The 71,466-nt window shown below is 44.9% G+C and overlaps 1 protein-coding gene across 6 annotated transcripts; it reads left to right on the plus strand.

The window, feature by feature from the left end:
- The first annotated feature begins 537 nt into the window (after positions 1-537).
- On the plus strand, positions 538-32,978 carry SRRT (serrate, RNA effector molecule). Of its 6 annotated transcripts, none has more exons than XM_040346997.1 (20): positions 538-646; positions 2,243-2,383; positions 6,044-6,169; positions 7,348-7,494; positions 10,177-10,365; positions 17,722-17,891; positions 18,011-18,177; positions 18,737-18,841; positions 20,233-20,974; positions 24,268-24,410; positions 24,517-24,578; positions 25,419-25,497; positions 28,355-28,543; positions 28,637-28,810; positions 28,919-29,072; positions 30,869-31,062; positions 31,252-31,411; positions 32,437-32,526; positions 32,613-32,700; positions 32,793-32,978. In XM_040346997.1, exons 2-20 carry the CDS (start codon positions 2,262-2,264, stop codon positions 32,866-32,868), a joined length of 3,177 nt encoding a protein of 1,058 aa, XP_040202931.1. In that variant the 5' UTR covers positions 538-646; positions 2,243-2,261; the 3' UTR covers positions 32,869-32,978. The 6 variants fall into 6 exon arrangements, with proteins under 6 accessions (XP_040202931.1, XP_040202934.1, XP_040202935.1 ...); XM_040347000.1 differs by having other exon boundaries at positions 28,355-28,531; XM_040347001.1 differs by having other exon boundaries at positions 7,360-7,494.
- The last annotated feature ends 38,488 nt before the right edge of the window (positions 32,979-71,466 follow it).

Genomic DNA, 71,466 nt, shown 5'->3' on the forward strand with positions numbered 1-71,466 from the left:
TTCCTGGCACCAGATCAGGGAATTGAATTAAAACACGCTAATTGATTCTCTGTCATGTAATTCACTGAGGAGGAGCAAAGTATTACCTTCAGTCCGATGTTTATCATCCCAATATGTGCCGAAAGAGAAATAATTGAAACAGTTTGCCAGCACTTAATATGGCCGCAGCGTTTTCAGATTCTCTCACAGGTTGGCATCTGCGATGGGGAGCCGAATGTGACAAGGCACTGGTCCAGACAGGAAGCAGAAACTTCGTTGTTTGGTCACTGGTTTGGGCCAGGAGAGGACATGATTTTCTTACGGGGACGACGACTTGGAAGCCCTCGCATGACAAGGAACTCGTCCCTGTTCCTGAGAGAAAGAAGGGACAGGTTGGTGTGGGAAGACTTTGCCCTCACTTAAGATGGCCGCCAGTCCAGACTCCAGACTGTAGGCTTACTGCAGCGGCTAGGTGCGGGGTGTACCAACATGGCCGTGACGGAAGTCATTTCCGTTACAGATTTTGACGAGTCGCCTAATCTGACGGTACACCTAGTGTCATTGGTTTCCGGTCTAGGCAGGAAGTGACGAGTATCCTTCCCTTCCCGCCTCCATCATTGTGTGTGTCCGCAGTGAGGAGAGCCGGAGGAGGAGGAAAGACGGTGAGGTGAGCGGGGACGCCGGGCTGGAGGGGGGGAGTCATAGAGAACCACGGGATGTGATCGGGGGGTCCATAGAGAGTGGGGAGGGTTCTAGGGGCAGGGAAAGTCATGAGGCCTGGAGAACCCACAGAGGGCAATGAGGGTTCAGAGTTGTGCTGGAGACTGGGGCCCCCATAGAGAGTGAGGGGCCCCCAAACACCAATGTGGGGTCTGCAGGACTGCAGAGGGCAATGAGTGAGGGGCCCTGCAGATTGATGAGGGGAGGGGGGGCCACATAAAGAGTAATAAGGGCTTTTAAGGGACCCCAGAAAGTGATGATGGGGGGGGCTGTTTGTGCGGGGAGCAAAAATATGGGGGGGCTTGTAAGAGCAACGAGGGGGGCCTGCGGAGGGCAATGATGGGGCTGCAGAGGGTGATGATGGGGGGGGGGGGGCTGCGGAGGGCGACATGGGGGCTGCTACGGAGAGCAATGCGGAGGGTGATGTGGAGGGGGGTGGCGGCGGCTGCGGAGGGTCATATGGGGGGGTGACTGCGGAGGATGATGATATGGGGGGGCTTGTGAAGGGGGGACGACGGGGTGGCGGCTGCGGAGGGTGATATGGGTGGAGAATGGCTGCGTAGGACGATGATATGGGGGGGTGATGTGGGGGCGGCTTGTGAAGGGGGGGCGAGGGGGGTGGCGGCTGCGGAGGACGATGATATGGGGGGGTGATGTGGGGGCGGCTTGTGAAGGGGGGGCGAGGGGGGTGGCGGCTGCGGAGGACGATATGGGGGGGCGGCTGTGGAGGGTGGCGATATGGGGGGTGCTACGGAGGGTGGCGATATGGGGGGGCTGCGGAGAGCGATGATATAGGGGGCTTGCGAGAGCAACGAGGGGGGCTGTGGAGGGTGATATTCTGCGGAGGGTGATGATATGGGGGAGGGTGATGTGGGGGGCTTGCGGAGGGTGGCGATATGGGGGGGCTGCGGAGATGGATGATATAGGGGGCTTGCGAGAGCAACGAGGGGGGCTGTGGAGGGTGATGGGGGGGGGGCGGGCGGGCTGCGGAGAGCAATGGGGGGCTGCGCAGAGTGGTGGTGGGATTGCGAGAGCTACGAGGGGGGGCTCTGGTGGGGGAGGTGTGGGACCTCAGAGTATGAGGGACCCCAGAAAGTAATAAGGTTCCTGGAGGTGCTCTGCAGAGTGATGAGTGTCCTGGGGGGGGGGGCACTGTAAGCGATGATAGGTTTGGAAGGACCCCGGAGAGTGATGATGGTTCTGGGGGGGCCATGAAGAGTGATGAGACTGGTGGGGACCGGACAGTACTGTAGACTGAGGGACCCCCAGAGTATGAGGGGATTCAGCAGACTGGGGGGACCCCAGAGAGTATTGAGTCCTGGGGGGGGGGTTCAGGCAGCACAGCCAAGTATGACGGATGGGGTAATGGGGGGGTCTATGAGGTCACAGTGATTAAGACCCTCTGTAAGCGGTGTGACTGAATAAAACACAAGCACCGTTCTATAGATCAGACCCCCTCCCCCCACACTTATATCTGAAGTATCTCCTGTCTAGGAATTGGGGTCCCAACACTGATGTTTTATTTATTTTGTGTTCCTCGTAGCGCCATCTAAGCGTACAAAATGGCGGACAGCGATGATGAATACGACCGTCGCCGCAGAGACAAGTTCAGGAGGGAGAGGAGCGACTACGATCGTTCCAGAGAGCGTGACGAGAGGAGGAGAGGAGACGACTGGAGTGACAGGTGAGATGCGGCGGATGGAGCGGTCGTAGATTAAGAGCGCGCCTTTCACTTTAAAGCTCAATTGATCCTTGCCACCCGCAGGACGTCATGTGACGTTGTAGAGATTGGTGGGAATGGGACCGGCAGATGTTGTAGAGATTGGTTGTACCGGGACGGGACCGGCAGATGTTGTAGAGATTGGTTGTACCGGGATGGGACCGGCAGATGTAGAGTTTGGTTGTATCGGGACGGGACCGGCAGATGTTGTAGAGTTTGGTTGGGACGGGACCGGCAGACGTTGTAGAGTTTGGTTGTACCGGGACGGGACCGGCAGACGTTGTAGAGTTTGGTTGTACCGGGGCGGGACCGGCAGATGTTGTAGAGATTGGTTGGGACGGGACCGGCAGACGTTGTAGAGTTTGGTTGTACCGGGGCGGGACCGGCAGACGTTGTAGAGTTTGGTTGTACCGGGGCGGGACCGGCAGACGTTGTAGAGTTTGGTTGTACCGGGGCGGGACCGGCAGACGTTGTAGAGTTTGGTTGTACCGGGGCGGGACCGGCAGACGTTGTAGAGTTTGGTTGTACCGGGGCGGGACCGGCAGACGTTGTTGAGATTGGTTGTACCGGGGCGGGACCGGCAGACGTTGTAGAGTTTGGTTGTGACGGGACCTGCAGATGTTGTAGAGTTTGGTTGTGCCGGGACAGGACCGGCAGACGTTGTAAAAGATTGGTTGTGACGGGACCGGCAGACTTTGTAGAGATTGGTTGTATGGGACGGGACCGGCAGACTTTGTAGGGTTTGGTTGTACCGGGACGGGACCGGCAGACTTTGTAGGGTTTGGTTGTACCGGCAGACTTTGTAGGGTTTGGTTGTACCGGGACGGGACCGGCAGACGTTGTAGAGATTGGTTGTACCGGGACGGGACCGGCAGACGTTGTAGAGATTGCTTGTGCCGGGGCGGGACCGGCAGACGTTGTAGAGATTGCTTGTGCCGGGGCGGGACCGGCAGACGTTGTAGAGATTGGTTGTGACGGGACCGGCAGACGTCGTAGAGATTGGTTGTGCCGGGGCGGGACCTGCAGACGCTGTAAAGATTGGTTGTACTAATTAGCCACTCGATCACTCCTGCGGGTGGTGGAAGGGGGTCCCACTGCCACCTGTCTCGTGGGGCCCGGGAGCGATGCCGGCGGTGATGGCTGCCCTGTACAGAGAGAGTTTGCCATATAACAAGTGGAGAGACTTATCAGCTGTCAAAAGAAAATATCCGGGCAGTCTGCCAAGTTTGTAAAAGGAAACATTGTAACTTTCATGCTTCTTTCTTGGATCAAAGGGATAAACTTCTTTGTGTGTAAAGAAAAAAATCACAAATTTGTAACAACATGAAACATTGTAACCAACTTCCTTCTTAGAAGAAAAGGATACACTTCTGTGTGTAAATGCAGGAAGTTTAACCACTTAAAGTCTAAATCTTTTTCTGACACTTTGTTTCTTAAGTTCAAATTTTTTTTTTTTTTTTTTTTTTTTTTTTGCTCGAAAATTACGTGGAACCCCCCAAACATTAGCAGAGACCCTGGGGAATAAAATGGCAATTGCTGCAATATTTTATGTCGCACTGTATTTGCCCAGCGGTCTTTCAAATGCAATTTATTTTTTGGGGGAAAAAATTCACTTTAATGAATAATAATAAAATAAGAACGAGACAGTAAAGTTGGCCCAATTCTTTTTATTTATTTTTAAATGTGAAAGATGACGTTACGCCGCGAGAATCATGGTCTGTTGTCTAAGCAAAAAATGGTGATTCTCATATTATTATTATTATTATTATTATTATTATTATTATTATTATATATATATATATATATATATATATATATATATATATATATATATATATATATTTTTTTATAATTACATTTTTATTTGACCAGTAAAAAAAAAGACATTACAGATATTCATCCTAGACATTTCTTATTATAAACCAGCCGTCACTTAATGGCGGCCGGCGGTCCGAGTCCGGACCGAGTGCCGCTTTTGCCCGGGCCGCCAGTATAATCATAAATGTCCGCAGCTGTTTGTTTTGCTGGGACCGCGGGTTTCCCCCAGTGACGCTGCGTGTGTACGTGTGCCCGCTCGCACCCTGCTGCTCTTGCTAGTAGGGGCCTGACGTCACGTGTGCGGCCCGCCCCCTGCTACTCGCAGTTCCCGAGTCCTGGCTCTCCTTATCTTGCAGCTTCTGCCCCTTCTGTTGTGCCCTCATTCAAGGTATGTGGGCCACATGTTAGCTAGTATTTACTGCTGGGCATATTTTTTTTTTTTTTATATTAAGGGGCACTCTGATGGACACATTTTATTTTAAGGGGCACACTGATGGGTATATATATATATATATATATATATATATTTTTTTAAATGTGCACACTGATGGACACATTTTGTTGTGCCCATCAGAGTGTCCCTTAACATAAAATGTGCCCACCAGTGTGCACATTAAAAATATACCCATTAGCATGCCCCTTAAAATAAAATGTGCCCATCAACGTGACCCTTATTTTATGTTAAGGGGCACGCTGATGGGCATATTTTATGAGCAACACTGATGGGCACATTTTGAATTAAGGGGCACGTTTTGATGGGCCCCTTAACATTAAATTTTTCCATTAGCGTTTTCCTTATTTTATGTTAAGGCAGGGCTCGACAAAACCAAGGCGCCAGGTCGCAATGGCGACTGGAAATTGAGTCCTGGCGCCTGGGCTACACCGCAGCGGCTGGTCCCCTCCGCTCTTCTGTTCTCCCCCCAGCGCTCATCTCTCCCTGGCTTAGTTAAGCAGCGCGACTGAATGACATGCTCCTCGGGAGTCGACACTGAGAAGCTCATACGATCCGGAAGGAGGGCTCAGGGCAGCCGCACACAGCTGTGATATATAAGCTTCCTCGTCACCCGTTCTCCTGCTATTTCCTTCCCCCGCTCTCCATCCTGTCTGCTGCCGCGGAGAGTCTAGATGGAGAGCGGGGAACTGAAATGGCAGTAGAACGATTGTATGAGCGTTCTATAGATCTAAGTGTTAACTTTTTTTTACCCCGGGTGTTATCTCTTCCCAAAATGTTTTAATCTTGGGACAATACCACCATAAGTGGAGAAATGAGCCCCTCTGGTTACACCCCCTCCAACATTTGGCATCTCCAGATGGATACACCTGTGCCAGTTGAGTAGGTGTGAGGTGCCATCTCTAGTGAGAAATTTATAGGACATCTCTTGTACATAAGAGCTTATTGAGGAGTTGTGTGTTGTCTCCATCAATCTGTCCAATTGTTCTGTCGTAAAATTATGGCCCAGCTCCTTTTCCCATTCCCGTATGTAGTAAGGGGTTGTGTGGCCCTGGGCACTCAATACCAACTTATACATTTGGGATAACATGTGACCCGGTTCTGATAAGTTAACGCACCCCTCTTCAAAACTGGTCGGGGAGTTTGCAGGTCTGATCTGATGTTTCCATTTGTTAAATAAGTCCTTCAACTAACCATATTTCCATTCTGCCATTGATGCTTCCCCCAAATTCTTTATCAGGTCTCCCAATGGCAGTAGAGAAAATTTGCGCCCGGAGTTCATGAAGTTGATGGGAGGCCAGGCAGTCTCGCTGTATTGTAATTTTAATGGTTTGTTCTTGTGTTGCATCTTGCAGAGAATGGGACCGAGGACGGGAGAGGAGGAGCAGAGAGTACCGTGATTATGACAGAAGCAGACGGGAGAGGTTCTCTCCTCCGCGCCATGACATGAGCCCCCCTCAGAAGCGTATGAGAAGAGATTGGTGAGGACTCTAACACTGTGCATTGTGGGTGTGAGGGCCACCCTTGTCCCCGTATGTGCGTGGGCCAGCCTTGGTCCCCCTTCCCCCTGTGTGCGTGCGTGGGCCAGCCTTGGTCCCCCTCCCACCTGTGTGCGTGCGTGGGCCAGCCTTGGTCCCCCTCCCCCCTGTGTGCGTGCGTGGGTCAGCCTTGGTCCCCCTCCCCCCTGTGTGCGTGCGTGGGCCAGCCTTGGTCCCCCTCCCCCCTGTGTGCGTGCGTGGGCCAGCCTTGGTCCCCCTCCCCCCTGTGTGCGTGCGTGGGCCACCCTTGGCCCCGTATGTGCGTGGGCCAGCCTTGGTCCCCCTTCCCCCTGTGTGCGTGCGTGGGCCAGCCTTGGTCCCCCTCCCACCTGTGTGCGTGCGTGGGCCAGCCTTGGTCCCCCTCCCCCCTGTGTGCGTGCGTGGGCCAGCCTTGGTCCCCCTCCCCCTGTGTGCGTGCGTGGGCCAGCCTTGGTCCCCCTCCCCCCTGTGTGCGTGCGTGGGCCAGCCTTGGTCCCCCTCCCCCCTGTGTGCGTGCGTGGGCCAGCCTTGGTCCCCCTCCCCCCTGTGTGCGTGCGTGGGCCAGCCTTGGTCCCCCTCCCCCCTGTGTGCGTGCGTGGGCCAGCCTTGGTCCCCCTCCCCCCTGTGTGCGTGCGTGGGCCAGCCTTGGTCCCCCTCCCCCCTGTGTGCGTGCGTGGGCCAGCCTTGGTCCCCCTCCCCCCTGTGTGCGTGCGTGGGCCAGCCTTGGTCCCCCTCCCACCTGTGTGCGTGCGTGGGCCAGCCTTGGTCCCCCCTCCCCCCTGTGTGCGTGCGTGGGCCAGCCTTGGTCCCCCTCCCCCCTGTGTGCGTGCGTGGGCCAGCCTTGGGTCCCCCTCCCCCCTGTGCGCGGTCGTGCTTGGGCCAGCCTTGTCCCCACTTGCGTGGCATGGGAAGGCCAGCCTTGTCCCACCCATGTTTTGTGTGCATGCCTGTGTTTGGGCCAGCCTTGTCCCCACTTGTGTGGCATGGGAAGGCCAGCCTTGTCCCACCCATGTTTGTGTGCATGCATGCATGGGCCAGCCTTGTCCCCCCGCCTGTGCTTGGGCCAGCCTTGTCCCCACTTGTGTGGCATGGGAAGGCCAGCCTTGCCCCCCGTTTTGTTGTTTATCTGACTTTTTTCTTAGGGATGATCACAGCTCTGACCCTTATCACAGCGGCTACGACATGCCATATTCCGGCACTTCCGGAGGTCCAGCCTACGGTCCGCCTCAGCCATGGGGGCATCCCGACATGCACGTCATGCAGCATCCTGGTATCCCCATACAGGCCAGGTAAATGCGTGTTTTAAGATATATTTATATAATTTGTTTATGCATTTACTTGCGTATTTTTTTCACGTCTTCCTGAATGGCTCACGTGCGCTCTTCACGCGTGTTAGACTTTGTATTGTGCTGCATGTGGATCTGTTCCCTCCCCCGCCCACCATTATATTTCCAATGAAGGACAGAGAACAGAACAGCTTGGCCATCTATTGTTCTCTCTGCCACAACACCTGCAGCCATCAGACCTGAGAGAAGTTGTGGGAGCAGCAGATGGTGTATTGTTATGGCCGGCTTAGAGGCGGGAGGATAGACAGGAGTGCCAAGGATTTCACAAGCCAGATTGACTCTCTTATTAAATAATACATACAAGTAGAAATGGAAAGATTGGTAATCGTACCTGTTCCGACACATCGATCCTAAGCTGCGGCTATTGTCGGCAGAGAGTAAGCCGTTCCTATTGCTTTCCTGCATTGTGTATTAGAATGGTTTAATCTCCCTTCTTCCAGTGTTTGGTATTTCTCATGTATCCTCCTCAGGATGGCTGTATTACATATACAGCTTTAGTTTGTTGCCCATTCCTATTAGTTATCCTGCCAAGAGCTTCAGCTTCCTCTCATGACAACGAGAAGATCGGGGCACTTCCTTGAATCAGCTTCTTCCCTTATGACAGCAAAAAGACCAGGATGCTTCCTGATTTTAACTCCCTAACTTATGACCATGAAAACACCAGGGTACCGCCTCATTTCAGGTTCCTCCCCTCTGATGAAGACCAGGGTACCTCCTGATTTCAGGTTCCTCCCCTCTGATGAAGACCAGGGTACCTCCTCATTTCAGTCTCCTCCCTTCTAATAAAGACCAGGGTACCGCCTCATTTCAGTCTCCTCCCTTCTAATGAAGACCAGGCTACCTCCTGATTTTATCTTCCTTCTTTCTAATAAAGACCAGGGTACCGCCTCCTTTCAGTTTCCTGCCTTCTAATGAAGACCAGGGTACCTCCTGATTTCAGTCTCCTCCCTTCTAATGAAGACCAGGGTACTGCTTCATTTCAGTCTCCACCCCTCTAATGAAGACCAGGGTACCGCCTCATTTGTCTCCTGCCTTCTAATGAAGACCAGGGTACTGCTTCATTTCAGTCTCCTCCCTTCTAATGAAGACCAGGGTACCGCTTCATTTCAGTCTCCTCCCTTCTAATGAAGACCAGGGTACCGCCTCATTTCAGTCTCCTCCCTTCTAATGAAGACCAGGGTACTGCTTCATTTCAGTCTCCTCCCTTCTAATGAAGACCAGGGTACTGCTTCATTTCAGTCTCCTCCCTTCTAATGAAGACCAGGGTACTGCTTCATTTCAGTCTCCTCCCTTCTAATGACGACCAGGGTACCTCCTGATTTTATCTTCCTTCCTTCTAATGAAGACCAGGGTACCGCCTGAATTCAGTCTCCTCCCTTCTAATGAACACCAGGCTACCGCCTCATTTCAGTCTCCTCCCTTCTAATGAAGACCAGGGTACTGCCTTATATCAGTCTCCTCCCCTCCTAATGAAGACCAGGGTACCTCCTGATTTCAGTTTCCTTCTAATGAAGACCAGGGTACCTCCTGATTTGATTCCTTCCTTCTAATGAAGACCAGGGTACTTGCCGTTTTTTTTTCTTCATCCCTCATGACGACAAGACCAGGCTACTTTCTGGTTTCGTCTTCATCCCTCATGACGACAATAAGACCAGGCTACTTTTTGGTTTCCTCTTCATCCCTCATGATGACAATGAGAAGACCAGGGTGCTTCCTCCCTCATGACACTGAGAAGCCCGGAGTACTTGCTGGTTTCAGCTTCTTTATGACAACGAGGGGACCAGCATGTACATCCTCCCTTATGACTACATTGAGAAGGATACTGTCTGGTTTCACCTTCCTCTCATGACTACATTGAGATAACCAGGGTACTTCTGGCTTCATCATCTTCCTTTTATGACTCTTCCACCCTCAGGTGACAACACGAAGTACAGGGTTCTCCCTCATGACAACAATGAGAGGACTGGGGGTACCTCCTGGCTTAATGTTTCTGCTTTATGACAATGAGAAGACGAAAGACCAGTTTCTTTGTGTTTTTCTTCAGCTTTTTCCCTTATGACATTGGGGAGACCCAGGGTACTTCCTGGTTTCCTTCTCCTTCCTCATGGCGACAAAGGAAGACCAGGGTGTACCTCCTGGTCTCTCATTGGGCCACCCTTCACTACAGCAGTATCTGTGTTCAGCAAGGATGTGATTACATGGGCAGCTGTGTCTCCTGACCAGCCCCTAGCAGTAGATTTACAACAGCTTTAGTAGGGAGTAACAAGACGGCTAAGGTAGGGTGATGAGTGTCGTCCTTAGTCTTGGGAGAGCCCCCCCCCCCCCCAGCTCTGAGGTTGGCGAAGAAGAGTCAAACACGAATAAAGGGCATGCTTATCCAATAGATATTTTGCCATTCTAAGCTTAGAAGAGCATTGCCACAAGACTGACGGGGTGCCACCTCTGCTCCCTCTGGGTATCTTGGTGTTGACAGAGGAAGGGGGTGGTGGGAATCACTGGATAGGTTGGTATAAGTAGGCTGGGGAGGATTAGGGGCAAAGGGGCAGTGGCTCAGATTGGTTGTGCAAATTTGTACAGAATGTATCGGGTATAAATTCTAATCCTCCGTCTTCTCTCTCCCTCCAGACTGGGGAACCTCCACGATGTAGACTTGGGGACGCCGACGCCTGTGATGAAAACCTTCAAAGAGTTCCTGTTGTCCTTGGAGGACACGGTGGACGAGACGGAAGCCGTCAGACGCTACAACGAGTACAAATTGGAGTTCAGGCGCCAACAGATGCAGGACTTCTTCCTGGCACATAAAGACGAGGAATGGTACGAGACGTGCCTTTATCTGCCTGTCCTCCTACAATTCCCCCCCTCTTCTGTTTGTATCTTTTCATGTCACTGTCATCCTCATCCTTCTCTTTTATTAAAGGGACCCTGTCACCAAGAATAATTGTAGGTAAGGGCTGGCTCACACCCGAATCGCACAGACACGGTTCACGGTCCGGTTCAGGTGAACTCGCTGGGGCGGTGTTAGGAATATATTGACACCCGCTGCAGATGGGGGCCACCCAGTGCGTTTGTTTTAATGCGGTGCGGGAAACTCAGACAGGACACGTGTTTCCAGCATCATGTTTTGGTGTGAATGAACCCTAAAATCGCTCCAGTTTGAGTTCCCAGCCGTGATGACCAAAAATAAATAAATCGCATGGAAGACTTTGAAAGTAAAAATTGGTTTCAGCGTGCAGAGACCACTGCAGCCTGTAGATGGAGTGCCCCTTTTTTAAAAAAAAAACAAAACATTTTTTTTTAAAGGAGTAGTCCAGCATGAGCTCGTTTGGCTGGGTTTCTCCTCCTGGGCTGCTGGAGTACAATTCACTTTGCACTCCCGTGAACCGTTTTCAGCAGAAGTCCGCTCTCTGCTGACGTCACACGAATCGGTCCAGGCGCCGCGTCATCTCGACAAAGTGTGGACCTACCTGACTTATGCCTGTCTCAGCCTCTCAGCGAGCCACTGAGAGACTGAGACGGCAGCTTAGCACTCCAGTGAGCGTGGAGAAGCAGGGAGGAGAGCTGCTAACTGACAGGCAGCAGCTCTCCACTCAGGGAGCTGAGAGAACCGAGCCATCAGCTCTGTTCTCAGTGTAGAGATGGCGGGGGACAGATGCTACATCCACCTAGGTAAGTATGATGGGTAAAAATAAATAAATAAATCCATACTTCTTATTTAATACTGTCATTAAAGCGGAGGTTCACCCTAAAAACATTTTTCTAACATTACATTGTGCATACTTCCAACATTGACAGTATGCTGATTTTTTATTTTTTTTTGCTGTACATACCGTCGTATAGCTATTTTCCCCCGGCTTCCGGGTAGTGGCTCCCGCGGGAGTGGGCGTTCCTATGCAGAGGCTAAGTGATTGACGTGATGACAAAAACTTCCCCGGGCGCATAAGGCGCGTCACGAATTTCCGAAAGAAGCCCAACTGCGAGTCGGCTCTATACGGCGCCTGCACACCGACGTTCGGCTTCTTTCGGAAACTGGTGACGCGCCTTATGCGCTGGGGAGAAGTTTTTGTCATCATGTCAATCACTTAGCCTCTGCATAGAAACGCCCACTCCTGCGGGAGCCACTACCCGGAAGCCGGGGGGAAAATAGCTATCCTCGGTATGGACAGCAAAATAAAATAAAAAATCTGCATACTGTCAATGTTGGAAGTAGAAAAATGTTTTTAGGGTGAACCTCCGCTTTAACTGATACAACTATACATTTTATGCATTTTTTTTTTTTTTTTTTTTTTTTTTTTTTTTTTTTAATACTTTAATCGTATCAGGAAATGACAGTATTAAAAAGATATTAAGATTATTTGCAAAAACTACAACAGAAATGCGGACCCGGCTGTGAAGCTGAGGTTTCCCTGAAGGCGGGCTTGCAACCAGCAAATTTATGAGTTAAACAAAGCATTTTTATTTTTTTGGGGTTTGTTTACACATGATTGCTTATAACGGTGAATTTCACTGCTATTGGCAACCATACTCGATGAAACTGATTTTGTTTAGTGTGTTTTGTGATTGGCCACCGCTAATCACATGGTGCAGATTGGCCTTGTCTGTACTATGTGATCACTGTGACCAATCGCAGCTAGCAACACAGTCGCACAGAACGAGTGGCTTGAAAAGAAGCCAGCTATTGTTTACAACTGTCATGTGATCTGATTTGGCACAGTGATCACATGATACCAGCAAACAGGCAGGTACAGTGATCAGTAGGGTTGTCCCAATACCACTTTTTTAAGACCGAGTACAAGTACTGATACTTTTTTCCAAGTACTCGCCGATACCGAATACCGATACTTTTTTTTTTTTCAATGTCATGTGGCAGTTTGACAGATGGGGACTGATAGGTGGCACTGACAGGTGGCTGGCACTGACAGGTGGCTGGCACTGATAGTCGGCACTGATGGGCACTAATAGGTGGCTGGCACTGATAGGTGGAACTTGTGGGCACTGAGAGATGGCACTAATTGCACTGACAGGTGGCTGGCACTGAAATACTGCGAAAAATGACATTGAATTTATAAAAAAAAATGCTGCAACACCTATCTTGGTACACCCTGCACTCCGCTGCAGCAAGCAGCAGCAGACATCTTGTTGCACCCAGCCTATATAGCTCAGGCTGGGTGTAGCAAGATGTCTGCTGCTGCTTACGGCAGCGGAGTGCAGGGTGTACCAAGATGAGTGTAGGGACGTTCAGCTGCTGACATGTTACACAGACCCCTCCCCCTACAAAACAGACCTCCTCCTTACAATATAGACCCACCCCCCCTACAATAAAGACACCCCCCTCCTACAATACAGATCCCCCCCACTTCAGACCCGTAATGTGCACCTCGGCTGCTCAGATGACCAGCGGGCGGCATGGCGGTGACACACAGGCTGAAGCCTGGCTTTCCGGGGGAGTCCGTCTTCACACCCGGGACCCAGCCGCGGCTCTGACCAATCTCGGCTGTGACTGTCTCAGTCACACAGCCGAGCAGACCGCAGCCGCCTCCCCCTCCTCTGTGTATACTACAAGTGCTGTGCGCCGTGCACAGCACTTGTAGTATACACAGAGGAGGGGGAGACGCCTGCGGTCTGCTCGGCTGTGTGACTGAGACAGTCACAGCCGAGATTGGTCACCCCCGAGTCAGTCCAGCGCAATCTCCAACCCTAAAGAAGCTGTACCTCTCCCCTGTCATCTAATACGTTTAGGTTGTCCCTCTGGGATCTTCACTAGCTACCAAGGCAGCCGCAGTTGGTGGGTGGGGTCAGAGGTGTGGCTGCCTCCTCCACTCCTCCCACAGACTCCTTTACTCAGGTTGATCTGGCAGCTGAAGAAGGGAAAAGGGGAGGAGTGCACACAACAGCCCAGGAGTCTTCATCACTATCCCTAGCTATATCACCCTAACCTTCCACTATACTGCCCTAGCATGCCACTATACTGCTTTAACCTGCCAATATATTGCCCCATTCTGCCACTATCCAAAACTGCCACTATACTGCCCTAGCATGCCACTATACTGCTTTAACCTGCCAATATATTGCCCCATTCTGCCACTAGCCAAAACTGCCACTATACTGCCTCAGCCTGCCACTATACTGCTTTAAACTGCCACTATATTGCCCCAGACTGCCACTAGCCAAACCTGCCACTATATTGCCCTAGCCTGCCCCCCCCCCCCCCCCCAGGAAAGCCGAGCTTCAGCCTGTGTGTCACTGCCTCCCTGTCACCGCCATGCCGCCCGCTGTCTCCACGCTATCCTCTTTAGTCGCACCGGCCCGACACCCCCCCTCTCCCCAGCGTGTGCTGCCCGCCCCCTCTACAGCCAAACTCCGCCTGCACTCCCCCCGCCCTCTCCTGCCTTCTCCAGACACTGACTCCTCTCCGGCCACTCTACATAAAAAAAAAAAAGTATCGGGGAAGCATTAGGAGCATTTGCGCGAGTACTCGGGCAAATGCTCTGTATCGGTCCCGATACCGATACTAGTATTGGTATCGGGACAACCCTAGTGATCAGTCGTCATGCCGCAGCACGGGCCAAACCATCTGGAGCAACGAATGTCCCACCCAGCCTATGGGGATGCTGCTAAGTGTTAGGATGTGACAGGTTCTCTTTAACAGTGACGGCCCTCCTGTGTCATTATCCCATGTCCCCCTCCCCCCTCCTCTATTCCCTGGCTCTGTACGCTCTGTGTGTAATCAATGTATAGATATTTATATTGTGTTCTATGATGTCATATTTTTCTCCCTGTAACCTAAACGCACTTTTCTCCTTCTCCGAAGACGCTCAAGGTGCGGATATCCTCCTCCTGGCGCCAGTTATTTTTTTCTTTTCTTTTTTTTCTTTGTTCGTCTTTTTTGCGACGCTAGCCAGTCAGGTTTTTTTGTTTTCCTTAGATTTGAAACGTGTTAGGATTAGGTAGAACAGGTCGCAGCAGCAGGGGAGGAAAAAAAAAAATTGCCAATATAAAACCAAATCAAAGTAAAAAAAAAAAAAAGCACAAAAAAAACCCACAGTCCTGTGGCTATTGGTGGTAATATGTTTTGTTCGGAAACTGCTGCACACGGTAATGATCCAGGTAAAACCCGGGGTGATGTGATTGGTCTGATCTAATCCAATGTTTTGGGGTGGGGAGGAGTGATTTGGGGTGGGGGGGGGGGAGGGGTTGATATGCTGAATGGTACCCTGAGTTGATGATGATTGGGAGATGTGAATGTTGAGTTGTACTGTATCTGCATTATTAACTTGCTGGATGGGGGAGGGTGTATGGCGGTGTTGAAAGGGACAGTACAATGCAAAACTGCTAGTTTTCTGCGGCTGGGCTGCATGACCCCATCCTGCTGTGTCCTTTGAAGGGGTGTTTAAATCTGACCTTCCCTCCAGTCTTGCACATTTGTACCGGTTTCTCCCCCCCGGACTGAAACGTCTTCCTCTGATTTCACTGCAAGCTTCTCACAGTGTGCATTAGAAGCTACAGCCAGTCATATCTCCGCCTCATTTCTTGGCTGGAGGATGTCCAGGATTAGGGTTCGACAAACCCCGGGCGCCAGGTCGCATTTGCGACCAGAATTGGCGACCTGGTGCATGGGGCGGCATAGCTGGGGGTATCCTGTCTTTCCGCACCAAATTCTACAGGTTGCATGTTTTGAGTTCTAGGTAGTCTAGAGGGCTAGAGTTATTGCTCTCGCTCTACCAATCGCGGCGATACCTCACGTGTGGTTTGAACACCGCTTTCATATCGTATACGTTCGCTTCTGCACGCAAGCTCGGCGGGACGGGGCTCGTTCCTGGCTCCTAACTTTTTTAGCTGGCTCCTAGATTCCAAGCAAATTTGTCAAGCCCTGCCCAGGGTAATTTACTCTTTCCTTCCCCAACCTGAGTGTTCCTGTCTCCGCCCCTTTCATTCATTGGTTTTCAGCTCAGCATCACATATGGGCCTTAACACCTTCTCCCCTGCCCCGGCGTCCTTTTAACCACACCCCGCCCGCCTGCGCTATACCCAAAATTCGGCTACAGCACGGGCTCACGTTGCCGGGAGGGCGTCTTTGGACATCCTTCCATGGTTGCGCTTCCCGGGCGCCGAACTGCGGCACGCATTGGCAGGGACCTGTGATTGCTGAGTTCTTTGGACGTAGTTGATTACAGATCAGGGTAAAAGGGCCATTTACAGCAGCTCTTAACCATGTGACCAGCTGTGTCCAATCACAGTGTAATTAGGAAGTGCCAGTTATCAGCAGTCCTTTCCTCACACTGATAGGGCGTTGGAGAAGAGGAGAGGCGGTAAGTGGCAATCCACACAGGAGATCTACAATAATCGCCGGCGCAGGCCTCGTTGGTGCCTTCCGGCGCAGGCCTCGTTGGTGCCTTTCCGGCGCAGGCCTCGTTGGTGCCTTTCCGGCGCAGGCCTCGTTGGTGCCTTTCCGGCGCAGGCCTCGTTGGTGCCTTTCCGGCGCAGGCCTCGTTGGTGCCTTTCCGGCGCAGGCCTCGTTGGTGCCTTTCCGGCGCAGGCCTCGTTGGTGCCTTTCCGGCGCAGGCCTCGTTGGTGCCTTTCCGGCGCAGGCCTCGTTGGTGCCTTTCCGGCGCAGGCCTCGTTGGTGCCTTTCCGGCGCAGGCCTCGTTGGTGCCTTTCCGGCGCAGGCCTCGTTGGTGCCTTTCCGGCGCAGGCCTCGTTGGTGCCTTTCCGGCGCAGGCCTCGTTGGTGCCTTTCCGGCGCAGGCCTCGTTGGTGCCTTTCCGGCGCAGGCCTCGTTGGTGCCTTTCCGGCGCAGGCCTCGTTGGTGCCTTTCCGGCGCAGGCCTCGTTGGTGCCTTCCGGCGCAGGCCTCGTTGGTAGAAATGAGGTAGAGCTTTGACTTGCTGAAGCTTCTAATGCACGCTGTAGGAAGTTCAGTGTGCATTGGAATTGGAGTAAAGCAGATTCAGTCCAGGAGAGGAGGCGAGACTGAAGGGAGGGGCTGGAGGCGGTCCTAGACTCGGCCGTGCATTGATCCTTTCTGCACCCTCTCTCATTGTCTGATCTAACCCACCCCTCCCCCTTCATAGATGAGTACTCCACCTGACTGCCTTGGTTCTGCTTTTTTGCAAGTCTTCACTGTCTGCAATTGGCTCCAAACTTGGGACACGCCCCCCCCCATAGAAGTCTGTGGGGGGTACTAATACATGGGACACGTCCTCCCCCATAGCAGTCTGTGGGGGGTACTAATGCATGGGACACACCCCCATAGCAGTCTGTGGGGGGTACTAATGCATGGGACACACCCCCATAGAAGTCTGTGGGGGGTACTAATGCATGGGACACACCCCCATAGAAGTCTGTGGGGGGTACTAATGCATGGGACACACCCCCATAGAAGTCTGTGGGGGGTACTAATGCATGGGACACACCCCCATAGAAGTCTGTGGGGGGTACTAATGCATGGGACACACCCCCATAGAAGTCTGTGGGGGGTACTAATGCATGGGACACACCCCCATAGAAGTCTGTGGGGGGTACTAATGCATGGGACACACCCCCATAGAAGTCTGTGGGGGGTACTAATGCATGGGACACACCCCCATAGAAGTCTGTGGGGGGTACTAATGCACGACGGGTGCCGCCTGGACAGTGAAGACTTGCGACAAAACAGAACTAAGGCTGTCCAATGGAGATACTTTTGTATCTGTGGAAGGGGAGGGTGGCTACGTTAGGGGAAGGTGGCAAATGGGATGAAAAAAAAATAACGCTTTGGGGGAGATTTACTAAAACTGGAGAGAGTGCAAAATCTGGTGCAGCTGTGCATGGGAGCCAATCGGCTTCTAACTTTAGCTTGTTCAGTTAAGCTTTGACAATAAAACCTGGAAGCTGATTGGTTTCTATGTAGGGCTGCAGCAGATTTTGCACCCTCCAGGTTCAGGAAGTCCACCCCTTTATCTTAAGCGCTCTTCTCCCTTAAGTGAACGGCAGGATGGGCTCCGGCTTTGTAGAGGAGGATGTGGAGAGCTGTGATGATGATGATGATGATGAAAGTGGTGGGTTGCAGATGTTTTTGTTCTTGTATGTTGTCACACACTCAACCGGTCTCATACTCTTCGTTCTTCTCCCCCATCACCTTCTCTCCATCTCCCTCCATGTCTGTCTCTCTCTCGGAACGCACCATCTATCCACAGGTTCCGCTCCAAGTATCACCCGGACGAGGTGGGCCGTCACAAGCAGGAGTCGCTGGCCGCTCTGCGCAATCGGCTCAATGCTTTCCTCTTTCTGGTGGACAACAGCTGGCTGACCGAGATCCTGCTGGATGTGGAGAAGGCGCCGTCCATCATCAAAGTGCTGGATGCCGGTAATGTAGATTTATCCATCCCATGCAGGACATCGGTTTTATGCTGACCTATCCCAGGCATGGGGAAGCGTTGGCATGTCAATGCGCCTTTTGTTGAACTTTTGTCTTGTCGGTCACAGCTGTCATAAAAATGGAAGGAGGGACGGATATCGACTTGAAGATATTGGATGAGGAGGAAGAGCAGGCCAAAAGGGAGGCGGCCAAGAAAGAGGCCGCCAAGAAGGAGGAGGGCCGAACCTCCGACGGGGCTGCCAAACCGGCTGAAGAGAAAGAGGCGTCTGCTAAGGTAATGAGATTTAATAATGAGAAAGGCACAAAACCCTGCAGCCAGTTTGCCCCCCCCCCCCTTTTTTTTGTGATGTGCACATACATCATCAATAGAAAAAATACACTTACAAAGTATGAAGATAAAATTTGCGTGTGAATAATGTATAGCCGTCTGGCTCTCGCAGCACGTTCCTTCCTGGGACCTTGCGTTAACGTTGTGTTGACGTCGGCACGCCGCTCCTCCCAATGCCGTTACGTCAAAACTGACGTCGTCCAGGGGCACGACCTCACAATTACCAGTAATAGTAGCGCAGTGCTGAATAACAAAACAAGTCCTGATCATCAAGGGGGTAGAACCTTCCGTTTGGTTCAGTGGTGTCTGGTCTTACCCAGGAAGAAAAAAAATGCTTCCATGATTGGGAAATGTTCCCGCTCTGCTCCTATTGGCTGTTCCCGCTGTCGGAATGATGCAGCAGAAGGGATCTTGCAGATCTTGTATTCTGACGGAGTTCTGCTGACGATCATTTTACTGCTTTGCTCAGCGTAGTTTGAGAACCTGTCATAATTTTGTCTCCTAGACTGACACCGAGAAGGAGGGAGAAGTGGAGGAAAAAACAGTCAAACCCGAGGAGGCAGAAGAGAAGAAGGTGGAGAAGGAGGAGCCGGAGCGGGAAACCAGAAAGGTACAATGGAGCTTTTTATATCTGTCTGGCCACTCTGTCCTCCAGACGCGATGTTCAGGTTAATGCTGGAGGAGGGGAGGGATGTTCAGGTTAATGCTGGAGGAGGGGAGAGCTATGGGCGGTGATGGTGGGGGAGAGTTCTCTGTATGGTTCGCGATCGGGGGGGAGGGCTCTCTGTATGGGCCACGATCTGGGGGAGGGCTCTCTCTATGGGCCACGTTCTGGGGGAGGGCTCTCTCTATGGGCCACGTTCTGGGGGAGGGCTCTCTATGGGCCACGTTCTGGGGGAGGGCTCTCTATGGGCCACGTTCTGGGGGAGGGCTCTCTATGGGCCACGTTCTGGGGGAGAGCTCTCTATGGGCCACGTTCTGGGGGAGGGCTCTCTGTATGGGCCACGATCTGGGGGAGGGCTCTCTCTATGGGCCACGTTCTGGGGGAGGGCTCTCTATGGGCCACGTTCTGGGGGAGGGCTCTCTATGGGCCACGTTCTGGGGGAGGGCTCTCTATGGGCCACGTTCTGGGGGAGAGCTCTCTATGGGCCACGTTCTGGGGGAGGGCTCTCTGTATGGGCCACGATCTGGGGGAGGGCTCTCTCTATGGGCCACGTTCTGGGGGAGGGCTCTCTATGCGCCACGTTCTGGGGGAGGGCTCTCTATGGGCCACGTTCTGGGGGAGGGCTCTCTATGGGCCACGTTCTGGGGGAGGGCTCTCTATGGGCCACGTTCTGGGGGAGGGCTCTCTATGGGCCACGTTCTGGGGGAGGGCTCTCTATGGGCCACGTTCTGGGGGAGGGCTCTCTATGGGCCGCGATCTGGGGGAGGGCTCTCTATGGGCCGCGATCTGGGGGGAAGGCTCTCTATGGGCCGCGATCGAGGGGAAAACTCTCTGTATGGGCCACGATTTGAGGGGAGAGCCATGGCAAAAGTTAACCAGCTATGCAATCTGACGCAGTGTTCATTGGTGGACCAGCTCAGGGAGCGAGGGAAAAAGCCAGTCACCAATGATGTAGAGTAAGGGTCTCAAACTGGTGGCCCTCCAACTGTTGCAGAACTACAATTCCCATGAGGCATTGCAAGGCTGACCGTTACAAGCATGAATCCCAAAGGCAGAGGCATTATGAGACCCCTGACATAGAGATTTAAAATGGCAGTGTGGGGGTGGATGGGGCCATCGGGGCTTCCTAGGCAAATGTCATGGACACTGACGGTTAATTGTGTGGGGTGGGAAGTCATCTATTTATATTTATTTTCCCCTCTAAAAAAGGATTCTCATTTTGTGGTCTCTTTGTAGAAAGCTTTCATGGGTGATTTGTAGGTTTCCTTTTTTGTTTTGTTTTTTTGTTTTTCGTTTTGCATTTATTTTTTATTTTTATCTTCCTATTTGTTTTGCAGTCGACCAAGAGAAAAAGGAAGCACAGTGGAGACAGTGATGACGGCAGCGATTCAGAATCTGGATCCGGTTCTGGATCTGGATCCGGTTCTGAACCGAGCAGCCCCAAACCAGAAAGGGGGAGAGAGAGGGAGAGCCCGGAAAGAGAGAGCCCGGAAAGGGAGACCCGTAAGAGCCGGGAAAAAGAGAGCCCAGAAAAGAAGAGCCGGGAAAGAGGGAGCCCGGAAAAAGAGACCCCGAAGAGCCCGGAAAGAGGGAGCCCGGAAAAAGAGACCCTGAAGAGCCGGAAAAAAGAGAGCCCGGAAAAGGAGACCAGGAAGAGCAGGGAAAAAGAGAGCCCGGAAAGGGAGACCAGGAAGAGCAGGGAAAAAGAGAGCCCGGAAAGGGAGACCAGGAAGAGCAGGGAAAAAGAGAGCCCGGAAAGGGAGACCAGGAAAAGTCGGGAAAGGGAGACCAGGAAGAGTCGGGAAAGGGAGACCCGGAAGAGCCGGGAAAGAGAGAGTCCAGAGAGCCAAGAAAGAGCGAGCCGGAAGAGCCGTGAAAAAGAGAGTCGCAAGAGCCGGGAAAGAGAAAGCCGGGAGAGTCGCAAAAGTCGTGAAAGAGAAAGCCGAGAGAGTCGGAAGAGTCGGGAAAGAGAGACTCGAGAGAGCCGGAAGAGTCGGGAAAGAGAGAGTCGGGAGAGGGAGACTCCGCGGGAGAAGGAGACTCCGCGGGAGAAGGAGAGTCAGGGCCAGAATGGAAGAGGTAAGTGCCACCTACAACTTGGGTTCTGTATAGTAAATCTCAGAATTTTCCAATAGTCGGTAAGCCCCCAGACAATGAAATCTTTGCTACCGAGAGATTTAACGTGAACTCATTTGCAGAACATTGAAATTTAAGAAGTCAAATCTCTCCGTAGCAGCAAGGTTCAATATTTTGTGTAGTTTTAGTCTAAGAGTAAGACTTTCATACTTTATTCCTCTTTTGGACTTGTTTACACTTGCTTCAAAATGTGGCATTGGACACCCTGAATGTCAAACAAAGCTCCTGTCCCTAAATAAGTGGTTACCTTACCAGTTCTGTTCACACATTGCATTTGCTTAGATTTAAAAAAAAAGGATACCTTGTGTCATTTTCTTGGCGCTTCAAAGCCTCAATAGAAGTCTTACAACGCTCGCTTTTAGCACCTGCAGCTTTTGATGGGCTTTTATTCAGAGTTGGCCTTGCTTTGTTTTGGAGGGTTGGTATGAGAGATCCCAGGATGCACTGGGAAACCAACAAGGGAACAGGAAAGACGTCGTCGGCCGTCACTTCTTCTGGTTCATGCGTGTATATTCTGGGAGTGTCTGGTGCAGACGTCGCATCTAGTGTGCAGCAGCAGGAAGGTGAGCGAGGCCCGGAGTATAGCAGCTAGCAGATGTGACACATAACATGGGAACACTGTAGCGGAAGGTGGGCGGGGATCGGAGAGGGAGGACTGGGTGGCAGAGGATCAACAGAGCCGGGAGACAAGAGCAGGAGAAACTAGCAGATGTCACATGTAAAGCGCGGGAGCAATACAGCCTAAGGGGAGCGGGAAACGGAGAGAGAGGAGGATCAGCAGAGCAGGGGGTACTACCGAGCAGGGGGATCTGCTGAACAAGAGTACTGGTAAAGCTGGGGAGCTGCGCTGCTGAGCCAGGGTGCTGGGGAGCTGCGCTGCTGAGCCAGGGTGCTGGGGAGCTGCGCTGCTGAGCCAGGGTGCTGGGGAGCTGCGCTGCTGAGCCAGGGTGCTGGGGAGCTGCGCTGCTGAGCCAGGGTGCTGGGGAGCTGCGCTGCTGAGCCAGGGTGCTGGGGAGCTGCGCTGCTGAGCCAGGGTGCTGGGGAGCTGCGCTGCTGAGCCAGGGTGCTGGGGAGCTGCGCTGCTGAGCCAGGGTGCTGGGGAGCTGCGCTGCTGAGCCAGGGTGCTGGGGAGCTGCGCTGCTGAGCCAGGGTGCTGGGGAGCTGCGCTGCTGAGCCAGGGTGCTGGGGAGCTGCGCTGCTGAGCCAGGGTGCTGGGGAGCTGCGCTGCTGAGCCAGGGTGCTGGGGAGCTGAGCCAGGGTGCTGGGGAGCTGAGCCAGGGTGCTGGGGAGCTGAGCCAGGGTGCTGGGGAGCTGAGCCAGGGTGCTGGGGAGCTGAGCCAGGGTGCTGGGGAGCTGAGCCTGGGTGCTGGGGAGCTGAGCCTGGGTGCTGGGGAGCTGAGCCTGGGTGCTGGGGAGCTGAGCCTGGGTGCTGGGGAGCTGAGCCTGGGTGCTGCCGAGTTGCGCCGCTGAGCGAGGGGAGCTGCCGAGTTGCGCCGCTGAGCGAGGGGAGCTGCCGAGTTGCGCCGCTGAGCGAGGGGAGCTGCCGAGTTGCGCCGCTGAGCGAGGGGAGCTGCCGAGTTGCGCCGCTGAGCGAGGGGAGCTGCCGAGTTGCGCCGCTGAGCGAGGGGAGCTGCCGAGTTGCGCCGCTGAGCGAGGGGAGCTGCCGAGTTGCGCCGCTGAGCGAGGGGAGCTGCCGAGTGAGGGTGCTGATGAAGCAGAGGCTTAGTACAAAGGAAGATTTCTCCTAAAAACGAATCCTCAGCACAAAGGATCACATATTATAACACTAATTTATGTCCCTTGTGCTGTTTTTTGTGTTTTTTTGATTTTAGCTAAACTTAGGCTTTAATCGACCTGGCATTTTGCCTTTCCGGTTTCCTCCCATTCCTTCTCATCTACATGACCTCTCGTTCCCTGGTTGGAGGACATCAAGCCCTTTCCTTTTATTCATTGGATTGCAATGGTAGAGGCTCGGCGTCACGCGTGTGCGTCGAGTAGGGGGGGGGGGGGGGGGTCTGTATGGAACTGTGGCCTGCCTAGGAAGGTCGACTCCTCCAGACTGACTCCCATCCATCAAGGCATTTTTTTTTATATTTTCTGAACTCCTCCCAAAAGCCATACCTCATTGTAGATCCAGTGATGTCATCGATAGATCTCTCCTCCTGTGCAATGCAGGCAGATCATGGTTGGTGGGAGGGGACAGCAGAGGGCCTCCTAAATACATCTCTTAGGCTGTCTCCTGATGCAGGCAGTAGGCTCACTGGCCCAGATTCAAGAAGCAATTGCGCCAGTGTAACCATAGGTTACACGGCGCAATTGCTTACTTGCTCCGGCGTAGCGAATGCTCCCGATTCAGGAACATCGCTACGCCGACTGCAGCCTAAAATCTGCGTGGCATAAGGCTCTTATGCCACGCAGATTTTAGGCTGCATTCTAGCGATGACCGCTAGGGGGCGCTCCCATTGTGAACTGTGTGTAGTATGCAAATTGCATACCAACACCGATTCACAACGTTGCGCGAGCCCAGCGTACGCAAATTACGTAGTTTGCGTACGTTGGGTTTCACGTAACGCTACGCATCCTAATAGCAGGCGCAGCCAATGCTATAGGATAGCCACGTTCCCGCGTCGCGACGTTCAAATTTTACGTCGTTTGCGTAAGTGGATCGTGAATGGCGCTGGACGCCATTCACTTTGAAGCAAATGACGTCCTTGCGACGTCATTTGCCGCAATGCACGTCGCAAAAGTTTCCCGACGGCGCATGCGCTTTACGATCGGCAAGGGAACGCGCCTAATTTAAATGGGATCATTTACATTGCGCGCGCTTACGCCGGGCAATTTTGCCGGCGCGCCCCCTCGCAATTTACGGAGCTACTGCTCCGTGAATCGAGGGCAGCGTAAAATATTTGCGTGGGCAAAAATCGTTGCCCTGTGCCTGCGCAAATAAAGCGCAATTCTACTTGAATCTGGGCCGCTGTTGGCAGGGCTTCCATCTTTGGAGTGTGGCTACATTGGCATGGAGCCTGTCCTCAGTAATGGCCACATGCCATGCTGAACCTCCACCATGGCAAGAACTGAAATCCAATGAAAGGGGTGGGGCCAGTGAACGGTCAGGTTGAGAAAGAAAGCGATTGGACGTCCTCCAGCCACAAAATTAGATGGGGCTCTCTCTGACTTGCTGCATCTTCTGAAGGGAGGGTTCAATGTCTAACTGATCTGTTGTTTCTGATTGGCAGAGGATTCCCCTAAGAAGGAAGAAGAGGAGAAGCCGAAAGAAAAACCCAAGGAGGAGGTCGTGAAGCCCCGCCCCTTACACAAGACCTGCTCCCTCTTCATGAGGAACGTGGCCCCCAACATTTCCAAGGCCGAAATCACAGCGGTGAGAGCTCCACCCGGAGGAGGAGGACGGCTGTTGTAGCATTTTATTCACGCCTTGTATGCCTTCAACTGAACTCCTCTTCTCCTCTCACTGTTCTCTTTTTCAGCTGTGCAAAAGATACCCAGGATTCCTGCGGGTGGCGCTGTCTGACCCTCAGCCTGAGCGGAGGTAAGAAGAGGGGGAAGCCCTGACTGTGGGGGGTGATAACATTGCTTACCACAAGCAGCCTAGGCTGTGTGTACACCAGGGATCGACAAATCCCGGGCGCCAGGTCGCCATGGCGACTAGAAATAGTGTCCTGGCGACTTGGCTTAGAAGGTGAGCAAAAAAAAAAATGTATATTTTTTTTTTGTGAGCTGGCGCCATCTGGTGGTGAGCCGTTGGTATTACAAGTTAAGCATTACAAGTTAAACAGCAATTCTAATGTCATTTTTCACTATTTTCACTGCCATCTTCTTCCCTCTAATTAGAACCCCCAAACATTATATATATATTTTTTATCCTAACACCCTAGAGAATAAAATGGCGATCGTTGCAATACTTTCTGTCACGCCGTATTTGCGCAGCGGTCTTACAAGCGCACTTTTTTGGGGGAAAAATTACACTTTTTTTAAATTAAAAAATAAGACAACAGTAAAGTTATCCCCATTTTTTTTTTAATATTATGAAAGATAATGTTACGCCGAGTAAATTCATACCCAACATGTCACGCTTCAAAATTGCGTTTGAACACCGTTTTACATATGCGGGTGCTGCTCATGTATGTGTTTCGCTTCGGCGCGCAAGCTCGTCGGGACGAGGCGCGTTTTCTGGCTCCTAACTTTTTTAGCTGGCTCCTAGATTCCAAGCAAATTTGTCAACCCCTTTTCTTGTGAAAAAAAAAATTTGTCAACCCCTGGTGTACACAACCTTTGTGTCTGAGCTGCCGGTCTTCCTCATACAAGATAATGAAAAAAGCCGATCAGGAGCGCCTGAAAGTAATATTGTCTCACTTTGTTCGCTTTTCAGGTTTCTCCGCAAGGGTTACGTGACGTTTGATCGCGGGGTCAACATTAAAGAGATCTGCTGGAATCTGCAGAATATTCGGGTACGTGTCATTCCTGACCGCTCATACATTTTAGACATCTGGAGGATTTATAGCCGATTTATCAGCTTTTATTGCTTAACCCCCTTCAGCCCCGGAGGATTTGGCTGCCCAATGACCGGGCTACTTTTTGAGATTCGGCACTGCGTCGCTTTAACTGACAATTGCGCGGTCGTGCGACGTGGCTCCCAAACAAAATTGACGTCCTTTTTTCCCACAAATAGAGCTTTTTTTTGGTGGTATTTAATCACCTCTGCGATTTTAATTTTTTGGCGCTATAAACAAAAATAGAGCGACAATTTTGGAAATATATATATATATATATATATATATATATATATATATATATATATATATATATATATATATATATATATATATATATATATATATATATATATATATATATATATGTATGTGTGTGTGTGTAATAAATAAATAAATATATATATATATATATATATATATATATATATATATATATATATATATATATATATATATATATATACTCCTCAGTTTAGGCCCATACGTATTCTTCTACATATTTTTGTTAAAAAAAAATAATGCAATAAGCGTTCATTGATTGGGCAAAAGTTATAGCGTCTACAAAATAGGAGATAGTTTTTATTTGAAATGGCGGCGATCTGCGTTTTTTTTTTCTTTTATCTAAGGGGGCCCCCAGAGTATGGCGTGTCTTCCAGTGGACCCCAGAGTATTCCCTAGTCACCCTCCAGTGGACCCCAGAGTATTCCGAGTCATCCCCCAGTGGACCCCAGAGTATTCCGAGTCATCCCCCAGTGGACCCCAGAGTATTCCGAGTCATCCCCCAGTGGACCCCAGAGTATTCCGAGTCATCCCCCAGTGGACCCCAGAGTATTCCGAGTCATCCCCCAGTGGACCCCAGAGTATTCCGAGTCGTCCCCCAGTGGACCCCAGAGTATTCCGAGTCGTCCCCCAGTGGACCCCAGAGTATTCCGAGTCGTCCCCCAGTGGACCCCAGAGTATTCCGAGTCGTCCCCCAGTGGACCCCAGAGTATTCCGAGTCATCCCCCAGTGGACCCCAGAGTATTCCGAGTCATCCCCTAGTGGACCCCAGAGTATTCTTTCATCTAGGTCAATGTTTCTCAAATCCAGTTTTCAAGTACCCCCAACAGGTTTTGTTGGGAGGACTAAGAGTTGAGAAACCTTGATCTATGGGACCCCCCCCCCCCCCCCCCCCCACAGGCCATGTTTTTGAATTTCTCTTACATAAAATAACAGTCCAAAATACCAAGCCTTTGACTCTGATTTAAAGCACCTGTGCAAGATAAAGGAAAACCTGCAAACAGGGCCCTGTTGGGGGTACTTGAGGACAGGGTTGGGGACTAGTGCATGCCATCTAGGGGTCCCCAGTGCACCCAGATTCATCTAGTGTCCACAGTGCACTCCATTTGCACCATCTGATTAGTCCTCAGTGGATGTAGAGCTTTGTGAGAGAACAAAGGTGTTAAAAAAACAAAAAAGGTTGTGACTTTATGGCGGACACTTTTGACACTATTTTGCGACCATTGTCATTTATACAGCGATCAGCGCTATAAAAATGCACTGATTACTGTGTAAATGACACTGGCAGAGAAGGGGTTAACCACTAGGGGGCGAGGAAAGGGGTTAAGCGTGTCCTAGGGAGTGATTCTAACACTGGGGGGGCTGGGCTACAAGTGACACGACACTGATCGCTGCTCCCAATGACGGGGCAGTAGATCAGTGTCCTATCACTAGGCAGAACAGGAAAAATGCCTTGTTTACATAGTTCTGCAGCTCGGTGACACGATCTCGGGACACCGGCGGAGGTCGAGTCTGCGGGTCCCGCGGGAACGGTGCTCGCGGCAGGAAATTCAAAATGACGTACAGGTTCGTTATTTTGCGCAGCCGTGACATTCTGCCGGCGTATATGTGCAGAAGGTGGTCGGTAAGCGCTTGTCGACCGTCGCACGGCAATGTACGTCGGCAGAATGGCACGGATGCGCAAAAGAGGGTGTACCCGTACATCCCTTCGTAATCCCGGGCTAGCGTGCGAACGTGCCCGCAGGTCCCGCCGACTCGATGTCCGCCGGTGGCATGCAATGGCGACGAGAGGCAGAACGGGGAAGTGCCTAATGTAAACAAGGCATTTCCATGTTCTGCCTAGTGACTAGACACTGATCTTCTTCTCCCCTGATCTTCTTCTCCCTGTCATCAGGAGCAGTGATGTGTCATGCCAGTGGTAGCCCCCACACCCACTACAGTTGGCGCACTTATGAGGGAACACAGTTAACACCTTGATCACCCCCTAGTGTTAACCCCTTCCCTGCCAGTGTCATTTATACAGTAATCGGTGGCTATTTTAGCACTGATCGCTGTATAAATGACAATGGTCCCAAAATAGTTTCAAGTGTCCGATCTGTCCGCCACAATGTTGCAGTCACCAGCCCGTCACTGCGGCCTGTCTCCTGGACTCCCTGTACCCCCCCCCCCCCGAAAGGTGCCAAATGTGACGCCGGAGGGTATAAGGGGAAGCTCCACTTTGGGGTGGAATCCGCTTTATTAACCCTTGTATGCTTTGCGATAACCATCTGTCTCACTATAGTTGTATGTCATGGGTGGCACAGTGGTGTAGTGGGTAGCACTCTCGCCTAGCATTAAAAACTGTCGCTGGTTTGAATCCCGACCACGACACTACCTGCCTGGAGTTTGCATGTTCTCCCTGTGCCTGCGTGGGCTTCCTCTAGGCACTCGGGCTTCATGTTAATGTACAATATATATGTAAAGCGCTACGTAAATTGACATCGCTATATAAGTACCTGAAATAATAATGTCATCACTTTGCTTTATTTTTCAGCTGCGCGATTGTGAGCTCAGCCCCGTGGTGAACCGAGAGCTGTCCTGGCGAATCCGCCACGTGAACGGGATCACGCAGCACCGGCCAATCCTGCGCAACGACATCAAGCTGGCCGCCAAACTCATCCACGCCTTGGACGAGAGGGGACAGCTCTGGAAGGAGACACAGGACGGCCAGGTGAGTCCCCAGGTCTGTACCAACAAGTTCAGCCATGTGATTGGATGCATCAACCTCGGGGTCTCCAACCAATAAGATTACCTTTGTGTTTTTTTTTTATTGTAGGAGGTGGCAGCCCAGAACCCCATTCTGAAGAACATCACAGACTACCTGATAGATGAGGTCAGCGCAGAAGAGGAGGACTTGCTGTGGGGAGGAGGGAGGACGGGTGGAGCCGAACCGCCGAAGGAAGGCAACCCGACCGAGATCACAGTGGAGAGGGATGACAAGCTGATCAAGGTACCTGAATGGGCTCAAATCGCACCACACAAACCATGGGAGTCTCTCTGTACTGAGGACCTACAGCCGCGTTCCTGCATTGCTCATATGTATTCTTTGTGTACACAGGTCCTGGACAAGCTGCTCCTCTACCTTCGTATTGTACATTCCGTAGATTATTATATTACCTGCGACTATCCCAGCGAAGATGAGATGCCAACTCGTTGTGGAATCATGCACGTCCGAGGTCCCATCCCCCCAAACCGCGTTTCCCACAGAGAAGGTAAGTGGCCGAGAGAATTTCTGCTGCATCCGGCAGTTTCCACCAATGACCAGTCGGCCTAAAATTCACAGCTTGAGCCTTTTCTGCAGCCTTTTTTGTTTTTCTTTAACACCTTCGTTCTCTCACAAAGCTCTACATCCACTGAGGACTGATTAGTGCACTGGGGACACTAGATGAATCTGGGTGCACTGGGGTCCCCTAGAAGACACGCAATAGCTTGGGAGCCCCCTAGAAGACGCGCCGTACTCTGGGGGCCCCCTAGAAGACGCGCCGTACTCTGGGGGCCCCCTAGAAGACGCGCCGTACTCTGGGAGCCCCCTAGAAGACGCGCCGTACTCTGGGAGCCCCCCTAGAAGACGCGCCGTACTCTGGGAGCCCCCCTAGAAGACGCGCCGTACTCTGGGAGCCCCCCTAGAAGACGCGCCGCACTCTGGGGGCCCCCCTAGAAGACGCGCCGTACTCTGGGAGCCCCCCTAGAAGACGCGCCGTACTCTGGGAGCCCCCCTAGAAGACGCGCCGTACTCTGGGGGGGCCCCCCTAAAAGACGCGCCGTACTCTGGGGGGGGGGCCCTAGAAGACACGCCGTAGTCTGGGGGGGGCCCTAGAAGACGCGCCGTAGTATGGGGGGGGGCCTAGAAGACGCGCCGTAGTCTGAGGGGGGGGGGGGTCTCTTTCTCCCTTTTATTTTCCCTCTCTATCCTAATTTCTTGTCCCCTCCCATCCCTCTCTAGCCGCCTTTGTTGTTATTTCTCTTATTCTTTCTCTCCTTTTACTTTGCTCCTCCCCCCTCTTTTCCTCTCCTTTCCATGTATTCTCTATTTTTTATTCCTTCTCTTACTCCTTGATAGGGGGGGATCAGTGGCAATGCTGGGGGGAGTTCTGATCAGCCAACTTAGATGCTCTTGATCAAAGTCATCTGTGAACTGTAGTGGGGACTTTTCATGGCAACTCTAATCACAGGTAGTGTTACTCACTGTGTCGCCGACCTTGTGGTGTCTCGTATCAGTGACACCTATCCCGAAATCAGGAAATGGGGTCTCCTCCAGCCCCTCTCGCTTCACATTCCTCACCAGTCAGCTGACCTCTAGTCTCTGCCCCCCAGCCATGCCATGAATCTGATTGGGTGGCTGTGAAGAGGCCGAGTGGGGGGCCGCGTGCTCCAGGGACAGCCCCGCGGAGCGGCTACAAAAAGGCTGGGAGAGCAGTGCGGGTTTCAGGAAATGGCCAGGATTCGGTGACCCCTGGCAAATCATCAGTTGACCCCCGAGGGGGTCCCGACCCCGAGGTTGAGAACCACTTGCCCTAGATGAACGGGTGCACTGGGCTCACTAGATTAATTGGGATACTATGGAGTGCACTGGGGTCACTAGATGACATGGAATACTCTGGTATGCACCGGGGTCGCTAGATGTACCAGGCTACAAGCGGGTTCGCTAGATGTACCAGGCTACAAGCGGGTTCGCTAGATGTACCAGGCTACAAGCGGGCTCGCTAGATGTACCAGGCTACAAGCGGGCTCGCTAGATGTACCAGGCTACAAGCGGGCTCGCTAGATGTACCAGGCTACAAGCGGGCTCGCTAGATGTACCAGGCTACAAGCGGGCTCGCTAGATGTACCAGGCTACAAGCGGGCTCGCTAGATGTACCAGGCTACAAGCGGGCTCGCTAGATGTACCAGGCTACAAGCGGGCTCGCTAGATGTACCAGGCTACAAGCGGGCTCGCTAGATGATCCTCTGGGGGTGCTTAGCGGGGGACATGATGTGCGGTCGGTGTAACTCTGACTTGTGCTTGCAGTGGCTGACTGGCAGAAGACGTTCGAGGAGAAGCTCGCCCCTCTCTTTGCTGTCCGGGAGAGCCTGTCTGAGGAGGAGGCGCTGAAGATCGGGAAGAAGGATCCGGAGCAGGAAGTGGAGAAGTTTGTGACGGCGAACACCCAGGAGCTGGGCAAAGAGAAATGGCTGTGTCCTCTGAGCGGCAAGAAATTCAAGGTCGGTGTTTTGGGCTTTCTATAATCGGGGGGGGGGGGGGGGATTCTATATGATGCTTATTCTAAAATCCTATTCGGGGAGCACTGAGAGATTCTGGAGACTTTTTGGCATAAATAAGAATTTTGTTTTTTCACCCAAAGTCCCCAATAGTGTGCAGTAACAATATGTATGTTCTGTGTGTCTTCTCAGGGTCCCGAGTTTGTTCGGAAACACATCTTCAACAAGCACGCCGAGAAGATTGAAGAGGTCAAAAAGGAAGTGGTCTTCTTCAATAATTTCCTGATTGATACTAAACGCCCCGCACTCCCAGAGGTCAAACCTATCCAACCACCAGTGGCTGCTGCACAAGGTATGTTCTATATGTGTCACCCTGCAGGAGGAGGACTGACTTGTAGCTCCCTTCTTTTACCCTGCAGGAGAACAGACTCGCTTGTAGCTCCCTTCTTTTACCCTGCAGGAGAAGGACAGACTCGTAGCTCCCTTCTGTCACCCTGCAGGAGGACAGACAGACTCGTAGCTCCCTTCTGTCACCCTGCAGGAGGACAGACAGACTCGTAGCTCCCTACTGTCACCCTGCAGGAGGACAGACAGACTCGTAGCTCCCTACTGTCACCCTGCAGGAGAAGGACAGACTCGTAGCTCCCTACTGTCACCCTGCAGGAGAAGGACAGACTCGTAGCTCCCTACTGTCACCCTGCAGGAGAAGGACAGACTCGTAGCTCCCTACTGTCACCCTGCAGGAGGAGGACAGACTCGTAGCTCCCTACTGTCACCCTGCAGGAGGAGGACAGACTCGTAGCTCCCTACTGTCACCCTGCAGGAGGAGAACGGACTCGTAGCTCCCTACTGTCACCCTGCAGGAGGACAGACAGACTCGTAGCTCCCTACTGTCACCCTGCAGGAGGACAGACAGACTCGTAGCTCCCTACTGTCACCCTGCAGGAGGAGGACGGACTCGTAGCTCCCTTCTGTCACCCTGCAGGAGGAGGACGGACTCGTAGCCTCTTTCTGTCACCCTGCAGGAGGAGGACGGACTTGTAGCTCCCTTCTGTCACCCTGCAGGAGGAGGACGGACTCGTAGCCTCTTTCTGTCACCCTGCAGGAGGAGGACGGACTCGTAGCCTCTTTCTGTCACCCTGCAGGAGGAGGACGGACTTGTAGCTCCCTTCTGTCACCCTGCAGGAGGAGGACGGAATCGTAGCCTCCTTCTGTCACCCTGCAGGAGGATGACGGACTTGTAGCCTCCTTCTGTCACCCTGCAGGAGGAGGACGGACTCGTAGCCCCCCCCCCCTCTTTCACCCCAGGCTAATTTTTTTTAGACTTGAGCATTATTATTAATTTTCTATTTAATTTATTTTTTATTTTTTTGTCAGGACTGGCACCCGGACTGCTTTACCCTCACCAGGGGCCCCAGGCCCTCCTGCAATATAATCAGCCGCGGCCCCAAATGATGGGTTACGGAGGTGAGTGTTGCTCTGTTTGGGGTGGTGGAATCTCCATCTCTAGAAACCCTTTCAGAAATAATTTGTCCCCTCCCCCTTTCTTTCAGCTCCTCAGTTCCCTCCCAATCCTTATGGTGCCGGGCGAGGATATGACGCCTTCAGGGGCCAAGGCGGCTACCCCAAACCACGCAACCGGTAAGGTGACCGTATTTAGGATGTTTTTAGCGCATCATTTTTTTTTTCTTTAGTCCCCTGACTTCCTAAATGCTCCTTGTTTTTTTCAACAGGATGATGCGCGGAGACCCACGTTCTATCATCGAGTACCGCGACCTTGACGCACCGGAAGACGTAGACTTCTTTTAACATCTCCGCTTGTTTTATTAATTTTCGCTCTCAGTCGCTGCACTTTTCCCTCCCCCTCCCACTCACTGACGTTACTGCCTCCTCCTGTCAGTATTTTTTTTTTTTTTTTTTAATAAAATTTTCAGGACTTCCAGTTAATGTGTAATTTTGTTTTGGATCAATAAACTGGTTCCCTCTCATGTCTGACTGACTCTTGTTTGTGGATAAGTGTCGTGGGATTGTAGGTGATGAAATGGAGGGAATAGCAGTCAGCCGGCAAGAATACTCTTTCTTTTTTAACCGTTTGAGGACCATCGCACGACTAATTGGCACGGCTGGGCACAAGAGCGTACATGTACGTCCCCTGTAAGATCCCAGCCGTGGCGACGCGCTCGTGACCAGGTCCTCTTCCCGGTGACCGTCTCCGTGGGAACCGTGGACCTGATTGCCGCCGGTGTCCCGCGATCGGGTCACAGAGAGGAAGAAAGGGGAGAGGTAAGTGTAAACAAACCTCTCCCCGTGCTTCCTAGTGAGCCTGTCACTGATCGCCTGTTCCCTGTCAGACGATCAGTGACGTCACACGTCCCCCCCCCACAGTAAGAATCGCACATTAGGACACACTTAACCCCCTACAGCACCCCCTCCTGGTTAACCCCTTCACTGCCAGTGTCATTTTTTACAGTAACAGTACATTTTTATAGCACTGATCGCTATAGCACTGATCAAAATAGTGTCAAGTGTCCTCCATAATGTCGCAGTCACAAAAAAAATCGCTGATTGCCGCCATTTCTAGAAAAAATTAAATTATTAATAAAAAATGCAATGAAACTATCCCCTATTTGGTAGACGCTATACATTTTGCGCAAACCAATAGACATGTGCACTGCGAAAAAATTCGTTATTTTCGTTTTTTTTATTGTTTCGAAAATTCGGGAAAATCGAAAAAAAAAAAACATTTTTCATTTTTGTTTTAATTTGTTTTTCTCTTTCGTTCATAGACGGACACAGCCTTCATTGACCTTAGGGTTATGCTTCTTCCTACCAGGAGATTTAGGCAGAATTCTACAGCACTTAAGGTGTTAAAAACTTTCCTTCATGCCGCTCCTCCCAGGGGGCGTGGCTCCCCCAGGCATAACCCACACCCTGCTTTAGCAGCCTCAGTTTGTTTTCTGCCTAACGACAGGAGGTCAAGGCTCTCTCTGGAGTTCCTGGACTCTGGAGTTTTTTTCTGGCGATTTTTCTCGCTTTTTTTATTTTGTTCCTGCATTTTTGAATTCTGCGATTCTTCTAGCAACAGCCGACTGGGTGACAGGCTGGGTCCTCGACTCTTGTAGTCCCCCCATGTTCGGCCTTCGAGCGCGTGCCGGCCCTCAGCTCAGCTTTGGGACGTCCACGACAGGCCCTGTTGCTCCAGGGGCGGCCGGGGAACTTCGGTTCTAGGGCACACATATGACCGGTCTCTATGGCTTTGTCACAGTGTGTCTGGCCGACAGCCATGCCGTTTACGGACGTTGGTTCTGTCTGGGATACCTCCAGCCGGGTAGTCGCAGGACAGGTAAGTAGTGGCCCCTTACTCAGGTAAGTGGTCTGGCTGGTGGTTCCCCTGGGGAGGTCGACTGAGGGTCCGCCCTGCTTTCCTCTCTCCCCTTCCTCTCTCCCCTTCCTCTCCCTCCTTCCCCTGACTGGGTAGTGGCTGTGAAGGGGGGCCTCCTGGGTTTTCTTTGTTACCACCGGAGCCCCTGTGTTGTTGGGGGACTGTGTTGTTACTCTGGGGGGTGCTGCGGTGTGCTGCTGTGTTCTATGAGGTAATTTTTACCTCAGACAGCGACCGTCTTGGAAATCTCCTTGGTAACGCTGTGATTCTTTTCTGAGGTGACAGACAAAGCACAGCCAGTGCTGCTGTGTTCTATGAGGTAATTTTTACCTCAGATGGTGGCCATCTTGGAAATCTCCTTGGTAACGATGTGATTCTTCCCTGAGATGACTCGGCACAGCCTCTGGTCTCTTCTACCAGTTTTAGTGCTGTTACAGTTTTAGTGCTGTGAAACGCTGTGAATCTTCCATGAGGTGAAGACACATCACAGCCAGCACATCAGAGCACACCTGAGGTTTTTCAGCTCCCTCTGCAGCTGGGTGGGGTGGTGAATACCGGGGGCCCCCATGCTCTGCAATAGCAGCAAGGAGGTGACCAGTGTTTTTTTTTTTTTTTTTTTTTTGTCCTGCCTTGCAGGGTGGGTGACTCGGCGCTAACACTATGGACAAGCTATGCCTGAGTTAACCCTTAATGCCCCTCCCCCTGCCACATCTGTTATGTTGGCTGTCCTGGGTTTCTTTCCAGGTTTGAAGCAGCTAGTGCCCGGATGGGGGGTAAAAAAGTGCCCCCTCCCTGAAGCCTGCTTCTGGGGATGACACAGAATCGCTGTTTTTTTCTGGTTCTGTTATGTCAGAGGCTGCGGGTTTTAACCCTTTATGGATAGTGAGGATGACTCTGCTGCAGTCAGTTGCTGGCAAGAATTTGTTGGAGCTCTTGTTTCTGCGGTGCGTGAGGCTCTAAAAATTGAGGATGTGGCGGAGACACCTCCGTGTCAGTACCAGCAGACTACCACGCACCGCTGAAGGGTTTCCTTGTGTTCCTTATTTGGACTATATGTTATACAAGGAATGGGATGCACCGCAAAAAGTTTGTCAAAAAACTTTGCAACCCGTTACCCCCCTTGAGGGGGGCTTTAAAAAAAAAAAATAAGTAGGTCTCTCCTCCGCCAGTGGATCCCCCTGTGTCCAGACTGCGCATGGCCACCACGTTGCCTGTGGAAGGGGCTCCTGCATTTCAGGATCCCGCTGATAGGAGAGTGGAGGCCGTGGCCCGCTCCCTATTCACGGTGGTGGGTTCGGCGGTGAGGCCGGCTCTGGCCGGGGCCCTGGTCAGGCCCCGACTAAAAGGGCGAAGCTCCTGCTGCAGGAGCTGGAAGAAGGACCTCTAAGGTGGCCTTGGTGATGGCCGTTAAGAGTGAACGGTCCTTTTGGGTCTTCCCTGACTGGCATCATTGAGGATGCCACGGGTGGTAAGCGCATGCTGTTCCCACAGTCTGGGAAGGGCTAGGGACCTCGCCCTGTGCAAGGACCCTCCTTGCCTAGCTCTGAGCGTTTTTTCGCTCGCCCTGTGCGGTGGGGGTAGGTCTACATGGTGCTTGAATCCCCGCTGCGGGGTAGCAGCGCACCTGATACCGCATGCCTAACAAGTCTGCGGACATACCTGCTTCCGCCTGAAGGTCTGCTCCCGCCCGTGTCTCGAAGTGTTTTCCTTGGGGTACAAGATTGAGTTTCTCTCTTGTCTGCCAAACAGGTTTTTTCCCTCCGGCTTCTGGCCTCCTCCGGTTCGCCGGTTGACTCTGGTCAGGGGCTGTCCAGGATCTTCTGGTCAGGGGAGTGATTGTGCCAGTTCCCTCGTTGGAATGCTCTCTGGGTTTTACTCCATTCTGTTTGTGTCCCCACGGAGGATGGGGCCCGGTCGATCCTGGGCCTCAAGTCCCTCGTTTTGTTTTGTCAAGGTGGTGTCGATTCGCTTGGTAATAGCGGCACTTCATCAAGGGGATTTTCTGGCATCCTTGGATGTCATGAACGTGTACCTGCATATCCTCAAACCACCGGAGATTCTGTGCTTTGCGGTCGGGGGGGGCCATTTTCAATGGTGTCCTTCCCATTCGGCGGGTTTTCGCCAAGGTGCTCGTCCCGATACTGGCCCGGCTGTGACAGCGGGGGTTTGTTATCATGGGATGTCTGGACGACATTCTCCTACGAGCTTCTTCGAGCTCTGCATTGGTGGAGCCGTGTCTATCACGTGTCAGGCTCTCCGAGTGTTCGGCTGGTTTCTGGATTGTCCTGAAATCAGGGTTGATTCCGTCTCAGGGATACCTGGGACTGGTCCTGGATTCCTCCGGGGCGGGAGTGTTTTTTTCTCCTAGCGGAAAAACTTCAGACTCTATCTGCTGTGCAGCAGTTGCCGACCCAGAAGCGGTCATCTCTGCGATTCTGCAGGAAGGTTCTGGGTCAGTTGGTAGCCTCTTTCGAGGTGGTTCCGTATGCCCAATTCCACGCCAGGGTACTACGGAGGGAACTGCTGCCACGATGGGACTAGCTTCCGTCATCTCTGGATTACCAGATTCAGTTGAGTCATCTGATCATGTCTCCCCTGGTGTGGTAGCTGGCGTTTCCGGTGCTTCGGGCCGAAAAAGTCATTTTTCTGCAGGCCACTGGACAGTGGTCACGACGGATGCCAGCCTCTCCGGTTGGGGAGGGGCGCTTGGGGCACTGGACTCGGGTGGAGTCCTGCCTACTGATCAACGTTCTGGAGCTCCGAGCAATCAAGCTTTGCCTTGCCAGGTGGTCCCTGGATCTACAGGGCCGACCGGTCAGGATCCTGTCCGATAACACCACGTCCGTGGCGTAGGTTGATCATCAGGGAGGCACACGGAGTTCTGTTGCAGCGACGGGGGTTGCGCGCATCCTTTCGGTGGGCCGAAGGGTCGGCTCTATCGGCTGGGTACATTCCGGGAATACGGAATTGGCTAGCCGACTACCTAAGTCGCACTGGACCAAGGAGAGTGGTCTCTCCACCCGCAGGTGTTTCGGGGTCTGTGCCGAAAGTGGGGCACTCCGGACGTGGACCTTCTAGCGTCCCGTCTATCGGTAGGTGCCACGGTTCGTGGCCAGGTTTAAGGACCCGTGGGCGGACGCATCAGGCGCGGTGGTGGCTCCTTGGGGTCGCTGTCGCCTACTTTACACCTTCCCTCCTCGGAAGCTTCTTCCTCGCCTGCTGCGCAGAGTAGAAGCTGTAGGGATTCTATCGGTCCTGATTGCCCCAGATTGGCCGCGTCGCTTCTGGTACGCGGACCAGGTGCGTCTGCTGGCAGACGCCCCCTAGCGTTTTCCCCCGGGAATTGATTTTCTGTTACAGGGTCCGATCTTCCACCCTGTTTCACAGCCACCGGCCTTAGCGGCGTGGCTGTTGAGAGCCAGGGGCTTAAGGACCAAGGCCTATTGGGCTTGGTGGTCTCTACCGTGCTGCCTGCACGGAAGGCTACCTCACGTAGGTTTTTTCCTCATACATGGAAGGCCTACTTCTGTGTGTGGGGAGATGAACTGGCACTCTCGTACATGCGTTGTTTACAGGATTCTGCTGTCTTTGCAGCAGGGAGTGGTTCAGGCTCTCGCCTTACGTACGGTTAGGAGCCAGATTTCTGCTCTGGCTGTTTTTACTTGCAGCGACCCTTGGCATCGCACTCCTGGGTGCGTGCGTTGGGTCAGGGGGTCTGGCAGGTGGCCCCTCCGGTGCGCCCTCCATTACCCCCATGGGACTTGAATTTAGTCCTTTCAGTGCTTCGGGATGCTCCCTTTGAGGACATTCGGGAGGTTTATTGTCACAAAAGGTGATTTTATTTCTGGTAGCAATTACCTCGATCAGACGGGTGTCTGTCTGTTCTGGCGGCCTTGTCTTGCAAGGCTCCCTGCTTGGTCATCCGTAAGGATGAGGTGGTGCTGCGGCCGCAGCCGTTTTTTCTCCCTAAGGTCGTTTCGGCTTTTCACTTGGATGTGGACATTGTTCTTCCATCCTTATGTCCTCAGCCGAAGAACCCGAAGGAGGCCACTTTACATTCTTTGGATGTGGTTCGGGCCCTTCGAGTTTACTTGTTGGCGACAGCTCCGTTCCGGAAGTCGGACTCGCTGTTCGTGTCTGTGTCCGGTCCCAGTAAGGGCCTGGCAGTCTCGTCGGCCACCATTTCCAGGTGGATCCGACAGGTTGTGCTTCAGGCCTATGCCCTGAAGGGCGGGCGCCCCCCTTTCGGGTCATGGCGCATTCGACCAGGGCGATCGGGGCCTCTTGGGCTTTCCGACACCAAGCCTCTGTGTTACAGGTGTGTAAGGCTGCGACCTGGTCGTCGGTCCACGCTTTTTCAAAGTTTTATATGGTGGATGTGAGTGCATCTTCTGATGCCTCCTTCGGCCGCAGGTGTTACAGGCGGCAGTTTACGGTTGGAGTTCCTCCGTTGAGTAACTCCGGTTTTTGTTTGGGGTGTAACCTGTTTTTGCTGTGTTATTTTTCCCACCCCTCTAATTTTTTGACACTGCTTGGGGACGTCCCTAAGGTCCGTCTGTGAACCAAAGAGAAAAAAGGATTTTTGTACTCACCGTTAAATCCATTTCTCTGAGTTCATAGACGGACACAGCACCCACCCCTCCTTTGTTTGTACTGCTTGTTACGAACTGAGGCTGCTAAAGCAGGGTGTGGGTTATGCCTGGGGGAGCGGCATGAAGGAAAGTTTTTAACACCTTAAGTGCTGTAGAATTCTGCCTAGATCTCCTGGTAGGAAGAAGCATAACCCTAAGGTCAATGAAGGCTGTGTCCGTCTATGAACTCAGAGAAATGGATTTTACGGTGAGTACAAAAATCCCTTTTTTTTTCTGGAAAATCGAAAAACGTTTTTTCCGTTTTTTATTTGTTTTTTTGCTTTTTTTTTCGAAAATTCGCAATTCCGAATTTTCGGATTTCCGAAAAAGCAAAAAAACGAATAAAACGGAAAAAACGAAATTTTCCGGAAAAAAATTAGACGAAAAATATTTTTTTTTCCCGGAAATTAGAAAAAATTCGGAAATTAAAAAATAGTACGATTTTTTTTTTTTTATTCGGAATTTCTAAAATTATAAAAATCAAATTCCAAAAAAATTCCAAAAATCAAAATGAGAAAATTCGCAATTTCGAAAATGAGAAAATTCGCAATTTCGAAAATGAGAAAATTCGCAATTTCGAAAATGAGAAAATTCGCAATTTCGAAAATGAGAAAATTCGCAATTTCGAAAATGAGAAAATTCGCAATTTCGAAAATGAGAAAATTCGCAATTTCGAAAATGAGAAAATTCGCAATTTCGAAAATGAGAAAATTCGCAATTTCGAAAATGAGAAAATTCGCAATTTCGAAAATGAGAAAATTCGCAATTTCGAAAATGAGAAAATTCGCAATTTCGAAAATGAGAAAATTCGCAATTTCGAAAATGAGAAAATTCGCAATTTCGAAAATGAGAAAATTCGCAATTTCGAAAATGAGAAAATTCGCAATTTCGAAAATGAGAAAATTCGCAATTTCGAAAATGAGAAAATTCGCAATTTCGAAAATGAGAAAATTCGCAATTTCGAAAATGAGAAAATTCGCAATTTCGAAAATAAAAAAAACCCGAAAATTTCGGAAATTCGAAATTAATGAATTTCCGAATTTCCGTTAAACGAATTAGAAACTACAAACCAATCAATAAACGCTTATTGCGATTTTTTTCTTTTTTTTTTTACCAAAGACATGTAGAAGAATATGTATCGGCCTAAACTGAGGGGGGGGAAACTTTTTTAAAGAAAAACTTTTTTCTTAGTATCTTATAACAAAAAAAAAACAATTTGCATACAAACCATATTTTGCTGCTTTGCAGCCTTAAAGCGGAGGTTCACCCCTAAATTACACTATTTCCCCCTAGATTCCTGCTTGTTTTCTCTAGGGGAATCGGCTAGTTGTTTTAAAATATGAGCATTACTTACCGTTTACGAGATGCATCTTATCCGTCGCTTCCGGGTATGGGAATGGGCGTTTCTTCTTGATTGACAGTCTTCCGAGAGGCTTCTGACGGTCGCATCCATCGCGTCACGATTTTCCGAAAGAAGCCGAACGTCGGCTTCTTTCGGCTACTAGTGACGCGATGGATGCGACCGTCGGAAGCCTCTCAGAAGACTGTCAAGAAGAAACGCCCATTCCCATACCCGGAAGCGACGGAGAAGATGCATCTCGAAAACGGTAAGTAATGCTCATTTTTAACACAACTAGGCCGATACATATTCTTTTTTTTTTTCGAAAAAAACTTTTCATTTTTGTTTTAATTTGTTTTTTTTCTGCAAAATCGAAAAAAAATTCAGTTTATTTGTTTTTTTGCTTTTTTTTTTTCGAAAATTCGCAATTCCGAATTTTCGCATTTCCGAAAAAGCAAATAATGAATAAAACGGAAAAAACGAAATTTCCGGAAAAAATTGAAACAAAAATGAATTTTTTTTCCCGGAAATTAAAAAAATTCAGAAATGAAAAAAATAGTACGATTTTTTTTTTATTCGGAATTTCTAAAATTATAAAAATCAAATTCCACAATTTCGAAAATTCAGATTTTTTCAAATGAAAAAATTCGAAAATTTGAAATTTCGAAAATGAGAAAATTCGGAATTTCGAAAATGAGAAAATTCGAAAATGAGAAAATTTGGAATTTCGAAAAATCGAAATTTAGAAAATTCGCAATTTCGAAAATGAGAAAATTCGCAATTTCGAAAATGAGAAAATTAAAAAAATTAAATTATTAATAAAAAATGCAATGAAACTATCCCCTATTTGGTAGACGCTATACATTTTGCGCAAACCAATAGACATGTGCACTGCGAAAAAATACGAGACGAAAATGAAATTTTTTTTCCCGGAAATTAAAAAAATTCAGAAATGAAAAAATAGTACGATTTTTTTTTTATTCTGAATTTCTAAAATTATAAAAATCAAATTCCACAATTTCGAAAATTCAGATTTTTTCAAATGAAAAATGAGAAAATTTGAAATTTTCTCAAATGAGAAAATTCGCAATTGCGAAAATGCGAAAATAAGAAAATTCGCATTTTCGAAAATGAGAAAATTCGCAATTTCGAAAATTCGCAATTTCGAAAATTCGAAAAATTCGAAAAATTCGCAATTTCGAAAATTCGCAATTTCGGAAATGAGAAAATTCGCAATTTCGAAAATGAGAAAATTCGCAATTTCGAAAATGAGAAAATTCGCAATTTCGAAAATGAGAAAATTCGGAATTTCGAAAATGAGAAAATTCGAAAATTAGAAAATTTGGAATTTCGAAAAATCGAAATTTAGAAAATTCGCAATTTCGAAAATGAGAAAATTCGCAATTTCGAAAATGAGAAAATTCGCAATTTCGAAAATGAGAAAATTAAAAAAATTAAATTATTAATAAAAAATGCAATGAAACTATCCCCTATTTGGTAGACGCTATACATTTTGCGCAAACCAATAGACATGTGCACTGCGAAAAAATACGAGACGAAAATGAATTTTTTTTTCCCGGAAATTAAAAAAATTCAGAAATGAAAAAATAGTACGATTTTTTTTTATTCTGAATTTCTAAAATTATAAAAATCAAATTCCACAATTTCGAAAATTCAGATTTTTTCAAATGAAAAATGAGAAAATTTGAAATTTTCTCAAATGAGAAAATTCGCAATTGCGAAAATGAGAAAATGAGAAAATTCGCATTTTCGAAAATGAGAAAATTCGCATTTTCGAAAATGAGAAAATTCGCAATTGCGAAAATGAGAAAATTCGCATTTTCGAAAATGAGAAAATTCGCAATTTCGAAAATTCGCAATTTCGAAAATTCGCAATTTCGAAAATGAGAAAATTCGCAATTTCGAAAATGAGAAAATTCGCAATTTCGAAAATGAGAAAATTCGAAAATTTGGAATTTCGAAAATGAGAAAATTCGGAATTTTCTTAGTATCTTATAACAAAAAAAAAACAATTTGCATACAAACCATATTTTGCTGCTTTGCAGCCTTAAAGCGGGGGTTCACCCGCACATAACACTTTTTCCCCTTAGATTCCTGCTCGTTGTGTCTAGGGGAATCGGCTAGTTGTGTTAAAATATGATCCGTACTTACCGTTTACAAGATGCATCTTCTCCGCCGCTTCCGGGTATGGGTCTTCGGGAGCGGGCGTTCCTTCTTGATTGACAGTCTTCCGAGAGGCTTCCGACGGTCGCATCCATCGCGTCAGGATTTTCCGAAAGAAGCCGAACGTCGGTGCGCAGGCGCAGTATAGAGTTCGGCTTCTTTCGGCTACTAGTGACGCGATGGATGCGACCGTCGGAAGCCTCTCAGAAGACTGTCAATCAAGAAGGAACGCCCATTCCTGCAGCCCATACCCGGAAGCGACGGAGAAGATGCATCTCGAAAACGGTAAGTAATGCTCATATTTTAACACAACTAGGCCGATACATATTCTTTTTTTTTTTCGAAAAAAACTTTTCATTTTTGTTTTAATTTGTTTTTTTTCTGCAAAATCGAAAAAAAATTCAGTTTATTTGTTTTTTTGCTTTTTTTTTTCGAAAATTCGCAATTCCGAATTTTCGCATTTCCGAAAAAGCAAATAATGAATAAAACGGAAAAAACGAAATTTCCGGAAAAAAATTGAAACAAAAATGAATTTTTTTTCCCGGAAATTAAAAAAATTCAGAAATGAAAAAAATAGTACGATTTTTTTTTTATTCGGAATTTCTAAAATTATAAAAATCAAATTCCACAATTTCGAAAATTCAGATTTTTTCAAATGAAAAAATTCGAAAATTTGAAATTTCGAAAATGAGAAAATTCGGAATTTCGAAAATGAGAAAATTCGAAAATTAGGAATTTCGAAAAATCGAAATTTAGAAAATTCGCAATTTCGAAAATGAGAAAATTCGCAATTTCGAAAATGAGAAAATTCGCAATTTCGAAAATGAGAAAATTAAAAAAATTAAATTATTAATAAAAAATGCAATGAAACTATCCCCTATTTGGTAGACGCTATACATTTTGCGCAAACCAATAGACATGTGCACTGCGAAAAAATACGAGACGAAAATGAAATTTTTTTTCCCGGAAATTAAAAAAATTCAGAAATGAAAAAATAGTACGATTTTTTTTTTATTCTGAATTTCTAAAATTATAAAAATCAAATTCCACAATTTCGAAAATTCAGATTTTTTCAAATGAAAAATGAGAAAATTTGAAATTTTCTCAAATGAGAAAATTCGCAATTGCGAAAATGAGAAAATGAGAAAATTCGCATTTTCGAAAATGAGAAAATTCGCATTTTCGAAAATGAGAAAATTCGCAATTGCGAAAATGAGAAAATTCGCATTTTCGAAAATGAGAAAATTCGCAATTTCGAAAATTTGAAAAATTCGTAATTTCGAAAATGGGAAAATTCGCAATTTCGAAAATTCGCAATTTCGAAAATGAGAAAATTCGCAATTTTGAAAATGAGAAAATTCGCAATTTTGAAAATTCGCAATTTCGAAAATGAGAAAATTCGCAATTTCGAAAATGAGAAAATTCGCAATTTCGAAAATGAGAAAATTCGGAATTTCGAAAATGAGAAAATTCGCAATTTCGAAAATGAGAAAATTCGAAAATTTGGAATTTCGAAAATGAGAAAATTCGGAATTTCGAAAATTGAAAAATTCGAAAATAAAAAATAAATTCGGAATTTCTAAAATAAAAAAAAACGAAAATTTCGAAAATTCGGAAATTTAAATATTCGGAAATACGAAAATTCGGAAATAAAAAATTTGTGAAAACGAAAATTCGAAATTAATGAATTTCCGTTAAACGAATTAAAAATGCGAAACCTACAAACCAATCAATAAACGCTTATTGCGATTTTTTTCTTTTTTTTTTTTTACCAAAGACATGTAGAAGAATATGTATCGGCCTAAACTGAGGGGGGGAAACTGCGTTTTTAAAGAAAAACTTTTTTCTTAGTATCTTATAACAAAAAAAAAACAATTTGCATACAAACCATATTTTGCTGCTTTGCAGCCTTAAAGCGGGGGTTCACCCGCACATAACACTTTTTCCCCTTAGATTCCTGCTCATTGTGTCTAGGGGAATCGGCTAGTTGTTTTAAAATATGATCCGTACTTACCCGTTTACGAGATGCATCCTCTCCGTCGCTTCCGGGTATGGGCTGCGGGACTGGGTGTTCCTTCTTGATTGACAGTCTTCCGAGAGGCTTCCGACGGTCGCATCCATCGCGTCAGGATTTTCCGAAAGAAGCCAAACGTCGGTGCGCAGGCGCAGTATAGAGTTCGGCTTCTTTCGGCTACTAGTGACGCGATGGATGCGACCGTCGGAAGCCTCTCGGAAGACTGTCAATCAAGAAGGAACGCCCAGTCCCGCAGCCCATACCCGGAAGCGACGGAGAAGATGCATCTCGAAAACGGTAAGTAATGCTCATATTTTAACACAACTAGGCCGATACATATTCTTTTTTTTTTTCGAAAAAAACTTTTCATTTTTGTTTTAATTTGTTTTTTTTTCTGCAAAATCGAAAAAAAAATCCGTTTATTTGTTTTTTGGCTTTTTTTTTCTGAAAATTTGCAATTCCGAATTTTCGCATTTCCGAAAAAGCAAATAATGAATAAAACGGAAAAAAACGAAATTTCCGGGGAAAAAAATGAAACGAAAATGATTTTTTTTTCCCGGAAATTAAAAAAATTCAGAAATGAAAAAATAGTACGATTTTTTTTTTTATTCGGAATTTCTAAAATTATAAAAATCAAATTCCACAATTTCGAAAATTCAGATTTTTTCAAATGAAAAAATTCGAAAATTTGAAATTTTGAAAATGAGAAAATTCGGAATTTCGAAAATGAGAAAATTCGAAAATGAGAAAATTTGGAATTTCGAAAATTCGCAATTTCGAAAATGAGAAAATTCGCAATTTCGAAAATGAGAAAATTCGCAATTTCGAAAATGAGAAAATTTGCATTTTCGAAAATAAAAAAAAAACGAAAATTTCGGAAATTTAAAAATTCGGAAATACGAAAATTCGGAAATAAAAAATTCGTGAAAACGAAAATTCGAAATTAATGAATTTCCGAATTTCCGTTAAACGAATTAGAAACTACAAACCAATCAATAAACGCTTATTGCGATTTTTTTCTTTTTTTTTACCAAAGACATGTAGAAGAATATGTATCGGCCTAAACTGAGGGGGGGGGAAACTTTTTTCTTAGTATCTTATAACAAAAAAAAACAATTTGCATACAAACCATATTTTGCTGCTTTGCAGCCTTAAAGCGGAGGTTCACCCCTAAATTACACTTTTTCCCCTTAGATTCCTGCTCGTTTTGTCTAGGGGAATCGGCTAGTTGTTTTAAAATATGATCCGTACTTACCGTTTACGAGATGCATCTTCTCCGTCGCTTCCGGGTATGGGCTGCGGGACTGGGCGTTCCTTCTTGATTGACAGTCTTCTGAGAGGCTTCCGACGGTCGCATCCATCACGTCACGATTTTCCGAAAGAAGCCGAACGTCGGCTTCTTTCGGCTACTAGTGACGCGATGGATGCGACCGTCGGAAGCCTCTCAGAAGACTGTCAATCAAGAAGGAACGCCCATTCCCGCAGCCCATACCCGGAAGCGACGGAGAAGATGCATCTCGAAAACCGTAAGTAATGCTCATATTTTAACACAACTAGGCCGATACATATTCTTTTTTTTTTTCGAAAAAAACTTTTCATTTTTGTTTTAATTCGTTTTTTTTCTGCAAAATCGAAAAACTTTTTCCGTTTTATTTGTTTTTTTTGCTTTTTTTTTCGAAAATTCGCAATTCCGAATTTTCGCATTTCCGAAAAAGCAAATAATGAATATTACGAAAAAAACGAAATTTCCGGAAAAAAATTTAAACAAAAATGAATTTTTTTTCCCGGAAATTAAAAAAATTCAGAAATGAAAAAAATAGTACGATTTTTTTTTTATTCGGAATTTCTAAAATTATAAAAATCAAATTCCACAATTTCGAAAATTCAGATTTTTTCAAATGAAAAAATTCGAAAATTTGAAATTTCGAAAATGAGAAAATTCGGAATTTCGAAAATGAGAAAATTCGAAAATGAGAATTTGGAATTTAGAAAATTCGCAATTTCGAAAATGAGAAAATTCGCAATTTCGAAAATGAGAAAATTCGCAATTTCGAAAATGAGAAAATTCGCAATTTCGAAAATTCGAAAAATTCGCAATTTCGAAAATGAGAAAATGAGAAAATTCGCAATTTCGAAAATGAGAAAATTCGCAATTTCGAAAATTCGCAATTTTGAAAATGAGAAAATTCGCAATTTCGAAAATGAGAAAATTCGCAATTTCGAAAATGAGAAAATTCGCAATTTCGAAAATTCGAAAATTTGGAATTTCGAAAATGAGAAAATTCGCAATTTCGAAAATTGAAAAATTCGAAAATAAAAAATAAATTCGGAATTTCTAAAATAAAAAAAAACGAAAATTCGGAAATTTAAATATTCGGAAATACGAAAATTCGGAAATAAAAAATTCGTGAAAACGAAAATTCGAAATGAATGAATTTCCGTTAAACGAATTAAAAACTAAAACTACAAACCAATCAATAAACGCTTATTGCGATTTTTTTCTTTTTTTTTTTTACCAAAGACATGTAGAAGAATATGTATCGGCCTAAACTGAGGGGGGGAAACTGCGTTTTTAAAGAAAAACTTTTTTCTTAGTATCTTATAACAAAAAAAAAACAATTTGCATACAAACCATATTTTGCTGCTTTGCAGCCTTAAAGCGGGGGTTCACCCGCACATAACACTTTTTCCCCTTAGATTCCTGCTCGTTGTGTCTAGGGGAATCGGCTAGTTGTGTTAAAATATGATCCGTACTTACCGTTTACAAGATGCATCTTCTCCGCCGCTTCCGGGTATGGGTCTTCGGGAGCGGGTGTTCCTTCTTGATTGACAGTCTTCCGAGAGGCTTCCGACGGTCGCATCCATCGCGTCAGGATTTTCCGAAAGAAGCCGAACGTCGGTGCGCAGGCGCAGTATAGAGTTCGGCTTCTTTCGGCTACTAGTGACGCGATGGATGCGACCGTCGGAAGCCTCTCAGAAGACTGTCAATCAAGAAGGAACGCCCGCTCCCGAAGACCCATACCCGGAAGCGGCGGAGAAGATGCATCTCGAAAACGGTAAGTAATGCTCATATTTTAACACAACTAGGCCGATACATATTCTTTTTTTTTTTCGAAAAAAACTTTTCATTTTTGTTTTAATTTGTTTTTTTTCTGCAAAATCGAAAAAAAATTCAGTTTATTTGTTTTTTTGCTTTTTTTTTTCGAAAATTCGCAATTCCGAATTTTCGCATTTCCGAAAAAGCAAATAATGAATAAAACGGAAAAAACGAAATTTCCGGAAAAAAATTGAAACAAAAATGAATTTTTTTTCCCGGAAATTAAAAAAATTCAGAAATGAAAAAAATAGTACGATTTTTTTTTTATTCGGAATTTCTAAAATCATATTTATAAAAATCAAATTCCACAATTTCGAAAATTCAGATTTTTTCAAATGAAAAAATTCGAAAATTTGAAATTTCGAAAATGAGAAAATTCGGAATTTCGAAAATGAGAAAATTCGAAAATTAGAAAATTTGGAATTTCGAAAAATCGAAATTTAGAAAATTCGCAATTTCGAAAATGAGAAAATTCGCAATTTCGAAAATGAGAAAATTCGCAATTTCGAAAATGAGAAAATTAAAAAAATTAAATTATTAATAAAAAATGCAATGAAACTATCCCCTATTTGGTAGACGCTATACATTTTGCGCAAACCAATAGACATGGGCACTGCGAAAAAATACGAGACGAAAATGAAATTTTTTTTCCCGGAAATTAAAAAAATTCAGAAATGAAAAAATAGTACGATTTTTTTTTTTATTCTGAATTTCTAAAATTATAAAAATCAAATTCCACAATTTCGAAAATTCAGATTTTTTCAAATGAAAAATGAGAAAATTTGAAATTTTCTCAAATGAGAAAATTCGCAATTGCGAAAATGAGAAAATGAGAAAATTCGCATTTTCGAAAATGAGAAAATTCGCATTTTCGAAAATGAGAAAATTCGCAATTGCGAAAATGAGAAAATTCGCATTTTCGAAAATGAGAAAATTCGCAATTTCGAAAATTTGAAAAATTCGCAATTTCGAAAATGGGAAAATTCGCAATTTCGAAAATTCGCAATTTCGAAAATGAGAAAATTCGCAATTTTGAAAATTCGCAATTTCGAAAATGAGAAAATTCGCAATTTCGAAAATGAGAAAATTCGCAATTTCGAAAATGAGAAAATTTGCATTTTCGAAAATAAAAAAAAAACGAAAATTTCGGAAATTTAAAAATTCGGAAATACGAAAATTCGGAAATAAAAAATTCGTGAAAACGAAAATTCGAAATTAATGAATTTCCGAATTTCCGTTAAACGAATTAGAAACTACAAACCAATCAATAAACGCTTATTGCGATTTTTTTCTTTTTTTTTACCAAAGACATGTAGAAGAATATGTATCGGCCTAAACTGAGGGGGGGGGAAACTTTTTTCTTAGTATCTTATAACAAAAAAAAACAATTTGCATACAAACCATATTTTGCTGCTTTGCAGCCTTAAAGCGGAGGTTCACCCCTAAATTACACTATTTCCCCCTAGATTCCTGCTCGTTTTGTCTAGGGGAATCGGCTAGTTGTTTTAAAATATGAGCCGTACTTACCGTTTACGAGATGCATCTTCTCCGTCGCTTCCGGGTATGGGCTGCGGGACTGGGCGTTCCTTCTTGATTGACAGTCTTCTGAGAGGCTTCCGACGGTCGCATCCATCGCGTCACGATTTTCCGAAAGAAGCCGAACGTCGGAAGCCTCTCAGAAGACTGTCAATCAAGAAGGAACGCCCATTCCCGCAGCCCATACCCGGAAGCGACGGAGAAGATGCATCTCGAAAACCGTAAGTAATGCTCATATTTTAACACAACTAGGCCGATACATATTCTTTTTTTTTTTCGAAAAAAACTTTTCATTTTTGTTTTAATTCGTTTTTTTTCTGCAAAATCGAAAAACTTTTTCCGTTTTATTTGTTTTTTTGCTTTTTTTTTCGAAAATTCGCAATTCCGAATTTTCGCATTTCCGAAAAAGCAAATAATGAATATTACGAAAAAAACGAAATTTCCGGAAAAAAATTTAAACAAAAATGAATTTTTTTTCCCGGAAATTAAAAAAATTCAGAAATGAAAAAAATAGTACGATTTTTTTTTTATTCGGAATTTCTAAAATTATAAAAATCAAATTCCACAATTTCGAAAATTCAGATTTTTTCAAATGAAAAAATTCGAAAATTTGAAATTTCGAAAATGAGAAAATTCGGAATTTCGAAAATGAGAAAATTCGAAAATGAGAATTTGGAATTTAGAAAATTCGCAATTTCGAAAATGAGAAAATTCGCAATTTCGAAAATGAGAAAATTCGCAATTTCGAAAATGAGAAAATTCGCAATTTCGAAAATGAGAAAATTCGCAATTTCAAAAATGAGAAAATTAAAAAAATTAAATTATTAATAAAAAATGCAATGAAACTATCCCCTATTTGGTAGACGCTATACATTTTGCGCAAACCAATAGACATGTGCACTGCGAAAAAATACGAGACGAAAATGAAATTTTTTTTTCAGGAAATTAAAAAAATTCAGAAATGAAAAAATAGTACGATTTTTTTTTATTCTGAATTTCTAAAATTATAAAAATCTAATTCCACGATTTCGAAAATTCAGATTTTTTCAAATGAAAAATGAGAAAATTTGAAATTTCAAAAATGAGAAAATTCGCAATTGCGAAAATGAGAAAATTCTCAATTTCGAAAATGAGAAAATTCGCAATTGCGAAAATGAGAAAATTCGCAATTTCGAAAATTCGAAAAATTCGCAATTTCGAAAATGAGAAAATGAGAAAATTCGCAATTTCGAAAATTCGAAAATTCGCAATTTCGAAAATTCGCAATTCCGAAAATGAGAAAATTCGCAATTTTGAAAATGAGAAAATTCGCAATTTCGAAAATGAGAAAATTCGCAATTTCGAAAATGAGAAAATTCGCAATTTCGAAAATTCGAAAATTTGGAATTTCGAAAGTGAGAAAATTCGCAATTTCGAAAATTGAAAAATTCGAAAATAAAAAATAAATTCGGAATTTCTAAAATAAAAAAACGAAAATTCGGAAATTTAAATATTCGGAAATACGAAAATTCGGAAATAAAAAATTCGTGAAAACGAAAATTCGAAATTAATGAATTTCCGTTAAACGAATTAAAAACTAAAACTACAAACCAATCAATAAACGCTTATTGCGATTTTTTTCTTTTTTTTTTTTACCAAAGACATGTAGAAGAATATGTATCGGCCTAAACTGAGGGGGGGAAACTGCGTTTTTAAAGAAAAACTTTTTTCTTAGTATCTTATAACAAAAAAAAAATAATTTGCATACAAACCATATTTTGCTGCTTTGCAGCCTTAAAGCGGGGGTTCACCCGCACATAACACTTTTTCCCCTTAGATTCCTGCTCGTTGTGTCTAGGGGAATCGGCTAGTTGTGTTAAAATATGATCCGTACTTACCGTTTACAAGATGCATCTTCTCCGCCGCTTCCGGGTATGGGTCTTCGGGAGCGGGCGTTCCTTCTTGATTGACAGTCTTCCGAGAGGCTTCCGACGGTCGCATCCATCGCGTCAGGATTTTCCGAAAGAAGCCGAACGTCGGTGCGCAGGCGCAGTATAGAGTTCGGCTTCTTTCGGCTACTAGTGACGCGATGGATGCGACCGTCGGAAGCCTCTCAGAAGACTGTCAATCAAGAAGGAACGCCCATTCCTGCAGCCCATACCCGGAAGCGACGGGAAGATGCATCTCGAAAACGGTAAGTAATGCTCATATTTTAACACAACTAGGCCGATACATATTCTTTTTTTTTTTCGAAAAAAACTTTTCATTTTTGTTTTAATTTGTTTTTTTTCTGCAAAATCGAAAAAAAATTCAGTTTATTTGTTTTTTTGCTTTTTTTTTTCGAAAATTCGCAATTCCGAATTTTCGCATTTCCGAAAAAGCAAATAATGAATAAAACGGAAAAAACGAAATTTCCGGAAAAAAATTGAAACAAAAATGAATTTTTTTTCCCGGAAATTAAAAAAATTCAGAAATGAAAAAAATAGTACGATTTTTTTTTTATTCGGAATTTCTAAAATTATAAAAATCAAATTCCACAATTTCGAAAATTCAGATTTTTTCAAATGAAAAAATTCGAAAATTTGAAATTTCGAAAATGAGAAAATTCGGAATTTCGAAAATGAGAAAATTCGAAAATTAGAAAATTTGGAATTTCGAAAAATCGAAATTTAGAAAATTCGCAATTTCGAAAATGAGAAAATTCGCAATTTCGAAAATGAGAAAATTCGCAATTTCGAAAATGAGAAAATTAAAAAAATTAAATTATTAATAAAAAATGCAATGAAACTATCCCCTATTTGGTAGACGCTATACATTTTGCGCAAACCAATAGACATGTGCACTGCGAAAAAATACGAGACGAAAATGAAATTTTTTTTCCCGGAAATTAAAAAAATTCAGAAATGAAAAAATAGTACGATTTTTTTTTTATTCTGAATTTCTAAAATTATAAAAATCAAATTCCACAATTTCGAAAATTCAGATTTTTTCAAATGAAAAATGAGAAAATTTGAAATTTTCTCAAATGAGAAAATTCGCAATTGCGAAAATGAGAAAATGAGAAAATTCGCATTTTCGAAAATGAGAAAATTCGCATTTTCGAAAATGAGAAAATTCGCAATTGCGAAAATGAGAAAATTCGCATTTTCGAAAATGAGAAAATTCGCAATTTCGAAAATTTGAAAAATTCGCAATTTCGAAAATGGGAAAATTCGCAATTTCGAAAATTCGCAATTTCGAAAATGAGAAAATTCGCAATTTTGAAAATGAGAAAATTCGCAATTTTGAAAATTCGCAATTTCGAAAATGAGAAAATTCGCAATTTCGAAAATGAGAAAATTCGCAATTTCGAAAATGAGAAAATTCGGAATTTCGAAAATGAGAAAATTCGCAATTTCGAAAATGAGAAAATTCGAAAATTTGGAATTTCGAAAATGAGAAAATTCGGAATTTCGAAAATTGAAAAATTCGAAAATAAAAAATAAATTCGGAATTTCTAAAATAAAAAAAAACGAAAATTTCGAAAATTCGGAAATTTAAATATTCGGAAATACGAAAATTCGGAAATAAAAAATTTGTGAAAACGAAAATTCGAAATTAATGAATTTCCGTTAAACGAATTAAAAATGCGAAACCTACAAACCAATCAATAAACGCTTATTGCGATTTTTTTCTTTTTTTTTTTTTACCAAAGACATGTAGAAGAATATGTATCGGCCTAAACTGAGGGGGGGAAACTGCGTTTTTAAAGAAAAACTTTTTTCTTAGTATCTTATAACAAAAAAAAAACAATTTGCATACAAACCATATTTTGCTGCTTTGCAGCCTTAAAGCGGGGGTTCACCCGCACATAACACTTTTTCCCCTTAGATTCCTGCTCATTGTGTCTAGGGGAATCGGCTAGTTGTTTTAAAATATGATCCGTACTTACCCGTTTACGAGATGCATCCTCTCCGTCGCTTCCGGGTATGGGCTGCGGGACTGGGTGTTCCTTCTTGATTGACAGTCTTCCGAGAGGCTTCCGACGGTCGCATCCATCGCGTCAGGATTTTCCGAAAGAAGCCAAACGTCGGTGCGCAGGCGCAGTATAGAGTTCGGCTTCTTTCGGCTACTAGTGACGCGATGGATGCGACCGTCGGAAGCCTCTCGGAAGACTGTCAATCAAGAAGGAACGCCCAGTCCCGCAGCCCATACCCGGAAGCGACGGAGAAGATGCATCTCGAAAACGGTAAGTAATGCTCATATTTTAACACAACTAGGCCGATACATATTCTTTTTTTTTTTCGAAAAAAACTTTTCATTTTTGTTTTAATTTGTTTTTTTTCTGCAAAATCGAAAAAAAAATCCGTTTATTTGTTTTTTGGCTTTTTTTTTCTGAAAATTTGCAATTCCGAATTTTCGCATTTCCGAAAAAGCAAATAATGAATAAAACGGAAAAAACGAAATTTCCGGGGAAAAAAATGAAACGAAAATGATTTTTTTTTCCCGGAAATTAAAAAAATTCAGAAATGAAAAAATAGTACGATTTTTTTTTTTATTCGGAATTTCTAAAATTATAAAAATCAAATTCCACAATTTCGAAAATTCAGATTTTTTCAAATGAAAAAATTCGAAAATTTGAAATTTTGAAAATGAGAAAATTCGGAATTTCGAAAATGAGAAAATTCGAAAATGAGAAAATTCGGAATTTCGAAAATTCGCAATTTCGAAAATGAGAAAATTCGCAATTTCGAAAATGAGAAAATTCGCAATTTCGAAAATGAGAAAATTTGCATTTTCGAAAATAAAAAAAAAACGAAAATTTCGGAAATTTAAAAATTCGGAAATACGAAAATTCGGAAATAAAAAATTCGTGAAAACGAAAATTCGAAATTAATGAATTTCCGAATTTCCGTTAAACGAATTAGAAACTACAAACCAATCAATAAACGCTTATTGCGATTTTTTTCTTTTTTTTTACCAAAGACATGTAGAAGAATATGTATCGGCCTAAACTGAGGGGGGGGGGAAACTTTTTTCTTAGTATCTTATAACAAAAAAAAACAATTTGCATACAAACCATATTTTGCTGCTTTGCAGCCTTAAAGCGGAGGTTCACCCCTAAATTACACTATTTCCCCCTAGATTCCTGCTCGTTTTGTCTAGGGGAATCGGCTATTTGTTTTAAAACATGAGCCGTACTTACCGTTTTCGAGATGCATCTTCTCCGTCGCTTCCGGGTATGGGTCTTCGGGAGCGGGCGTTCCTTCTTGATTGACAGTCTTCTGAGAGGCTTCCGACGGTCGCATCCATCGCGTCACGATTTTCCGAAAGAAGCCGAACGTCGGCTTCTTTCGGCTACTAGTGACGCGATGGATGGGACCGTCGGAAGCCTCTCGGAAGACTGTCAATCAAGAAGGAACGCCCAGTCCCGCAGCCCATACCCGGAAGCGACGGAGAAGATGCATCTCGAAAACCGTAAGTAATGCTCATATTTTAACACAACTAGGCCGATACATATTCTTTTTTTTTTTCGAAAAAAACTTTTCATTTTTGTTTTAATTCGTTTTTTTTCTGCAAAATCGAAAAACTTTTTCCGTTTTATTTGTTTTTTTGCTTTTTTTTTCGAAAATTCGCAATTCCGAATTTTCGCATTTCCGAAAAAGCAAATAATGAATATTACGAAAAAAACAAAATTTCCGGAAAAAAATTTAAACAAAAATGAATTTTTTTTCCCGGAAATTAAAAAAATTCAGAAATGAAAAAAATAGTACGATTTTTTTTTTATTCGGAATTTCTAAAATTATAAAAATCAAATTCCACAATTTCGAAAATTCAGATTTTTTCAAATGAAAAAATTCGAAAATTTGAAATTTCGAAAATGAGAAAATTCGGAATTTCGAAAATGAGAAAATTCGAAAATTAGAAAATTTGGAATTTCGAAAAATCGAAATTTAGAAAATTCGCAATTTCGAAAATGAGAAAATTCGCAATTTCGAAAATGAGAAAATTCGCAATTTCGAAAATGAGAAAATTAAAAAAATTAAATTATTAATAAAAAATGCAATGAAACTATCCCCTATTTGGTAGACGCTATACATTTTGCGCAAACCAATAGACATGTGCACTGCGAAAAAATACGAGACGAAAATGAAATTTTTTTTCCCGGAAATTAAAAAAATTCAGAAATGAAAAAATAGTACGATTTTTTTTTTATTCTGAATTTCTAAAATTATAAAAATCAAATTCCACAATTTCGAAAATTCAGATTTTTTCAAATGAAAAATGAGAAAATTTGAAATTTTCTCAAATGAGAAAATTCGCAATTGCGAAAATGAGAAAATGAGAAAATTCGCATTTTCGAAAATGAGAAAATTCGCATTTTCGAAAATGAGAAAATTCGCATTTTCGAAAATGAGAAAATTCGCAATTGCGAAAATGAGAAAATTCGCATTTTCGAAAATGAGAAAATTCGCAATTTCGAAAATTTGAAAAATTCGCAATTTCGAAAATGGGAAAATTCGCAATTTCGAAAATTCGCAATTTCGAAAATGAGAAAATTCGCAATTTTGAAAATTCGCAATTTCGAAAATGAGAAAATTCGCAATTTCGAAAATGAGAAAATTCGAAAATTTGGAATTTCGAAAATGAGAAAATTCGGAATTTCGAAAATTGAAAAATTCGAAAATAAAAAATAAATTCGGAATTTCTAAAATAAAAAAAAACGAAAATTTCGAAAATTCGGAAATTTAAATATTCGGAAATACGAAAATTCGGAAATAAAAAATTCGTGAAAACGAAAATTCGAAATTAATGAATTTCCGTTAAACGAATTAAAAATGCGAAACCTACAAACCAATCAATAAACGCTTATTGCGATTTTTTTCTTTTTTTTTTTTACCAAAGACATGTAGAAGAATATGTATCGGCCTAAACTGAGGGGGGGAAACTGCGTTTTTAAAGAAAAACTTTTTTCTTAGTATCTTATAACAAAAAAAAAACAATTTGCATACAAACCATATTTTGCTGCTTTGCAGCCTTAAAGCGGGGGTTCACCCGCACATAACACTTTTTCCCCTTAGATTCCTGCTCGTTGTGTCTAGGGGAATCGGCTAGTTGTTTTAAAATATGATCCGTACTTACCGTTTACAAGATGCATCTTCTCCGCCGCTTCCGGGTATGGGCTGCGGGACTGGGTGTTCCTTCTTGATTGACAGTCTTCCGAGAGGCTTCCGACGGTCGCATCCATCGCGTCAGGATTTTCCGAAAGAAGCCGAACGTCGGTGCGCAGGCGCAGTATAGAGTTCGGCTTCTTTCGGCTACTAGTGACGCGATGGATGCGACCGTCGGAAGCCTCTCGGAAGACTGTCAATCAAGAAGGAACACCCAGTCCCGCAGCCCATACCCGGAAGCGGCGGAGAAGATGCATCTCGAAAACGGTAAGTAATGCTCATATTTTAACACAACTAGGCCGATACATATTCTTTTTTTTTTTCGAAAAAAACTTTTCTTTTTTTTTTTATTTTTTTTTTTTTTTTGCAAAATCGAAAAAAAAATCCGTTTATTTGTTTTTTGGCTTTTTTTTTCTGAAAATTTGCAATTCCGAATTTTCGCATTTCCGAAAAAGCAAATAATGAATAAAACGGAAAAAACGAAATTTCCGGGGAAAAAAATGAAACGAAAATGATTTTTTTTTCCCGGAAATTAAAAAAATTCAGAAATGAAAAAATAGTACGATTTTTTTTTTATTCGGAATTTCTAAAATTATAAAAATCAAATTCCACAATTTCGAAAATTCAGATTTTTTCAAATGAAAAAATTCGAAAATTTGAAATTTTGAAAATGAGAAAATTCGGAATTTCGAAAATGAGAAAATTCGAAAATGAGAAAATTTGGAATTTCGAAAATTCGCAATTTCGAAAATGAGAAAATTCGCAATTTCGAAAATGAGAAAATTCGCAATTTCGAAAATGAGAAAATTTGCATTTTCGAAAATAAAAAAAAAACGAAAATTTCGGAAATTTAAAAATTCGGAAATACGAAAATTCGGAAATAAAAAATTCGTGAAAACGAAAATTCGAAATTAATGAATTTCCGAATTTCCGTTAAACGAATTAGAAACTACAAACCAATCAATAAACGCTTATTGCGATTTTTTTCTTTTTTTTTTACCAAAGACATGTAGAAGAATATGTATCGGCCTAAACTGAGGGGGGGGGAAACTTTTTTCTTAGTATCTTATAACAAAAAAAAACAATTTGCATACAAACCATATTTTGCTGCTTTGCAGCCTTAAAGCGGGGGTTCACCCCTAAATTACACTATTTCCCCCTAGATTCCTGCTCGTTTTGTCTAGGGGAATCGGCTAGTTGTTTTAAAATATGAGCCGTACTTACCGTTTACGAGATGCATCTTCTCCGTCGCTTCCGGGTATGGGCTGCGGGACTGGGCGTTCCTTCTGAGAGGCTTCCGACGGTCGCATCCATCACGTCACGATTTTCCGAAAGAAGCCGAACGTCGGCTTCTTTCGGCTACTAGTGACGCGATGGATGCGACCGTCGGAAGCCTCTCAGAAGACTGTCAATCAAGAAGGAACGCCCATTCCCGCAGCCCATACCCGGAAGCGACGGAGAAGATGCATCTCGAAAACCGTAAGTAATGCTCATATTTTAACACAACTAGGCCGATACATATTCTTTTTTTTTTTCGAAAAAAACTTTTCATTTTTGTTTTAATTCGTTTTTTTTCTGCAAAATCGAAAAACTTTTTCCGTTTTATTTGTTTTTTGCTTTTTTTTTCGAAAATTCGCAATTCCGAATTTTCGCATTTCCGAAAAAGCAAATAATGAATATTACGGAAAAAACGAAATTTCCGGAAAAAAATTTAAACAAAAATGAATTTTTTTTCCCGGAAATTAAAAAAATTCAGAAATGAAAAAAATAGTACGATTTTTTTTTTATTCGGAATTTCTAAAATTATAAAAATCAAATTCCACAATTTCGAAAATTCAGATTTTTTCAAATGAAAAAATTCGAAAATTTGAAATTTCGAAAATGAGAAAATTCGGAATTTCGAAAATGAGAAAATTCGAAAATGAGAATTTGGAATTTAGAAAATTCGCAATTTCGAAAATGAGAAAATTCGCAATTTCGAAAATGAGAAAATTCGAAATTTCGAAAATGAGAAAATTCGCAATTTCGAAAATGAGAAAATTCGCAATTTCAAAAATGAGAAAATTAAAAAAATTAAATTATTAATAAAAAATGCAATGAAACTATCCCCTATTTGGTAGACGCTATACATTTTGCGCAAACCAATAGACATGTGCACTGCGAAAAAATACGAGACGAAAATGAAATTTTTTTTTCCGGAAATTAAAAAAATTCAGAAATGAAAAAATAGTACGATTTTTTTTTATTCTGAATTTCTAAAATTATAAAAATCTAATTCCACGATTTCGAAAATTCAGATTTTTTCAAATGAAAAATGAGAAAATTTGAAATTTCAAAAATGAGAAAATTCGCAATTGCGAAAATGAGAAAATTCTCAATTTCGAAAATGAGAAAATTCGCAATTGCGAAAATGAGAAAATTCGCAATTTCGAAAATTCGAAAAATTCGCAATTTCGAAAATGAGAAAATTCGCAATTTCGAAAATTCGAAAATTCGCAATTTCGAAAATTCGCAATTTCGAAAATTCGCAATTTCGAAAAAATGAGAAAATTCGCAATTTCGAAAATGAGAAAATTCGCAATTTCGAAAATGAGAAAATTCGCAATTTCGAAAATGAGAAAATGAGAAAATTCGGAATTTCGAAAATTTGGAATTTCGAAAATGAGAAAATTTGGAATTTCGAAAATTAAAAAAAATCGAAAATAAAAAATGAAAATTCGGAATTTCTAAAATAAAAAAAACGAAAATTTCGGAAATTCGAAAATTCGGAAATTTAAAAATTCGGAAATGCGACAATTCGGAAATAAAAAAATCGTAAATTTGGAATTTAGAAAATTTGGAATTTAGAAAATTTGGAATTTAGAAAATGAGAAAATTTGGAATTTAGAAAATTTGGAATTTAGAAAATTTGGAATTTAGAAAATTTGGAATTTAGAAAATGAGAAAATTTGGAATTTAGAAAATGAGAAAATTTGGAATTTAGAAAATGAGAAAATTCGAAAAAAAAGAAAATTCGAAAAAAAGAAAATTCGAAAATGAGAAAATTCGGAATTTCTAAAATTGAAAAATTCGAAAATAAAAAATGAAAATTCGGAATTTCTAAAATAAAAAAAACGAAAATTTCGGAAATGAGAAAATTCGCAATTTCGAAAATGAGAAAATTCGCAATTTCGAAAATGAGAAGATTCGAAAATGAGAAAATTAGCAATTTCGAAAATGAGAAAATTTGCAATTTCGAAAATGAGAAAATTAGCAATTTCGGAAATGAGAAAATTCGCAATTTCGAAAATGAGAAAATTCGCAATTTCGAAAATGAGAAGATTCGAAAATGAGAAAATTAGCAATTTCGAAAATGAGAAAATTTGCAATTTCGAAAATGAGAAAATTAGCAATTTCGAAAATGAGAAAATTTGGAATTTCGAAAATGAGAAAATTTGGAATTTCGAAAATGAGAAAATCGGAATTTCGAAAATTCGAAAATTAAAAAAATTAAATTAATAAAAAATGCAATGAAACTATCCCCTATTTGGTAGACGCTATACATTTTGCGCAAACCAATAGACATGTGCACTGCGAAAAAATACGAGACGAAAATGAATTTTTTTTTCCCGGAAATTTTAAAAATTCAGAAATGAACAAATAGTATGATTTTTTTTATTCTGAATTTCTAAAATTATAAAAATCAAATTCCACAATTTCGAAAATTCAGATTTTTTCAAATGAAAAATGAGAAAATTTGCAATTTCGAAAATGAGAAAATTCGCAATTTCGAAAATGAGAAAATTCGCAATTTCGAAAATGAGAAAATTCGCAATTTCGAAAATGAGAAAATTCGCAATTTCGAAAATGAGAAAATTCGCAATTTCGAAAATGAGAAAATTCGAAAATTCGCAATTTCGAAAATGAGAAAATTCGAAAATGAGAAAATTCGGAATTTCGAAAGAGAAAATTCGCAAATTCGGAAATTCGAAAATTCGGAAATTTAAAAATTCGGAAATACGAAAATTCGAAATTAATGAATTTCCGAATTTCCGTTAAACGAATTAGAAACTAAAACTACAAACCAATCAATAAACGCTTATTGCGATTTTTTTCTTTTTTTTTACCAAAGACATGTAGAAGAATATGTATCGGCCTAAACTGAGGGGGGGAAACTGCGTTTTTAAAGAAAAACTTTTTTCTTAGTATCTTATAACAAAAAAAAAACAATTTGCATACAAACCATATTTTGCTGCTTTGCAGCCTTAAAGCGGGGGTTCACCCCTAAATTACACTATTTCCCCCTAGATTCCTGCTTGTTTTCTCTAGGGGAATCGGCTAGTTGTTTTAAAATATGAGCAGTACTTACCCGTTTCCGAGATGCATCTTCTCCGTCGCTTCCGGGTATAGGTCTTCGGCAGCGGGCGTTCCTTCTTGATTGACAGTCTTCCGAGAGGCTTCCGACGGTCGCATCCATCGCGTCACGATTTTCCGAAAGAAGCCGAACGTCGGTGCGCAGGCGCAGTATAGAGCCGCACCGACGTTCGGCTTCTTTCGCTACGAGTGACGCGATGGATGCGACCGTCGGAAGCCTCTCGGAAGACTGTCAATCAAGAAGGAACGCCCACTCCCGCAGCCCATACCCGGAAGCGGCGGAGAAGATGCATCTCAAAAACGGTAAGTAATGCTCATATTTTAACACAACTAGGCCGATACATATTCTTTTTTTTTTTTTCGAAAAAAACTTTTCATTTTTGTTTTAATTTGTTTTTTTTTCTGCAAAATCGAAAAACTTTTTCCGTTTATTTGTTTTTTTGCTTTTTTTTTCGAAAATTCGCAATTCCGAATTTTCGCATTTCCGAAAAAGCAAATAATGAATAAAACGGAAAAAACGAAATTTCCGGGAAAAAAAATGAAACGAAAATGAATTTTTTTTTTCCGGAAATTAAAAAAATTCAGAAATTAAAAAATAGTACGATTTTTTTTTTATTCGGAATTTCTAAAATTATAAAAATCAAATTCCACAATTTCGAAAATTCAGATTTTTTCAAATGAAAAATTCGAAAATGAGAAAATTCGAAAATGAGAAAATTCGGAATTTCGAAAATGAGAAAATTCGCAATTTCGAAAATGAGAAAATTCGAAAATGAGAAAATTCGAAAATGAGAAAATGAGAAAATTCGGAATTTCGAAAATGAGAAAATTCGAAAATGAGAAAATTCGAAAATGAGAAAATTCGAAAATGAGAAAATTCGAAAATGAGAAAATTTGGAATTTCGAAAATGAGAAAATTCGGAATTTCGAAAATTGAAAAATTCGAAAATAAAAAATGAAAATTCGGAATTTCTAAAATAAAAAATTTTTTAAAAATTCGGAAATACGAAAATTCGGAAATAAAAAATTCGTGAAAACGAAAATTAGAAATTAATGAATTTCTGGGGGTGGTGGGTGATAGCTGCAGACATCACCCAGTACCATTTCTTAGAGCGGGCGGTTGGCTTTTTGGTGATGACATCCGATGCGGCTAAAAGCCGCTGGGCTGTTCTCCTAAAGGAGCGGGAGGGGACGCCGACCCGCCGCTCTTCCCTGGCCTCCCGTCCCATCGGGAGACCCGTGTCCGCCGGCTAGGCTAAGACTGGAACGTAGCCGGAAACTGCTTTGATCGAGTCGCCTGTGTAAAAATATGGGGAAGCGACGTCACTTCCTGTTTTAATCGGCGCCTTTAAAAAAAAAAAAAAAAAAAATTACTGTATTCAGAATCGGTTTCTGGCGATCTGAATACTTTTAAGTGCAAAAGAGGGATTTGGGGTCTTTATAGACCTCCGATTCCTCCATGAAGAGTACCTGTTGCCGCCCATAACTGTCACATGGGATGTTTACGTCTCTTGTAATGGCAATAAAAGCAAGGTCTATAAAGACATGAATGAGCGAGTTTGGGGGGGTGGAGGAACTTGATTGGCCTGCGCAGAGTTTTGACCTCAACTCTATAGAACACCTTTGGGATAAATTAGAGCGGAGACTGCGAGCCAGGCCTTCTCACCCAACATCAGTGCCTGACCTCACAAATGCTCTTCTGGAAGAATGGTCAAACATTCCCATAGACACACTCATAAACCTTGTGGACGGCCTTCCCAGAGGAGTTGAAGCTGTTATAGCTGCAAAGGGCGGGGCCAACTCAATATTGAACCCTATGTACTGAGACGCTATTAACCTCCTTACAACCGCACGCCATCAAATTACGGCGGGCGGAATCCCCTGTTGTTCTGACAGGACGTCATATGACGTCCTGTCATTAGAAGCTGCTAGGGGGAGCGCGCGCACCCGTCGCGTTACTGGGAAACAGTGCGCGTGCGTGATGGCCACCAGGCACCCGCGATTGCCCAGTAACTGAGCAGGGACGTGGAGCTCTGTGTGTAAACACAGAGCTCCACGTCCTGTCAGGGAGAGAGGAGACCGATCTGTGTCCCTTGTACATAGGGACACAGCATCGGTCACCTCCCCCAGTCACCCCCCCCCCACACAGTTAGAACACTAAGCAGTATACACATTTAACCCCTTCCCTGCCCCCTAGTGGTTAACCCCTTCCCTGCCAGTCACACAGTAATCAATGCACCCACTGACCTTTACATACCGGAGGACCTGTAGGATATATCACTGCGAGAGGATCCTAAAGGCCCTGGCTAGGGGTTTAGCCACATGTTTATATTGCCTACGTTCTGGTAAGCCTTTTAAAATTAGGGTGTTCTGGTGGTGGTGGTCCCTTGAGTCACGAATAACTTGTACACACTGGTCCTGCTGTACTTCACCATTGAGTCCCTTCTTTTTGTGTGTGACACGCCGTGATCTTGTGGCTCTTGGAGTGGGAAGCTTCAACATCTACCCCCTTGTCATCCCCCTACGAGGATCATCAAAAGGCCCTGGCTGGGGTTTGCAGCCGCAAGCTGGTTATTGCTTGCCATCTGGTAAGCCTCCACTTTTCTACCTAGTGGTGTTGGTTATCATCTATGTTTTCAACAGTCTATTCATTACTGAAGAACTTGCTTGTAACGATCGTTGATTGATACAAAGACTCTTTTTGCCAGTCATTGTTTTTATTCCTCTTTCATTTAGGGGTTTTCTTTGCATCCACAACATTCTCAATATCTTTTTATTATCAACTGTTTGTCTAGTTTAGTTTTTATTAATAGCGCAACATTCTCTCTGTTTCTAATGCAGATTTATAGCACTGTTTTCTGTATAAATGTGAATGGTCCCAAAAATGTGTCCGCTATAATGTCGCAGTCCTGAAAAAAAATCGCAGATCGCCGCCATTCCTAGTAAAAAAAAAAAAAAAACATTATGTCCCCCTATTTTGTTGGCAATATAACAAACCAGTCACTATACGGTTATTGCGATTTTTTTTTACCAAAAATATGTAGAAGAATACGTATCGGCCTAAACGGAGATAAAAAATAAAATAAAAAATGGGACATTTATTATAGCAAAAAGTAAAAAAATTTTTTTTTTTCAAAATTGTGGCTTTTTTTGTTTATAGCGCAAAAAATAAAAACCGCAGAGGTGATCAAATACCGCCAAAAAAAAGCTCTATTTGTGGGAAAAAAAGGGACGTCAATTTTGTTTGGGAGCCGCCACGTCGCACGACCGCGCAATTGTCAGTTAAAGCGACGCAGTGCTGGAAGCTAAAATTTAGTCTGGGCAGGAAGGGGGGGTGTAGGTGCACAGTAGGCAAGTGGTTAAAGTTCATGTGCGTGTAAAGGCAGGCGTCCCAATACTTTTGACAATGTAGTGTATATAGAAGAAGGGTGCTGCGGCACATTCACACTGCAGATGTATAGAACAGGAGGGTCTAGAAGACACTTTGACGGCACGTTGAAGGAAAGCAATACCGGCCTAGAGACTGCAGATCAAATATAATTCATTCTATAACATCTGAAAGTAAAAAGCAGATTTCAGAAATGGCCTCTTTCCCGTATGGATGGGTTCTGAATTGTTTGGTTGCCATGAGATGTCCATAGAGGAGAAGAGATGACAGAGATGTTCCAGGTGGGAATAAAATAAAGATTTGTTAGAATTTATATGATAAACTAAAATGCAGTCCAGGGACCTCGCCTGTGGAATGCACTACCAACCACCATACGACTGGAGTCGGACCACTTGACCTTCAGGAGAAAGATTAACACCCATCTCTTCTGAGGTCAAGGGGTTCCTTACCCATGAAATGGATACAGCGCCCAGAGGCGATTCAGTTCGCATGTGTTGCGCGTTTACAAGTCTCTCACTCACTTACTCAAAATGTAAGTGCTAATTAAATTAACCACTTCCTGCCCGGTCAATAGTATATTGACGTCCGGGAAGTGGTTGTGTTATCCTGACTGGACCTTTATTGACGTCCAGCAGGATAACAGGCGCCGCGATCAGTGGTGTCAGTCTGACACCCTGCATCTTCGATCTCCGGGGGAGGCTCTTTACCACGTGATCAGCCGTTGATCGGCTCTTCCTCACTCGCGTCTGACAGACACGAGTAGAGCTGATCGCCAACTCTCCTGACAGGGGGCAGCGCAGCCCCTCCTAGGATGTCCACACTGGATCACCAGGACGCAATAATAGGCAACAATAAAAAAAAAAAATGAGCACAATAGATGCCAATCGGTGCCCAAAAATGGGCACTGACTGGCAACATGGGCACTAACTGAAGTGCCACCCATCAGTGCCGCCATACCAGTGCCTGTAATTGAAGAAAACTTACTTAACCACTTCCCACCCGGTCAATAGACAATTGACGTCCGGGTAGTGGTTGTGAAATCCTGACTTGAACGTCTATTGACGTCCTGCAGGATTTCATGCCGGCACGCGCCCGGCGATCGGTGATGCGGCTGATCACGATGTAAACAGGAAGAGCCGATCGACGGCTCTCCTGACAGGGGTGGTACGCGCTGATTGTTTATCAGCGCAGCCCCCCCCCCCCTCAGATGCCAACACTGGACCACCAGGGAGTGCCCCCAGTGCTCAATAGAGCAAAAAAAATTAAAAACTTAACACAATCAATGCCAATCAGTGCCCAAAAATGGGCACTGGCTGGAATGATGCCCAGCAATGCCATTGGTGCCACCCAGTGTCCATCAGTGCCACCTTAGTGCCCATCAGTGCCGCCCATGAGTGACCATCAGTGCAGCATATCGGTGCCGCCATATCGGTGCCCATAATTGAAGAAGAAAACGTACTTATTTACAAAAAAAATTACCAGGGAAAAAAAAAAAAAACTTAATTTTTTTCAAAAATGTCGGTCTTTTTTTAGTTGTTGCGCAAAAAAAAAAAAATCGCAGAGGTGATCAAATACCACCAAAAGAAAGCTCTATTTGTGGAAACAAAATGATAAAAAATTGTTTGGGTACAGTGTAGCACGACCACACAATTGTCATTCAAAGTGCGACAGCGCTGAAAGCTGAAAATTGGCCTGGGCAGGAAGGTGCGTAAGTGCCGGTATGGAAGTGGTTAAATAAGTAAATACAAAACATTTTTACAGAAAAAAATAAAAACTTTATTTTTTTTCACAATTTTCTGACTTTTTTTTTTCAAGTTTTCGCGCAAAAATCGCGGAGGTGATCAAATGCCACCAAAAAGAAAGCTCTATTTGTGGGAACAAAATGATAAAAACATTGTAGCACGACCGCGCAATTGTCATTCAAATTGCAACAGCGCTGAAAGCTGAAAATTGGCTTGGGCAGGAAGGTGCGTAAGTGCCTGGTATGGAAGTGGTTAAACCTTTCCTATCAGAAATAGTTTATGATTGGAACGTGAAAAGTACAGAAGTCGGAGAATTGACTTGAGTCCCCCGACCTCCGTCCTCTTACATGCACAGGACTCCATACAAGGTTTTTTTTATAAACGGAGCGCCTGAAAGCAAGCAGGTCCTGCCCCCCCCCCCTGTGTGGATATAAAGGGCTGAGGTGTGTTCCTTACACTCAGAACTGAACAAGCGGCTTGGAGAAGAAGCTATAAAACATCTTCACCATCACAGAACAAGTCCATCTGACTGTGACTATTCCACAGCATGACCCGGATAAATGAGAACCAGAGGTCTACAAACTATTGCCCTCAGGTCACATGGGCACCGACTGAGGATAAAGGTCAGCAGAGGCTACCCATGACCTTGGCTTCTAATGTGAAGAGGGGAGGGGGGGACTCTGATTGGGAACACTGATGTAAGGGGAGACTCTGATGGGAACCCTGATGTATGGGGAGACTCTGATGGAAACCCTGATGTAAGGGGAGACTCTGATGGGAACCCTGATGTAAGGGAGGAATCTGGTGGGAACCCTGAAGTAAAGGGGTGCTCTAAAGGAGACCCTACTGTAAGGGGGGGCTGTGATGGAAACCATGATTTAGGAGGGGGCTCTGATGTAAGGGGGATCTGATGGGGACCCTGATCTAAGGGGGCTGCTCTGATGGAGACCCTACTGTAAGGGGGAACTGTGATGGAAACCATGATTTAAGAGGGGACTCTGATGGGAGCTCTAATGTAAGAGGGACGTTGATGGGAACCTGATGTAAGGGGTGACTCTGATGGGAACCCTGATGTAAAGGGGACTATGATGTAAGGAGAGACTGTGGTGGGGACCCTGATGTAAGGTGAACTCTGATGGGGACCCTAATGTAAGTTTTTTTTTATGGGAACCCTGATGTAAGGGGGGAATCTGGTGGGAACCTTGAAGTAAAGGGGGCTAGAAAAGAGACCCTACTGTAAGGGGGGACTCTGATGGGAACCATGATCTAAGGGGGGACTCTGATGTAAGAAAGACTTTGATGGAACCCTGATGTAATGGGTGACTCTGATGGGAACCCTGGGAAGTCTGATGTAAGGGGGACTCTAATGTAAGGAGAGACTGTGGTGAGGACCCTGATGTAAGGTGAACTCTGATGGGGACCTTGACGTAAGGGGGGACCCTGATGTAAGGGGGGACTTTGATAGGAACCCTGATGTAAGGGGGGAATCTGGTGGGAACCTTGAAGTAAAGGGGGCTCTAAAAGAGACCCTACTGTAAGGGGGGACTCTGATGTAAGAATGACTTTGATGCAACCCTGATGTAAGGGGGGACTTTAATGGGGACCCTGATGTAAGGGGGGCTCTAATGCCTACTGTAAGGGGGAACCGTGATGTAATGGGAGGGGGGCACTGAAGGGGACCCTGATGTAAGGATAGACTCTTCTGGGAACCCTGATGTAAGGGGGGGGGGCTCTGATGGGAACCCTGATGTAAGGGGGGGCTCTGATGGGAACCCTGATGTAAGGGGGGGTCTGATGGGAACCCTGATGTAAGGGGGGGGGGGGCTCTGATGGGAACCCTGATGTAAGGGGGGGCTCTGATGGGAACCCTGATGTAAGGGGGGGGGGGCTCTGATGGGAACCCTGATGTAAGGGGGGGCTCTGATGGGAACCCTGATGTAAGGGGGGGGGTCTGATGGGAACCCTGATGTAAGGGGGGGGGCTCTGATGGGAACCCTGATGTAAGGGGGGGCTCTGATGGGAACCCTGATGTAAGGGGGGGGGTCTGATGAGGATTTTTTCTGCCCATGAATATTTGTAAAATATATGTTGTGACAGGGGAGTAGAGAGTGATCGTCTGTCTGTTCCTAGTAATTAGGAACACCGATCTCTCTCCTCCTCCAGTCAGTCCCCTCCCCCCACAGTTAGAAACACACACTAGGGAACACACTTAACCTCTTGATCACCCCCTTGTGTTAACCCCTTCCCTGCCAGTGTCATTTACGCAGTAATCAGTGTATTTTTATAGCTCTGATCCCTGTATAAATGTCAATGGTCCCAGACAAGTGTCTGAAGTGTCCGCCGCAATGTCAGTCCCACTAAAAATCGCTGATCGCCGCCATTACTCGTAACAAAAGAAAATATTAATTAAAATGCCATAAATCTATCCCCTATTTTGTAGACGTGATAACGAACCAATCAATATACGCCTATTGTGATAATTTTTTTTAACCAAAAATATGTCGAATATATATCGGCCTAAACTGATGAAGAAATAAATTTTTTTGGGGATATTTATTATAGATAAAAGTAAACAATATTGTTTTTTTTTTTTATTGTCTTTTTTTGTGTTTATAGGGCTAAAAATAAAAACCGCAGAGGTGATCAAATACCACCACAAGAAAGCTCTATTTGTGGGGAAAAAGGACGTCAATTTTGTTTGGGTGCCACGTCGCACGACCGCGCAATGGTCAGTTAACCACTTAAGACCCGGACCATTATGCAGGTTAAGGACCTTGCCGCTTTTTGCGATTCGGCACTGCGTCGCTTTAACAGACAATTGCGCGGTCGTGCGACGTGGCTCCCAAACAAAATTGGCGTCCTTTTTTTCCCCACAAATAGAGCTTTCTTTTGGTGGTATTTGATCACCTCTGCGGTTTTTATTTTTTGCGCTATAAACTAAAATAGAGCGACAATTTTGAAAAAAAATGCAATATTTTTTACTTTTTGCTGTAATAAATACCCCCAAAAATATGTTAAAAAATTTTTTTTCTCAGTTTAGGCCGATACATATTCTTCTACATATTTTTGGTAAAAAAAATGCAATAAGCGTTTATCGATTGGTTTGCGCGAAATTTATAGCGTTTACAAAATAGGGGGTATTTTTATGGCATTTTTATGAATATTTTTTTTTTTACTACTAATGGCGGCGATCAGCGATTTTTTTTCATGACTGCGACATTATGGCGGACACTTCGGATAATTTTGACACATTTTTAGGACCATTGTCATTTTCACAGCAAAAAGTGCTATAAAAATGCACTGATTACTGTGAAAATGACAATTGCAGTTTAGGAGTTAACCACTAGGGGGCGCTGTAGGGGTTATGTGTGACCTCATATGTGTTTCTAACTGTAGGGGGGCGGGGCTGGACGTGTGACGTTGGTAATCGTCTTTCCCTATATCAGGGAACAGACGATCACTGACATTGCCACAACGAAGAACGGGGAAGGTGTGTTTACACTCGCCTCTCCCGGTTCTTCAGCTCTGGTGACCGATCGCGGGACACCGGCGGCGATCGGGTCCGCGGGTCCCACAGGTGCGGTCACGGAGCTTCGGACCGGGACCCGCGACCCCACGGCTGGGCTCTTAACCACTTCCCGACCGCCGCATGTATATGTACATCCACAGAATGGCACGTACAGGCAAATGGGCGTACAGTCCTTGCCTTTCCGCGGGTCGGGGGTGCGATCGGGACCCCCCCCCCCGCTACATGCGGCGGTCGGATTCCCGCGGGGAGCGATCCGGGACGACGGCGCGGCTATTCGTTTATAGCCGCTCCGTCGCGATCGCTCCCCGGAGCTGAAGAACGGGGAGAGCCGTATGTAAACACGGCTTCCCCGTGCTTCACTGTGGCCGCTGCATCGATCGAGTGATCCCTTTTATAGGGAGACTCGATCGATGACGTCAGACCTACAGCCACACCCCCCTACAGTTGTAAACACACACTAGGTGAAGCCTAACTCCTACAGCACCCCTTGTGGTTAACTCCCAAACTGCAACTGTCATTTTCACAATAAACAATGCAATTTAAATGCATTTTTTGCTGTGAAAATGACAATGGTCCCAAAAATTTGGCAAAATTGTCCGAAGTGTCCGCCATAATGTCGCAGTCACGAAAAAAATCGATGATCGCCGCCATTAGTAGTAAAAAAAAAAAAATTAATAAAAATGCAATAAAACTATCCCCTATTTTGTAAACGCTATAAATTTTGCGCAAACCAACCGATAAACGCTTATTGCGATTTTTTTTTTTTACCAAAAATAGGTAGAAGAATACGTATCGCCCTAAACTGAGGAAATTTTTGTATATATATATATATGTTTTTGGGGGATATTTATTATAGCAAAAAGTAAAAAATATTGCATTTTTTTCAAAACGGTCGCTCTATTTTTGTTTATAGCGCAAAAAATAAAAACCGCAGAGGTGATCAAATACCACCAAAAGAAAGCTCTATTTGTGGGAAAAAAAGGACGCCAATTTTGTTTGGGTGCCACGTCGCACGAGCGCGCAATTGTCTGTTAAAGCGACGCAGTGCCGAATTGTAAAAAACGCCTTTGGGCATTTAGCAGCATATTGGTCCGGGGCTTAAGTGGTTAAAGAGTCACGTACAGGTACGTGCCTGTGCCCTTCTGCCGACGTATATCGGGCGTGAAGGGGTCTTTAAGTGGTTAAAGCGACGCAGTGCTGAATCGCAAAAAAAAATGGCCCGGTCATTAAGGGGGAAAATCTTCCGGGGCTGAAGTGGTTCAAATTATAGACAAGCCTAGGGCATGGTGTAGTTTTAAATGTAGGCTCCAGGGGTCACTGCTGTACTTGTATTTCTCCATATCACTTGAAATAGACACAATGAAATAGAATCCTGCCGGTGTTATTACTGGTGTTTACCACCAGAGGGGGCCCTATACACACCCAATGGAGGTTAATATTGGCTTTTTAGCTTTGCGGCCATCTCCATTGGTAGGCTCCTAAAACTACAGAAAATAAAATGTATTGACTAGAACAGGGGTGCCCAACCAGTGGCCCGGGGGCCACTGGTTGGGCACCCCTGTTCTAGTCAATACATTTTACTGTAGTTATACATTCTCCGGGTTGAGTTGTAGTTATCCACCCCCGAGACACACGACTTTATCCATTTCTTTTTCTAGCACTGTAATCACTTTATTGCATTTATTAGGATATTTATCACTTGAGCATTCATACATTGGACATCGCGACTAATATGTCTTTTCTCATGTGTGGATACTAGAATACCCACGTGTGCAGGAGTGCCCCGCAATTGACATGCCTGTCCCGGGCACCTTCATTCCGGGACAATACAGAGGACACAACCACCCCCTACTAACTACATTTCCGGGAACTGGTTGCTAGGGCCGGCTCTGCCTGGCGTCTTGCAACCGGTGACAATTTACTCTCAGACAGTGAGACCGGGGGAGCGAGGCCTGTGCCCAGTGCAGCACTGCTGTCCACACCCACCTCGGCACCTCCTCCTTCTCTGGCACCCAGTAGTAAGCAGCAGGGACTGGTGTGATCTTTACTCTCCAGATAGTGACTCCACGCCTTTCCTTCTAT

The sequence above is a fragment of the Rana temporaria genome, chromosome 3 (assembly GCF_905171775.1).
Source record: "Rana temporaria chromosome 3, aRanTem1.1, whole genome shotgun sequence".
Classification (NCBI taxonomy): Eukaryota; Metazoa; Chordata; class Amphibia; order Anura; family Ranidae; genus Rana; species Rana temporaria.

Bases quoted from the DNA above. Each gene is read 5' to 3' on its own strand.
- SRRT (XM_040346997.1), top strand. From the start codon at position 2,262: ATGGCGGACAGCGATGATGAATACGACCGTCGCCGCAGAGACAAGTTC. The intron at 20,975-24,267 runs GTAAGTGCCACC...TCTGATTGGCAG, and splicing joins TCAGGGCCAGAATGGAAGAG to AGGATTCCCCTAAGAAGGAA. The intron at 24,579-25,418 runs GTAAGAAGAGGG...TTCGCTTTTCAG, and splicing joins GACCCTCAGCCTGAGCGGAG to GTTTCTCCGCAAGGGTTACG.